General features: G+C 41.3%; 1 protein-coding gene across 1 annotated transcript; it reads right to left on the bottom strand.

Moving 5' to 3' along the window:
• Positions 1 to 32,885: 32,885 nt before the first annotated feature.
• Positions 32,886 to 63,347, bottom strand: TNFSF11 (TNF superfamily member 11). The gene is made up of 5 exons (XM_087813843.1): positions 63,117 to 63,347; positions 57,027 to 57,194; positions 38,244 to 38,289; positions 38,065 to 38,163; positions 32,886 to 34,379 (listed from the first exon to the last, which is right to left on the bottom strand). Exons 1-5 carry the CDS (start codon positions 63,345 to 63,347, stop codon positions 33,958 to 33,960), a joined length of 966 nt encoding a protein of 321 aa, XP_087669969.1. The 3' UTR covers positions 32,886 to 33,957.
• Positions 63,348 to 72,089: the final 8,742 nt, after the last annotated feature.

Here is a 72,089-nt window from a genome sequence, read left to right as displayed (position 1 = left end):
CTGTTTGCTCTGTGCTACTGTAGGTGCTTTCTATTGCTTTTCCCCCCCTTCCATTTCATTCATTGAGTTCTTTAGCTCCTCGGTCTCCTTTTTGTTCTTTGTTATGATTTTTATCTCTTTGGAAAAATATCTCTTTTTAAAGATATCATTGAATCATCTTTCTGAGTTTTCTTGCAGCTCACTGAGTTTCTTCAAAACAGGCATTTTGAATCCCTTTTCAGCTAGATGACAAAGCCTGTGCCTCTGAGCTCAGTTATTGAAGAATTATTTTCTTTTTGTGATGGCATGTTTTCTTGATTTTTCATGTTTTTTGTAGTTTTGCATTGCTGCTTTGGCATTTGAAGTAATAGACACCTCCTTAAATACTTGCTAGCTGCCTTTAAATGGGGTATTCTGTTTGATGATATTATTGTCTGGAGCGTTACCTGCCTTTGAGGGTACACCTGCTCCACTCTTCTTGCTCCCTCTTGTGGCAGGATCCTTAACCACTTATGCCTTCTCTGGGAACAAGTCACCAGGCTGCCTACTGCAATCTTTTTTTTGTTTTCCAGAAGATGGCGCTATAGCTCAAGTTTGTGGTTTCTCCCTTGCCCGCAGACTGTGGCCTGTTTTCTGAGCTCACTACCTGTCTACCAGAGCTCTCACTCACCACCACACCTATTAACATGTACAAGGAGTTAGCTACTGAGTGGGGGGAGATTTAGCATTCAAGGTGTTGGGGGTGCCTGCAGAACCAGTAGGCAGATCCCCAGGTGTGGTACTCCCAGAGGCCTCGTGGGTGGCCTTTCAACTGAGCCATTAACAGGGACCACGTCCCTTATCTGCCTTTTCCCCCAATCTCCTCCCTCCCCCAGTCATGGATTTCTTGCCTCAGGACTCTGGGTGCTTCTGGAGAGAAATGGGTTTTTCCAGCCATGACCAGCACAATCGGGGTAGCTAGACACTCACTTACTGCTATTCTTTCCCTGGAACATAAGGTTGCCACCACCAAATAATCAACCCTGTTCAGTGTTTCTTTGACGGTGCAGTGAGGGCTGAGAAACTCTTTTACCACCACCTCTGCTGTGAAAAAACTCTTATATTTCTTTGCTCTAATGTCTTGCTGTAATCTCTCCAGTCCAAATGCTTGGACTTATACAGTTCTCTCTCTTGCTTGTATATCTGCCCAAGACAGCATTCTCCAGGTTTTTTCCCAACTGCAGCCAGAGGGGTCTGGACAGGTTTGCTGGCTCCCTTAGTTTCACAGTCCCTACCAAGGTCTGTTTGAGTATTACCAGATGCACAGATGGGTGAGACTCCTTCTAAGTTCTTGAGCATACGGTGCTAGATTTCAGAGCATCCACAAAGGCACTTTTGTTCATGGATGGATATCTATTTTGATTTATAAAAGGAGGAATGTTTTAGTCATCAGGATGCTGATGTCACTAATAACGTTATCTCTTTTGAATTTTGTTTTTCAGCCCTTGTGATAAAAAACAAGAACCAGGTAGAATCAACATGCAACAGGAAATGAGGGTCACTTTGTATCCAATCTGGTCCCCAGGTTTAAGAAGTTATGCAGGACCCAAATGGGTATGCACATTCTATTAGTAAGTAATTGTGGTTATTTCAGAGTGAAATAAAAATATGATTTGGCTTTTAATTCATGTATATTATTTTTCCCAACCTCATGAAGTTATTAGGACATAAATATTTATTAAGTTGTTTGGACCTAACCACTTTATAACTGAAACTGTTAAATATTTTTTGGCCAAAGAGTAGCAAGAAAAATTTACTAAGACTCTAAGAGCACCACAAAATAAGAATAGAGGATTGTGCTGAGAAACAGTTAAAGGTCAAGTCCAGAGGTAGTATACATCAATCCTAGCCACATCCCACTGGCCAGTATTTACTAGACAGCTACATATAAGAACCATGGAGGATGGGAAATGTAGTCTAGCTGTGTCCCCAGGAGAAAAAAGGAAAATAATTTGATGGAAAACTAGTTATTGTTTATCTCAGAAATGAGAAAGCACGGGCACAAAACTGTCCCACATCCACCATCTGACTTGCACCAAACACAGATCTAGCTGACCCTCCCAATAGTTCAGCATCCCCAGTATCCCTCCCATTCTATAGCTCTTAACATCCGCAAAGCACATAAAAAATTGCTTGACTTACTGCTCATGGGCTGGGCAGATCAAAGATTGTCCCCCATTAAAAAATAAATTGCAGACAACTGGATTATTTTAGGTTACTTAAATAATGAATAACAGAAGACAGACCCAAATTCACATTTTATACTACCTTAAGAGTTTTTCTACTACAGTCAACCTCCGGGCCAGTGAGAATCCCCTGGACAGGTGTGGGGCATGTGTTTAATGACAGGGACATGATCTGTTTGGCAAGGGGATCAGATAAGCATAAATGGGCAAAAAGATTGTCAACAACCAGGCCCGCTCCACAAATAAAAGATAGTGAAGTATTGAAAGTGACAGTTCTTGGAACATGAGAGATCACCATTCAAGGTATGTTTTCTAGCTTCTCCTGCACTGGGCACACTCACAGACGTTTGGCCTCACTGTCTCCCTAGCTTTATGAAGTACACAGGCTTTGCAGTCAACTCTCAATCAAAGTGACAGTCAGAGACATATCATGAGAGATAACTGCCACCTGAATCTCATCTACTATTTTGAACTACCTTATGATTTTAGCAAATTTGTCTTGAGGACATTTTTTCTAATATAAATGAGTTATAAGTAGGCTTTCTCTTCTTTAAGCTCACTACTATTAATGGAGAGAAAGGAAGCTGGCCAAGAGCAGGGAAAGGTTTTCCAGGGCTTTGGAATCTACTAGTAATAACTCGCAATGGGAATAATCCTTATATAGTCTGTATAAACATTTGTCCAAAAGAGACAACTGCACAGCCTCTTAAATTTTTGTCTGCCCCAGTAAACAAGAGGTAAAAAGCCACTGAAACTGAAGAAGCTGCATGGTATAGTTTTTCTGCTCTGAATGGCGGGCATGCAGCAAGAGATAACTGAATCATTGAAGACAGTTGAGAAGGAATTCTCTTGCATGACCAATCTTTATGTTATTGTATTTCTCTTTCACATTTATTTTCTCTTTCAAGCTTCAAATGAAAGTCATTAGAAGCAGAGATTTCATCACTGAGTGTAGGTCAGAAGTCAATTGACATTCTGATATATGCCTCTTTCTCGGCAGTCAGCTAAAATATGCCAGTTTGGGAGCATGTGCTAAGACATGATTTTAGACCAGGCTCTGGGTTAAGAAAACTAAGTTCCCTCTGGCTTATCAGCAATGTATTGCTGCTTGCACCAGAACTAGCTTGCCTGCAAAGCTATACTTACGAAGACAAGCCAATTGAGTCTGACAGGGCTGAAACTAACACTGTTGATGAAAAGGCAAAGGACTGCATATGAGAAGCTTATTTTTTTGGTGTGATTTCTAGATGTTCATATAAGTGTCTCATATAGAACATTTACACCTGCAGCTTTCTCTAGTCCAAAACATAAGCACTCTGGGCAACCATGTGGAGTGTAGTCATGTGGAGCTGTGTAAAATCTTAGAGACATTTTCATTCCTGTAAGGCTCCTTCACAGGAACTCAATACTACTTATCTGCTGCACTCAGAACGATTCCTGAAGAGCCAGGAAAAGAGCATGGTCCTCATCTCTAGATATGAAAAAAGAAAAACCTGAAGTTTTCAGTGATTTGCTTAAACTCGTATCATTTGGAAGAGATAGTAATAAACTAGACAACAGAGTTTTCAAAGCCTAAAGGGAACTTCTCAGTGCATTTGAGCTTTGATATGATGTCATCCCATTTAATTCACTCACAAAGTTGCTCCATAATCAATACTCTTTTGAGATCTACCATTTACTATATGCCAGGTGCAAAATGCTTTATATGCATTGTATCATTTAATCCTCACAACAACTTGAAAAGATGAGGTGAAGACAAAAGCAATGATCAGTGTAAAAACTGGTTGAAAGAGAGGCAAATATGAGCTGTTTGACTCCAAAAATGTGCTCCATACCAGCATAGAGAATTGCCTATTAAGCCAAAACAGTAAGTTTCAATGTCTTTTGTATCTGTTCCATATTTTCTCTAATAACAAAAATGTTGGAGGTGACTTAAGGAAGTTAAGATTAAAAACTGCACTAATTAAGTCAACAATCATTCAGGAATAATCAATACAAGATTATTTCACTGTGTCACAGAATCTAATAAGAGTAACCACAGTTACCATACATACACCTGACAGTCTTTTGGCCTTGGGTCAATGTCTAAACAGAACTGTTGTTTCCCTGACCAAGAGTATAAGTTTATGCATATTTCAGGAAACAGTGTAACTTCTTTCACGCTGTTTTGTTGTTCTGCTGTATTTTGTATCTCTTACTTGAAGTAAATTGTGCCCTGCTCGACATATAGCTACAGAACTGATACAGCACAATATTCACACTGATAGTGTTGTTACATGATTTCTTTTTAATTATAATAAAGCTGAGCTTTAAGTCTAGTGCAAGATATAGAGAAATAAACATTTTCTGTTTAGAACAATACATGCTATGCTAGGGGCAGAACAGAATGTTGCAGAAACACATAGGGAGGTAGGAGGATGGGAACATGAGAACAGAGTTCTTGGGGGAAGTGATTACTGGGTTGCAACCTGATGAGAGAATCAGAGTTACCCAGGTTTGCAAAAGACAGAAACATGTTCTAGGGTGTTGGGACAGCATGTTGGGAGGACCAAAGGTAGAGGACCTAATTAAAGGATATTTAGGAATCAAAAGGCATTTGGTAGTTTAAAATATATCTACAAAAAAAGTGCATATGAATGTTTATAGCAGTTTTATCCATAGTCACCAAAAACTAAAATGAACCAAGATGTCTTTCAATAGGGAAATGGATAAACACACTGTGGTACATCAATACATTGGCATATTACTCATCAGTGAAAATAAATGAGCTATCAAGCCATGAAAAGACATGGAAGAACATTAAATGCATAACACCAAGTGATAGCAGCCAATCTGAAAAGGCTACATACTGTATGATCTAACTTTATGACCTTCTGAAAAAGGCAAAACTATGGAGACAGCAAAGATAAGTGGTTGCCAGGGTTCAGTGGGAGGGAGGGATGAATGGGAGGAGGACAGGGGGTTTTCAGGGCAGTGAAACTATTCTGTATAATAATTGAATGGCTAATACAGGTCTATATACATTTGTCAAAACCCATAAAATGTACAACAAAGAGTGAACCCTAATGTAAACTGTGGACTTTTATTAATGGTAAGGTATCAATGTTGGCTCATCAATTGTAAAAATGCATCACACTAATGTGAAACGTTAATAATAGGGAAAAGTGTGTGCTGGGGCAGTAATTAGGGGCTGTCTGCTCAATTTTTCTGTAAACCTAAAACTTCTCTAAAAATTAATTCCAGTATAAAAATAACCATTCTTAGGGGAAGAATGAATGATCTTAGTGAGAACTTAAATAAAAAGATAGTAAGCATGAAATAGGACAAAGAAACCATAAAAAGAACCAGTGAGAAATGAAGAACACAGTATCTAAAATCAAGAAACACTAGAAGGAACCAAAAGCAAGTTAAATGAAGCAGATAACAGAATCTGATTTAGAGGACAAGATTACAGAAAGCACTCAAGCAGAGCAGCAAAAAGGAAAAAATTTTTAAAAATGAACAGTCTTAGGGATCACTGAGACAACATCAAGAGTAACAATATCTACACCATAGGTGTAACAGAAGGAGAAGAGAGAGAGCAAGGAATCAAGAGCCTGTTCAAAGAAATAATGGCTGAAAATTTTCCTAACTTGGTGAAGAAGAGACACACAAGTCCAGGAAACACAGAAAGTACAAAACAAGAGGAACCCAAAGAGGTCTACACAAGGACAGATCATAATTAAAATGGCAAAGGTTAAAGATAAAGAGAGAATCTTAAGAGCAGCAAGAGAAAGACAGTTACCTACAAAAGAGCTCCCATAAGGCTGTCAGCTGATTTCTCAACAGAAAAACTTCAGGACAGAATTGATTGGCATGAAATAGTCAGTGATGAAAAGCAAGGACTTACAACCAAGACTACTTTACCCAGAAAGGCTATCATTTAAAAGAGAAGGCAAAATAAAGATCTTCCCAGACGAAACAAATAAAAAATAGAGAAAAAAAAAATGCTAAAAGGAGTTCATTACCACCAAACCAGTATTACAAAAAATGCTAAAGGATGTTCTTTAAAAAAAAAGGGGGGGGGGGCTAAAGAGATGTCAAGAAATCAATTATAAGAAAAATAAACTGAGTGACACAAAAAGACATGGAAGCTAAATGACATTACTAAACAGTGAATGGGTAAACAGTGAGATCATAGAAGAAATCAAAAGTTATTTTGAGGTAAATGAAAGTGAACACACAACCAAAAATCTATGGGACACAGCAAAAGTAGCTGTAAGAAGGAAATTTGTAGTAATACAGGCCTACCTTAAGAAGCGAGAAAAAGCTCAAATAAACAATCTAATCTTATGCCTAAAAGAACTAGAAAAAGAACAACAAACCAAACCCAATGTAAGTAGAAGAAAGGAAACAATAAAAATTAAAGCCTAAATAAATGACATAGAGACTAAAAATCCAGTACTTAAGATCAATGAAATCAAGAGCTTGTTCTTTGAAAAGATAAACAAAATTGACAAACCTTTAACTAGACTCATCAAGAAAAAATAAATTCATTAAATCAGAAATGAAAAAAAAGAATAACAACTGACACCACAAAAATGTAAAGGATTATAAGGAAATATTGCAAACAACTATATGCCAACAAATTGAAGCATCTGGATAAAATGGACACATTCCTAGAAACATACAACCTTCCAAAACTGAAGCAGAATGAATCAGAAAATCTGAATAGACTAATTACAACTAATGAAATTGAAAAGGTAAGAAAACAAAAACCAAAACAAAACAAAAATCTCCCAGGAAACAAAAGTTCTGGACCAGATGGCTTTACAAGTGAATTTTACCAAACATTCAAAGAAGAGCTAACACTTATTATTATCTAACTATTCCAAAAATTTAAGAAGAGGGAAGACTCCCAAGCTCATTTTATGGCGCCATTATTATCCTAATTCCAAAACCAGACACAGACACTACAAAGAAATAAAATTATAGACTAATATCCCTGACGAACATAGATGCAAAAGTCCTTAACAAAAAATTAGTAAACTGAATCCAGGAATACATTTGAAAGGTCATACACCAGGAGCAAGTGAGATTTATTCCAGAGATGCAAGGTTTGTACAATATCCATGAGAAATGTGGTATACCACATAAATAAAATGAAGGATAAGAAACACATGATCAGCCCTGGTCAGTTTGACTCTGTGGTTAGAGCTTAGATCTGCAGACTGAAGGTCCCAGGTTTGATTCCTGCCAGGAACATTTACCTCAGTTGCAGGCTCAATCCCTTGCCCTGTTTGGGGCGCACGTGGGAGGCAGCCAGTTGATGTGTCTTCTCACATTGATGTTTATCTCTCTCTCTCTCCCATCCACTCTCTCTGAAAAGCAATGAAAAAAATATCCTCTAGTGAAGATTAAAAATAAATAATAATAATAATAATACATGATCATATTAATAGATGCAGAAAAAGCATTTGATAAAATCTAGCACCCATTTATGATAAAATCTCTCAGCAAAGTGGGCAAAGAGGGAACACAGCTCAGTATAATAAAGGCTATATTTTACAAACCCACAGCCAACATCACATTCAATGTGCAAAAACTGAAAGTATTTCCCTTAAGATCAGGAACAAGACAAGGATGTCCACTTTCACTCTATTCAATATAGTACTGGAAGTCCTAGCCACAGCTATCAGGCAAAAAAAAAGAAATAAATGGCATCCAAATTGGAAAGCAAGAAGTAAAACTGTAATTATTTACAGATGACATGATACTATATGTAAAAAAAAACCCTAAGATTCCACAAAAAAATTACTAAAACTGATAAATGAATTCAGTGAAGTAGCAGGACATAAAGTTAATGTTCAGAAATTGGAGGCAATTTCATACACCAATAGTGAACTATGAGAAAGAGAAACTAAGAAAATAATCCCATTTACAATTGCATCTAAAAAAATAATAAGGGACCTAGGAATAAATTTAACCAAAGAGGTAAAAGACATGTATTCAGAAAATTATAAGATACTGAAGAAAAAAATTGAAGAAGATACAAATAAGTGGAAGCATATACCATGTTCATGGACAGGAAGAATTAACATTAAAATGTCCGTACTACCCAAAGCAATATTTAGATTCAATGCTATTCCTAGCAAAATACCAATGGCCTATTTCACAGAACTAGAACCTTTATACGAGGTTTATTCTAAAAATTTGTATGGAACCTCAAAAGAACCCAAAGAGCCCCAGCAATCTTGAGAAAGAAGAACAAAGTTGGAGGAATCACACTACCTGATATCAGACTATACTACAAGGCCATAGTAATTAAAACAGCCTGGTACTGGCATAAAAAGAGACATATAGGTAAATGAAACAGAATAGAGAGCCAAGAAATAAGCCCAGGCCTTTATAGTTGATTAATATTTGACAAATTAAGCAAGAACATACAATGAGGCAAAGACAGTTTATTTAATAAATGGTGTTGAGAAAATTGGACAGATACATGCAAAAAAATGAAACTAGACCGCCTCCTTACACCATACACAAAATAAACTAAAAGTGGATTAAAGACTTAAATGTAAGACTCACGACTCATAAAAATTCTAGAAGAAAACATAGGCAGTCAAATCACAGACATCCCCCATAGCAATGTTTTTTTTGGATATATCTCCTTAGGCAAGGGAAACAGAAGAAAAAATAAATAAATGGGACTACATTAAGCTGAGAAGTTTTTGCATAGCAAAGGATGGTATCAACAAAACAAAAAGACGACTTACCAATTGGTAGGAGATATTTATGAATGATACACCCAATAATGGGTTAATATCCAAAATTTATAGAGAACTCAAACATCTCACACCAAAAAGCAAACAATCCAATTAAAAAATGGGCAAAGGACCTGAATAGAAACTTCCCCAAATAGGATATATAGATGGCCAATAGACATATGAAAAGTCCAACATCACTAATCATCAGAGAAATGCAATTAAATCCACAATGAGGATTTAAATCACTTCATACCTGTCAGAATGACTATCATCAATAAATCCAGAAATGACAAGTGCTGGCAAGGAGGAAGAGAAAAGGGAATAGTGGTGCAGCGTTGGTGAGAATGCAGATTGGTGCAGCCACTGTGGAAAACAATATGACCCAGTGATTTCACTTCTGGGGATATATCCAAATAAACTCAAAACACTGATTGGAAAGAATATGTTCGTTGCAGCATTATTTACAATAGCCAATATTTGGAATCAGCCCAAGTGCCTACCAGCAGGATAAGTGGATAAAAAAGCTGTGGTACATTTACACAATACAATACTACTCAGCTCTATAAAAGAAGAAAATCTTACCTTTTGAGACACCATGGATGGGCTCAGAGGGTATTATGCTAAATGAAGTAAGCCAGTCAGAGAAAGACAAGTACCATATGATTTCCCTTATATGTGGAATATAATGAACAAAATAAACAAAATAGAAACAGGCTCCTAGATACAGAGAACAAACTGACAGCTGTTAGAGGGGAGGAGGGCCGGGGGGCTGGGTGAAAAAAGTGAGGGGATTAAGAAAAAAAATTAGAGACACAGACAACAATATGGTGATTACCAGAGGAAATGGTGGGTGAGGGCAGGTAGAAGACGGTAAGTGGGGGATAAATAGTGACAAAAGGAGACTAGACTTTGGATGGTGAACACACAATAGATGCATTGTAGAATTGTATACTTGAAACATATATAATTTTATTAACTAATGTAACCCCTATAAACTCAATAAGAAATAAAATTAAAATTAAAGTCTATTAGTGAAAAAGACATTCAGTGTAGCTGAGTAACTGAGCACCACATAGCATGTGTTTGCTGGGGTGAAGTGGGTGGAGAATTATGACTGGGGAGGAGACTAGAGACGTAGTAGGCACTGGAAGGTCTTTGAGTCATTAGACTTGACCTTAAAAGCAATACTTAATGGTTATTAAATAGAGCAATCGTCAGATCAGATGCCTTTGAAAAGGACAGATCTGACTGCAGTGTAGAGGCTTCATTAAAAAGAGGAAAGATGAGAGGAAGGGAGGCCAGCTGCTGTTGCTGTCGTTGGTGAGAGATCCAAGTGGTCTACACTCTATTTGCGGCAGTAAGGACACAGTCAGGGGGTGGAGGAAAGAGGTTATTTAACCTGGAATAGATTTATCTACTGGATGGCTGGATGTAGGAAGAAAGAGGTTACTGGACATATTGTAAATATGTTATTCAAAACCAATCATAACAACCATGTATAAAGTATGAGAAGCATGTTTGACAAAGAGGCTTCTGGAGAGAAAGAAAATGTAAAGTCTTCAATCAGCCACTCGTCCTCCCTGTAACTACCCACCCTGTTAGTCTCAGGGTGCTTTAGCAGCTGCATTCAGGCCTTTGTTTAAGCTGTGGTCATCAGCTAGTAGTTATTCTCCTAGTTCTTCCATGAAATTTGAAGCATTCTGATAGATGTCAACCAAGCATTGGACAGATCTTATGGCAGTTAAAGGTAAGAAAAAGCACTTAGAGCTTCCTCAGGGCATTTATGTGGTCTAATGCTCCTAGTTCTGAAAAACTGTGGCCATCAGAGAAAATATTAGTATTTACTTGCAAAGGAGAGAAAAGAGGAATTGGGTTATTTATCTTTAAAAAAATAGCCTAAATTTGTATCTGTTTAATTTTAAGCATAATATATATGCAAAGTAAGAAGAAGTGGAAAATATGAAAAAACACAACAAAGAAAATGCAAATATTCATGCATACTAATCACTATCCACAAATAAACATTTGACACTTAGCTTTTCATATATATATGATCATAGTGCACGTCTTAGGTGTGTGCTTTTTTACCTGAACAATTGAGTTTTTATGCTAGATCGAAATTACTACTACAAAGACCAAAAACTTGAGTGGTTCCATCAAGATATAAGCTTTCTTCTCTCTCATGGATAGATGCAGAGATGGACAGGGGTCTTGGGCAGCTCTACTCCTGTGGTTGCCCAAGGCCCCAGGTCTATGCCATCTTGTTCCATATCCCTGCGGCATTGCTCTAGTCCACGTGGTTGAAGCAGGTCAACAACACCACGTCACATTCCAGCCAAAGAGAAGGAGATATAGAGGAGAGAGAAGGCAAGCAGCTTCCATTTTTAAGGATGTGCCCTGTTAGTGGGTTACTGCTTTTCTGACAACTTTTCATTTGCCAGAATTCAACCAGATGGCCTTAGTTATAAGGGAGACTGGGACAAGTTGGTCAGCCATTGCCCAGCCATATATCTTGCACAGCCCCAGCATGGGAGATGGGAGAGCTTATTACTAAGGGAAAGGGGAAAGTGGGTACTGGGAACAGTTGCCATCCTTTGCCTCAAGTCTCCCAATTACTCATCTGTGCCCGCCTATCTACACACAGAACATACTCCTTCAGCAAGGAGACAGCCTAAAGAACAGTTCAGTTACTACCACATGCAACTCAAAATTCAATATTTCTGGCTGACATGAAGTCTTCTCCATCAGAGCTGGAGGTGCCCGGATCTGGGGACTTTTAAACAAATAGGCATGTTTTTTCTGGCACCTTCCCTATACTTACTGTTCAACAGTGGAGTCAAACGGGAGAGCTGTAATAAAAACTCCCATTTGGAAAAAAGATGAGTAGGAAAGAATCATATGGTCCTTAAGAATGGTGAAATCTTACTGGGAAGGAACTGTGACAAGTCTCTGCCACAGCCAATGAAGAAAATTCCTTGGTCTACAGACAGAAGTTCCCACTGGGAGAAAAGTCCTTCGTCACTGACCTCTCAGAGACTCTGCTAGTCCATTAACTTCAGTGGCCACAACAAAAGTGAGGGGGGGAGAGCATGCCTTATTTGGGGATGCACAACTCTCCTGAGGCTTGCTTTAGGGATCAGAAAATTACAGCTTTTGCAGGCCAGGTTTGTGGGTTCTTTGATCCCATAATTCTTTCAAAATTCTTAGCAGTTTTCTAGACAGTTTGCTACCAGTCATTTTCATGAATGTGTAAGACTAGCCAAAGATCTTGTCTGCATAAATCTTCAGTTTATCAGCACTCGTTTGTTTTCTCATCTCTATAGTTTCTCTCTAATTCAATAGCAACTTTGAGGCCATTTGAAATAACAGGCTTGGGTGAGACAACAACCCACTTAATTCTATATTTGCCATTAGGTTGGCTCCTATGGTTCCATTAACAACCAGCCCCGGAGGAAGGCTCATAGACACAGCATCATCTCTTTCTGTTTATGGCACTGCAGCCATTCAATTTCTCAGCTCCATGAGGCTTAAATTACTGGAGTGTTAGTCACTTCAGATTGTAGTCCCAAGCACAGGGGATCCCTCTCCAAGCTGTATTTCCTTCCCTGCTAGCAAATTCTCACCCAACATTCTCTCCTCTCCATGGCTCCCTACTAGAAGTAGCAAGGAGCAGCCAACAGAAACCAACATTCTGATTTTGTCTGTTTCCCCCAGAGCTCAAGGCCTGGTGAGCATGTGCCTGCCTTCAAAGTTATTACAAGGACCAGTTTTACCAAACGTTTTGCTATAGTTTGACAAAAGTGACCAGCTTTTCACCCTGCAATATCTGTTTCCTTGCTGCCTATCACACAATTATTAAAAGATCGATTTTAAATACAATTCACTTTAACACACTTGCTAAAAGATCACACAGTTGTTAAAGCGGCATAGTTTATATTCTTGTTACCCCTGCAGGATACTATTTCTAGTCCCAATTTATGTTTTATCTAATGATCAGACTAAGCTACTGTTACAAAAAGACCCCAAAATACAGAATTGCGAAACAGATCAAGATTTCTACCACAAAGTAAGGAGTTAGGGACATGAAAGTGTCTCTGTTTCTGAGGTCACTTGGGGATCCAGGTCTCCTCTGTCTAGTTGCTCCTTCACTTGCTGGAATCCTGCCCTGGATACACTGGGCTTGGTCATAAGCACGACATCTGCATTTCACATCTGTGAGTGGAGAGAGGTGGAGGTCAAGCTGTTCCTTTCTTTTTGAGGACGTGACTCTCAAGTTGCTCACATCATTTCTGTTCACAGAATTGTGAAGCTGGTGGGAGACTATGGGCCTTGTTAAAACTTAGCGGGACTGGGAGTCTGTTACTACATGCAAGATGCTTAAATATATGGTACTAGGGAGCCATTAGGGCTCTTCCACACCCATGAATGCTGAATATTTCTCAATATCCTCAGATGATTTTGCAAACAATCTTTTATGGCAACAGAATATTTTATCATATCTCTTTATTGGACATTGTTTTCTGATTTAGGCTGTAGTATATAATTCTGTATTGAACATCTTTATTTAGCTGTTTTTATATTTATTGCTGATTATTTAAATAGGAGATGTACTTAGAAATGGAAATGTTATGTATGAACACTTTAAATGGTTGACTAGTTGCCTTTTAGAAAGGTTGCAGCCATTTGTAGTCCCAGCTGCCATGTATAAATCTGCCTCCTACATAATCTCCTATACTTAATATTTTTATATTTTAAAAATATTGAACCAGAGGCATAGATACATGGAACAGACTGACAAATGTCAGAGGGGAGGGAGGTGGGAAGACTGGATAAAAGAAGGTGAAGAGATTAGCCAAAGATCACATATGCATAGCCCATGGACAGACAACAGTGAGGTGATGGCCGGGGGGGGGGGGGGGGGGGGGGGAGTGTTGGGTGGAGGGAGGAAAGTGGGGGACCTCTGTAATTGTGTCCAAAAAATAATATTCCCCAAGGTAATATATTCTTGCCTTTAGAAGTGCTTTTTACTGTAAGAAATAAAATCGTCAACCACAAATATTTACTGACTTCCTATAACAATACTTTCTCTAAAAGACCAAGGTAAACAGAATGATTTTTAAAGTGTTCTCTTTATTTTATGGAAATATTTGGGAAGGTAAGAAGAATCAGGTTGAAACACCTTAAACAAATTTTAAATTCTGTGTGTTTGTATGTAAAACTCATTTTCTAATTTGCAAAATAAATACAATCTCATTTGAAAAAATTGAGAGTAAAAAACAGAAAAATATAAACAAAATGAGAATCACTCCTAATTATACCACAGAAGAAAATGACCTTTTAACACATTACTGTATATCATTTTCTTCTTCCTAAGTATTTATATTTATATTTATATTATTTACAAAGTTGTTTTCTTTTTTTTCTTTTTTTAAAAATATATCTTTATTGATTTCAAAGAGAGGAAAGGAGAGGGAGAGAGAGAGAGACAGAAACACCAATGATGAGAGCCATTGATCGAGCCTGCAACCTGGGCATGTGCCCCAACCGGGAATTGAACCCTGATTGCCTGGATCCTAGGTCGACGCTCAACTGCTGAGCCACGCCCGGCCAGGCCAAACTTGTTTTCTTGATGTACATATCATTTTGTATTCTTTCTTCACTTAAAAGCATATTTACACACTTTTTCATAATATTAGAGATTCTTCAAAAAATCTAATTTTAATGTTAGATGGCTATAACATAATAGAAGCTAACATTTAATAAACATATTAAAATGGCAGCATTTGAATTGAACCCTTTGAAAGACATTATAAGGTCAATAATATTATTGTATTATTATTGTACCTAATTCTTCCCCCCTCCCTACAGAATAATTTTTCCCACAAAGGGGACATTTGGCAACATCTGGTGACATTTTTGGTTTTCACAATTGTCAAGGTGTTACTGCCACCTAGTACACAGGGGCCAGGGATGCTGCTAAACATCCAAGAAGTCATAAGACAGCCCCCCACAGGAAAGAATAACCTGCCCAGTCACTAGTGCAAGACTGAGAATCCTGTGACAAAGTCATAACCTTTACCGTGTGATTTTTTGTCACTCCTTCACTTGAGTCCTTGACTTGAGGCTTGGTCACTGTAACTTGCTTGAGCCAATAGAAGGAGGTGGAAATAACTATGCAACGTTATCTTACGCATTTTCACGCTTCCCTCCTGTGGCTTTTCTATCACCATGTAAAGAACATGCTTATTATCCCGCCAGGACAGAAGAGTGTGATGAGGGACATGTGACGCGGGACCACCCCACAGCCCCACCGACCTGCAGTGAGAAGAGGCGCCCAGCCAAGCGCAGCTGCCAGCAGGCCCACTCCAGCCAATCTGCACGCGTGGAAGCGGTGATAATTAATGATTGTTGTTTTAAACCACTGAGTTCTGGAGCAGTTTTTTATTTAGCAGTAGCTAAATAATGGATTAGATGAGAAAACTAATTTGCTTCAGGTCACAAAATTAGTATGTCAAAGAGCTGGTTTTCAAACTCAGAACTGCCTGACTCCAAAGCCCATTCTTAACTTTGAGATGATTCTGTTTTTCTATTGCCATCTCTCGTGTGATCATTCTGTTGGATTCCTAAGTTGTTTTCTGAATTTTGCAATTGCAAATAATGCTTCTGTGGTAAACTTTTTTTTTTTTACATGTAGAGTTACCTCCCATTCTGATTTCTCTAGGATAGTTTCTCTGTCAAAGGATATGGACCTTTTAAGAAACTTGATGCATTTTGATTGTATAATTTTTAAAAGAATCATCCAAATAATTCTACTAATTAAAAAATTCTAGTAATCATTTCATAATATATGTATAAAATCATCACATTGTAAACCTTAAGCTTACATATGTTATATATAATATAATATCTCAATAAAGTGGGGGGAAATGAAATGAACCCCCCCAATTCTGTTAATTAATGAAGAGCTTCATTAATGTGTTTCATAGCCAACATTATAATTTTAGATAAAATACACAATGCATCATATATGCACTCTTAGACAATGTTTATGAAATTTAAGGATGAGGAATGCTTCTATTACGGATAGCCATGGGATTTGATGCAAGATTCAATATATCTGTACTTTTAGATTATATATTATTGGCTGCATCTGTAGTAAGATATAAATCGATTCTTGGATCTGGAAAAATGCAACCCACTTCTATAGCATTTACCCTCACTTTTGAAGAGCCATTTTTAACAAGACACTCCCTGCAGGTGAAGTTAGCAGCAAGTATGTGGCAGCACAGCAGTTAAGGCTGGAGGGTGATACTTCCTACAGGGCCCATGTCTAATAAAATACGTCTAACAGTGACATGTGAGTAATGTAACTTGGCCACTGTAAGCCTCAGTTAAAAATATAGATAGACTAAGTGAAATAAGCCACGCAGAGAAAGACAAACATCACATGATCTCACTTATATGTGGAATCTAAAGAACTTAATAAACTCATGAACAGAATAGATTCAATGACATGGAAGCATGGATCAGACTGACGAATGTCAGAGGGATGGAGGAGGGCGGGTGGGTGGAGGAGGAGAGAGTAACCAAAGAATTTATGTGCATATATACATAACCCAAGGACAGGGACAATGGTGGGGAGAGGGACTGGGGATGGGGGTGGGACAGGGTGGAATGGGCCATTGGGGAGAAAAAGGGACATCTGTAATATTTTAAACAAAAATAAAATTTTTAAAAAATTAAATAAAGTAAATATATAGATAGATGTAAATGGCTCCCTAAAGCCAGCACGTGATCCAGTGCATAAGACAGGATTTATTAGTGTTTACTTTCACTTATCATAACCGCGTCAGCCCTAGCACATCATGGTCAAACCCTCCTCCCAATGGGTGATGGTCAACAAGAGCCGTCTGGTGGTGACGTCCTGGGAACAGGGTGCAGGGTAGAAGAGATCAATGGGGGGAAAAAGGAGTCATCTGTAAATCTTTCAACAATAAAGATAAATTAAAAAAAAAAAAAGAGTGGATGGAACAGGTGAGTCTGGGGCAGGGAATCTAATAAACATTTGTTCCTCTCGACACTGGGGCTTTGGCTATGGAACATGTGCTCTGAGGCTGCCTTTAGAAGCCACCACAGGCTGAAACAACCCCACCTCCCCCACCAGGCCAGCCACCCCTTGCTGCAGAGGGCCCAAGTCTGTTACTGCCCAGAGCAGGGCGAGAGCTGCAGCCAGAGGGACCCCAGGCTTGGGTTTAAGGCTCTGCCAGGGCCAACTTAAGTTATTAGTAATTTTATCTTTTAATTAATTAGTTTTACATCTGGAGTCTGATAAGACAATGGAGCATGAGCCGGGGGCTTGGGGTGTCAGCTCACCTGTGGTCCCACCGGCCACTAAGACCCCCTTCCTCTTCTTCCTCCCCACCCTCACCCAAGACTAATGCAACCCCCACCCTGATGGTGATGAGTCTGGGAGATTAGGAGGGAGCAGAAGCCCATTTTCTGCTCTAGCCTCAGCCCCTAGCAGGTACAGGGAATGGGGTAAAGGAGATTAACTTCCGCCATGGTCATTTTGTCCTGGGCCCCTGTGTGGGAGGCTCCTGTCACCTCACACGCTCTCCCCTCGCACACTCCACATTACTTACTAACTTACTGTCACCGGTGGTCGGGGGGGTCTCTACCTGAGAGTTGCCACACTCTGTCCCTGCCTGTCCCAGCAGTGAGGAGCGTATCTGTTTCATCAGCCTCTAACCCTCCAGGCCCACAGCCATAAAGACAAGTCATCCATCTAGTATTAATATCTACATTTCAGTAAGGAGAGAGGTTAGAAGACTTGTTCAGAGTGACAGAGCTGGCAAATGGCAGAGCCTAGACTGGAGCCAGAGCTTGTGACTAAATCCAGGCCCCGAATCCAGGCCCCTTCCCTCTGCAGCATCACTGAGGTCCTTCACTAGGGCACCTCATAACTGATGCTGGAGCCCAGTTCCTGTCTCAGGGCAATGGCTGCATTTGGTTCTCATTAACTTCCTTTGCCAGATATTTAGACAGGAACTGAACAGAAAATGAAAGACAGAATATACCTGGTCCATTATATTATACATAATATAGTGCTGGGCAGTGGCCTCTGGAGCGTCGCTGCCTGGGTTTGAACTCAGGCTCTGCCGTGTGTTGTGTGTCCTTGGTCAAGTTGCTGAACCTCTCTTGCCTCAGTTTCCCATTTATAAGGGGAGGATAATAATAAAGAGGGAGCAAAGACAGATTTGGGGAAGAAAAAACAAAAGAAAAAAATAAGAGACTGATCATCTGACTTCTGCACTCAGGTTCACTGTGGCATGAAAGCAGGAACATTCTCTAAAATACAGGAGCCAAAGATAAGGCGGAGAAGGGGGACCTTGAGCATCCAGGGGTCAGAAACAACGAAGAACTAAAGAGAACAGGACAGTTTTGTGAGATGAGAAAAGGGCATTAAATCTGAAATATCCAGAAAAGAAGATTAAGATGACTAAATTGTAGAACACTGAAGGCCATGTTTAATTCATTTTTTAAAAATATCCATGACACTTGGGACTGCGTGGCACAGAAGAGACTCTCAGTAGAACATTTGCAGAGTCAGGGGCATCTGTTCCACAGAGAGAAGGTTGTTGCTTGTGCTCTTTAGGCTGGTCTGAAAGAGCTACCTGGCCAGCTAGACACCCTCTAGATGCTACCTTCAGGTCCTCTCTTACCTTCAACTCAATTTGCACTCTTGGCCAGACTTGAGAGGGAGATAGAGAGAACTGGGATTTAGGATAGCATGTTGACCAGCTTCCTTCATTCCCACTTCTTCCCTCTCTCCCTCCTTCCCTCTCTACCTGTCTTCCTGCTTTTCTGCCTCTTGCCTGACTGCCTTCCTTCTTCCTTTCCTTCCTTCCTTCCTCCCTCCCTCCCTTCCTTCCTTCCTTCCTTTCTTCCTTCCTTCCTTCCTTCCTTCCTTCCTTCCTTCCTTCCTTCCTTCCTTCCTTCCTTCCTTCCTTCCTTCCTTCCTTCTTCCTTCTCTCATTCAATATTCCTTGAACGGCCTCTAGTTGCCAGTCAAGTGTTAGGTAGCTTGCCCAAAGATGAGTAAGACAAGCCCTGCATTACTGAGGGGAACAAACAGGTGATAAGTAATTACCACTCAACCTTTAAGCGCCAAACCAAAGTGCCACAAGGGCCCAGAGAAGGGACTGACTGACTGATGGCCATGAGAGTAAAGAAAGCTTTATGCAGAAGGCAATGTTTGAGTCCCTTAAGAATGAGAAGCAGATATGACGCAGAGAAGGAGGAAAGGCTGCTTTGAGCAATCACAAAGGTGTGAAAGTGTGTTTGTGTGTAGTCAATGAGGCAACAGGTGGTGTTTTTATGTGACTCGGGCATAGTGTGTAGAGCCCAGGGTACAGAGATCATAGGACCAAAACTTGCAGAAAGTGGTTGGCGCCAGTAGATGTTTTACGCTTAATCTGTTGGCACTGAGAAATGATGTAAGGCTTTGGGACAAGTGAGTGACATGAGTGTAACCAAGGTTTGGGAAATTATCCGACAGAGGATTGGGAGCAATGCAGGAGGGTTGGATAGGAAGCACTGACTAGAGTTTGGTCACATCAATTTGCTGACACGAAATCCAGTGTTGTTCAATCAGGTACATCTTTCTCAGTCGTCTTAACGACCAATTTCTACAATCATTGGGCCAGTTGTACAGTTGATTCAAAGCAATTGTTAAGTCATCTAGAAACATAAAATGGTTATTGATCTCATGTTTTGAGCATCCACACAAGTTTGGAAGAACATGCCTAGAATAGGTTCCATCGGGCCAGAAAGAACTAGTATTGAAAGAATAGAAAGTTTTTATTGGCGATCTTCATTGTGTTGGCCAAAGTAGAAAATTTAAGGAGGATTTCAGATTTCCAAAAAATGTGTGCCTGCTGGAAATCCAGCCCCAAAGCATTACTTGTAAGCCAAGAAAGCATGGCAGGAAAGGTTCACGTGAAGGTTACACAGCTACGAGTGGATTAGTGCTCAATGGGCTTTTGCTGCAGAAAAAAATCTTCCAGTTTATGTTCTGTACTCAAAAGTGGTATAAAAATCCTTACCAATACAGTTTTTCTTAAGCTAAGCACATAGCTCCCTCTGCTCTCTCTTGATTTCTGGTGAGAAACCGGAGTGTGGGAATTGCCAGCCTTACTCTCTTCACCACTGGGATCCCCTCAGGAGGCCTGGGCCAGTTGTGCATATTATTGTTCAACAGCTTTACAGGGTGGAAACTCATCAAGTCCAAGGGAAGAGAGATCCCTTCTGCCTCTCTCAGGGTAGACCTGGTTATGCTACACCAACAAACAATTTGAAAAACAGAGGTTAGTATCTTTCTCACGCTATGTGTACATTGTGGGAGGCTGTGCTCCACATGGTACTCACTCAAGACCCAAGATGTTGGAAGCTATGCCATATGGAATGCTACCAATTTCCAGAGCAAAGGAAAGAGGCCTCCAGATGGCTTTGCACGGGGAGTTAAATGCTCCTGCCTAGAGGTGTCACAAGTCACTTAGCCTACAACTTATGGTCTAGAACTAACGATATGATTCCATCCAATTAGAAGGAAATAAAGATATGTAATCTGTTCAGAGGATGGAAAGGAGAAGAGAACCGAATATAAATGAAGACCAGCAGTTGCTACCACAACTTCCAAAAGCAGAATTAGGCTTCTATTGAGCTGAGTTCCTGGGGAAAACTTCTCATTGTGTATCCAAGAAAAGAAACAGATCATGTTGGTTCCCAGAGGCCTCAGGTGTGACGGCTCCATTTTGTGACTTGTCTTTTTCAGACCTCATTCTCAGGTTCCAGAGGAGCACACATCTCCCACCAAGAATTGAGGCGAGTTGTGCTACTGAAGTCCAGAGAACACCATTCTGCAAGAAAATATGTCTACCGACTACATTACACTGTTAAGTAGGGTGGAAAAATGCTCCCTGGCATGACAAAGAAGACCTAGGGAAAAAAGGTGAAATCCACTCTTGGGCTTCATTCTTATATCTCTATTCTCCACCCCTCCTTCACTACTCTACCTTTACGGGGGTCCCTTCCCCCGCTCAGCTGCCCAATGTGTCTATTATTTCAACTTTCTTCTCATCTTTCCCAGTTAAGTTCTACTCTCCATTCCTTCTTTCTCCAGTCCTTTACCTACTTAACTCCTACCCAAGTTTTAAGACTGTCTTAGTTGTCAGCTCTTCGATGCCTTCTTTGAACTTTCTGGGATGGACACTGTGCCCTTCCTCTCTATTCCTATTATAGCACTTTTTTACCTTATAGTCTCTTTTCAAAGTTCCTAGAAGTAAGGAACTCTGTCATTCATTCTTTTGTTCCTACTGCCTGTCTGGTGCTAATAGATGCTGAATAAATGGAAGTGTGAATTGCTACTAAGCCTCTTGGTTCAGGGTGGTGCCTGCAAATGTTCTGCAGAGTCCAGTCCTGCTCCTTTACTCCAGGTAGAAAATCCAGACACTCCAACAGCTGTGAGTGGCAGACCTGAGGAGGCTGTGGCGTCCCTGAGAGCTGACTGTTCACCTCATACCTAGAACAAGCACTGGGTGGCAAGAGGGCGTCTGAACCAAGAAGGTAGTTTCTTTCAAGGGGTTGGGAGCTTTCCGAGCTTTTTTATTCTTCTGTTATGGTCCCTTGTTCTGGTATCAGTCCATCATGTGGAAAGGAGAGCTAGGGCGAGAGGAGTGAGAAGGGGAGTGGAGAGCCTGTAACCACCGTCAAAATGATCTTACACCACAATAGAATCACATGAGTTTAGCCTAAACAGATAAAAGTTAGAAAGTTTCCAGCTCTCAGGAGAATTTTTGACCTGTCCCTATTTGAGGCGTGCGACTGGAAGATCAAAACCAACCAGAGCCCCCACCCACCTCAATCCCATGTCACCCAACCAATGGAGCAGCAGCTGTTCCCCACTTGTCAAAGTTTTCGTGTTTGTTTGTTTGCTGGTTTTTATTAGTTAAGGCAGCCACCATTAAGTTATGTATAAATCAGCAATAGGCTAGTTTGTTGTTCCCAGCAGACCCAAATGACACTGTTTGAAAGAAGAGGAACATGAAATAAAGAAGTTGGCTGTGCTCTGCAAAATGGGACATTGCAACTGTTGCGAGAAAGGCAGTCTTGCAAATTGTCTGCACAGCTGGTAATATGTTTCTCTTCTTCAAAATAGATTTATACTATGTAAGCCTAATGATTTATGTTTGGAGGAGGTGTGTGTGTGTGTGTGTGTGTGTGTGTGTGTCTTACTTAGCAGTTATTCACTGAACAAGTAGTTGACTAAAGAGGATTGTTTGCAACTCTCACTGTGAAGAGATCTGGAAGGAGACTGGACCTGGTCCGAAACTATTCTGAAGGGCTTGGATGGCCAGAGCCCAACTGAGAACTGTCTTGCTGGCATCTTGCAAAGTTGGATGGATGCATTGCTTGTGAGTGTGATGCTGGGATGAAAGGTTGGAGCTTCCAGATAAGTGGGTATTTCATATGAGGAGACTAATAAGGAGACACCGACACTGAAACATTCAGGGCATAGAACTGCCCTTAGAATTTCAGGTCTTCGTGACAGGAACTTTAAAAAGAGCTTAACTCCTGCCTTTTTTGCTTTGACATATGGCACATTAGTTAGGGTAATGCTGCTAGCTACAGTAACAAATAAACCCCAAAATATCACAATAGAAGTTTACTTCTCACTCACATAGCAGGTGTGCCTAACGAACAGCTGGCTTCCCTTCACTTGAAAACTCAGAGATCCAGCCCCTTCTATCCTGTGACTCTGCTATTCCTTAGACCCTTAGAGTCTTCTTGCCTTCAGTCAGAGGAGTGCTCCTTAACCACTTGGCTTGAGGGGATATTTCCCTCTGCTAACATACCACTAGCTGGGCAGACAATTCCCAGCAGCAACCCAGAAAGAGGAGGCACATATTTCTGAAGAACAGTTAGCAGTTAGGTGTCTCCGCAGCCTGAGTCAGTTGGAGAAACTTTTTAGAACTCAGTTCTCACTCAAAGCTCTCAGGCTTTCAAATGACTTGGTAGAAGTATTCGAGAATGTCCAAACATGAGATATGTTGCCTTCAGAATTCAAATTGGTCCCAAAGCATTGAGGCACTGTGTTAGAAATAGAGGATGAAAGATGTAGCAACTTGTCCTACACTTTACACATTCATATCTTTGGTAGCCAGCACTACACAGGATTCAGAATGGACCTTTGACCCAATCCCTGGGCAGTCATTTTTCTGAAAATTGGTTAAAATTTTATTTATTATTGTATTGCATCCTTACTACATGCTAGACCATGTAGACTGTGAGGTTTTCAGGTTAAGGGGAAGGGCCAATAGACCGGGTGGTCTTTAATGAACTGGGTTTTTTAATGATGAAGAATTGTCTAAGCCACCATCTTCTTGGACTTCCCTCATTTTTACCACAAGGCTCAGCCAGGCTGATGGCTCACCTGCCTGAGAGAGGAAGGTTATAGACGTGCTCAGTGGAGATGGAGAAGAAGATGGGTTTGGCTCAGAGACTCCAAATCATTGCTACTTCAAGGACAGTTTAACCTTGCCCACAGGAAAGAGAAACTGACCCATTGCTGCCGAGATTGAAGTAAACTCCCTTCCCTCTTTCCCCTTTCTCTTCTCTTTTGGAAAAGAAAAACATTTGGAAGAGATAAGCTCAGTCTATAGAATGTGAAAACAGTTCAACAGGAGAAAAACCACTTGAAATGTCCAATCAAAGTAGAATTAATTTGAAGAACTGGATCAACCTAGAGACCAGGGCATGAATTGACCCCAATGACCCCTAGAATCTTCCCTGGAGATGATAGCTGATTTGGGAGATGGAGCCGGAGCGGGTATGAATGGGCCTGATGTGGGAAAGCAGCATCAGGAAAGCTGCTGGATGTCGGGCGGGTCCAACTCTGACCTCACTGACGTCAGAATAATGACACTGTTCAGTCCATATTACATCTTTGTGACATGTTTGCACACTTATTATTTTACTTGTTCAACAACACAGGATAAAAGATATGGCTATTATTATTTCAATTTTATGAATAGAAAGTGGATTTCAAAAAGTTAAGTGTCACATCCAAGTTATGAAACAATTATCGACGAGACAAGGCTAGATCTCTGATCTCTCAACATCAAATTTGCTCACCTTTCTGGTCTGTTCCTTGCCATGGGATTCTGTGTAAAGGCACTAACCTGAACAAAGCCCAAAATGCCAACATGGCCCCTTTGGCTTCATTGCCCCTCCTACTACTCACCCAACTCTATGTAGTCCCAGCAAAAAATTAGGGCAAAAATTCAAGGGACCCTTAAAAGCCACACAAAAAAGCTGGGCTGTGGATGCTCACAACCGGCAGAGGACACAGGTGAATTCATCAGTTGTGTATTCAATAAGCCCCTGTCAAGTTCCCTGGTGCCATCACCTCTCAGCACCTTTGGGAACACAAGAGAAGCATGGAGAACGGACCCCCCTTGTACCGAGGCAGCCAGCACTCCTCTTGGAAGGCAAGGCCACGACTTAGGAGACAGCCGAAAGGTGGGAGAGACAAAAGATAACTGAGTCTCACGTTGTGTGGTGAAAACACAAAAGACAATAGGCGTTCACAAGAAAAAGCTGACTAATGGACTCATGGGGTGGTGGGGCTCACACAGAATTTGAAGGATGGTGAGAATCTGGCCAGGTGAGAAGTGGGGAAACATTTCCAATGGAAGGAACCCCATCCGTCAGTGCCTGTGAGAGCAGGAGCGCAGAAGAGGGGAGCCTGCTATTCTTACATTCAAATCTCCAACACACACACACACACACACACACCACTCCAGATGTCACTGAATACTTAGGAGTCTATCAAATGGGTTAGTGAGGGTTAAACGGGATTATGAATAAGAACAGCCCTAGCAGAATGTTCACTGCATGGGAGACTCTCCACACTTTCGGGCTGAACCTGAAAAGAAAAGAAGCATGTCTTGCTCCTACTATTCCACAAGTTTTAACCCTGGGAAGAATACTGGGCTTAAGCCCATAAGCCCTTTTCAGTGATGAAAAGGAAAATTCTCTTTTGCAGAAAGACTGATGACTGCAGTGCTATGTTTTACAGATTGGATGGGCTAAAGGGCAGTGCCTGGGGCACTTGAAATGTAAGCTAGGGATGGAGAGAACATTTACTTCTCCGTGTACTAGAAAGAAATTCATTCTTGGCCCCAGGGCCATCCATAGGGGCGAGACTCCTAAGCATGTTCCTCCAACAAAAGGAACTATGCAGGGAGATTCTGATGAACTTCAGGAATCCTTTTGCCTGAGTGGGATATGCAAGTTTAAATCAGATTGGACCAGATCTGAACTGTTCAAGGCAGCCAAAAGGAGACTTATTTCTGCCACCAGCGACCCCCTTCTCTGCCCTTTCACAAGCACCACTCTCCTTCTCTCCTAAAAAAAAAACCTTGAACAGATACTTTAAAATATTCATTTTAAAGTGGACTAAATTGCTCCACCCCTTTTGGTTCAGCATCATTCTGGTAGACCCAGGGAAAGAATGACTCCTTTCAGGGACACCAGTGACCACAGGAATCTCCCTAAGTCCCCAATAAAAACAAGTTAAAGACTGTAAACATCAGTATTAAGAGTGCACAACAAATTCTAAAGGACTTTAACACACAGATAGGAAAGGCTTTCTAACCCTGTTTGCCTGTTTCCCTCCCTTTTGCCAGCTTTTACTGATAGAAAATCAGAATTCTTTCCAAGGTGTTGGGCAGGGAAGCTTTACCCTCTTTTCAGGCCACTAGATGTTTCTACAGACATTGTAGTTTGCTGGGCTCGACTTCTATGGGCTAATATCTCAGGCTTAAAAAAGAATTCTTAGTTTTTTAAACACCAAATTTAAAACAAAGACTTTATTACCAACCTTTATTATATTACAAACAAATATGTTCAACTGACTTTAAACTCCTTTCAACAATCCAGTAAACGCACACCCCCCCTTTATTTAATAGCTCTGCCACAGGATACTATCTTTACCCAAGCAGCTTGCATGCTAAGGGGACATTTCAATTAACTTGTCTCCGTCTGTCAAGCTTACTCCCTTGTTGAGGGCAGAAAACAAAGTTAACAAGTTGTCAAGTCATCTTTAAAAAATTAGCTCTGAGCCTTTGAGTTTGTTTAAGGTGTTCAAGAAAACATTCTCTTTCTTTGAAACTGTCTTTCTTTATCTCGCGTCTGCTGGACAAATGGTGAAAAATCAGTGTTAGGAGGGAATGAGGGAATGTTGGATGTGAAGCCTGGTTCCTGCAGGGTTTTTCATTCCCAAATTTCAGACACAATCTAAGTCAAACACTGTAAACAGTGAAGGGCAGCACCCTGAGGGGCAGTCACTTCATCCCAGAACAAAAGCAGGCCCCTCACTCCTCCAGCTGGTGTGCTCGCTGCAGCCTCCAGCTTAAGCCTATTTGGAGCTCACAGGCCTCACATCGTGGGGATTGTGGAGCCCTAGATTCATTTAGTGCCAAAAGCTGCAAAGGCATCTCTCTATTGAAAAGATCAGTTTTAATGCTCTTTATTATTGAATTCAATGGCAGCAACAACAGTCAGGAAAATTTTGAAATTCCTAACACAGCAACATTCTCATATTTGTCTACCCCTTGGGACCCTTCTCCAGGCGTTTGCAGTTTTAGAAAGTCACAGGTCCAGGGTGGCTGCATCCTTCAGTACTCTATTTATTAATTGCTTCCCCAATCTCAGCCTCTTCTTAGTGGCTTCCCTGTTTCTCCCTGGAAGCCGTTGTGCCACTAAGAAGTATATTAGGGTGACTGGCCCCATTAATGGTTGGGATTTAGAAACAGTCATTTGGAGGGTGTAGTAAGTAGGTTGAATTGTGGCTCCAAAAAGATATGCACACATCCTAACCCCAAGAGTCTGTGGATCTGACCCTGTTTAAAAAATGGGTCATTGCAGATATAACTAAAGATCTCAGGATGGGATCCTCCTGGGTTATCCAGGTGGGCCCCCTAAATCTAATGACAAGTGTCCTTAGAAGAAACAGAAACTGAGGAGACACAAGAAGAAGAGAAGTTGGCCACAGACAGAGGCAGAGAGTGGCATGAAGCAGCTGCAGGGAGCTCAGAAAGCAGCCAGAAGCAGGAAGAGGCAAGGAGGTTTCTCTCCAAGAGCGGGGCTCTGCGATGACTTGATTTCAGATTTCTGGCTCCAGAACCCTGAGAGAATCAAGTTTGGTGTTGTATTTTGTTTGTTTTAAGCCACCAAGTTTGTGGTAATTTGTTATAGCTCCTGGACAGGAGGGTGACAGCCTTTCGTAGTTTCAGGGACAGAATTGCATGGTATCTTCCCAATCCTACCCCATAGGACAGCTGTCAGCTGGTCCAGCCCACTCTTCCCATCTCGCCCATTCTGCCCCGGGGATCATAGGCACTTGGGCTTCCTTCCCTGGAGCTCCCCATGTCTTGGCAGGAGGCACCACCAATACCCCCAAGCAGCTGGTCTTTGAGCCATTTCTTTGGATCCTGCCAGTCTCCTTCAAGAGTCGAATCCTTCTTGAACCCTAGACACACTGCATTCACATCCCCGAGTGACATGGGGGTCTCACCGCCAAGGTGCACTCCTATTACATTCCCACAGGCCTGCCTCTGCTCACCTCTCCTATACCATTGACCTGAACTTGGATGGACTTGTCTTTTGGATGATGGGCCACCTGTGTTGGAAATTTTATGGAAGAGAAGGGAATGGGAGGTGCTGCTCCTGTCTCTGGTGTGTGTCTGGCGCTCTGTGGGTGTCTCTTCTCACCGCCATTATTTGTAGTGTCTCTGAACCTTGAGATTTAGGAAAAGTCCTCTAGATACCCCTGTCTTATTTCATGACTTATTTCCTGATTTAGGTATTTTCAATAAGTCTTGTTTATTATTTGTGTTTCCCTAAAGTTGAGTGTGAACTTTTCTCCTTTTATTTACTAGGGTCTAGGATGTTTTCCTTCAAAATGTGAATAAACTCCTTTAAACCTGACCAGTATCCTCAGAACAGACTTTCCCACCCAGAGAAGGTTCAAGGACACCACCTCAAAGCACAAGCACCTCTACCTGAGGTCATGCCTGGGGCCTTGCACTTCCCTCTTCTCCTGGTTCTGCGGGCTGCTCTATTCTGCATCTCACAGTGGCTGAGTAAAAGCTTCCCTTCCACTGGCTGCCCCCCAAAATGCAATAATAACAAACCCACATGACCACCTTGCAGCCCCCAGCACACAGACAGAGCTCCTTGCTAATGCTCACCCTACAGGTAGGTACCCCTGGGAAAAGCTCCATGAAGCGGGTCTGCCTTCCTCTGCACTCTGGAACTCCAGGAGAGGAACATTTTCTCCATTTTGTTACAGATTTATTAGAGAGATGAACTCTTTCAAAATGATTGCTTTTAACTCCTAATCCTTGAGCAAAACCGCATTTATCATTAGAACTAAGGAGCAAGTACAAATCCTGGTAGTGGCCAGGATGCCCTACTGTGGACGGGGGGGGGGGGGGCAAGGAAATTGCACAGAAAGGGAGGTTATAAGAAGTGTATAACAGCCTGTCCTAACCCCAGCATAATCTCATGAAAATACACAGCCAGCACAAACACATCATAGTTATTCAAATCCAAATATGATTTCACTCATATTGCAATGAAAATAAGCCCTCACTTGGTTAGGGGGGTACAAGCAAAGTACAGCACATTGTTGTACTTCTATTGTGGCATTAATTTTATTCTAGTTTAGTTATAGTGTGATTTGTAGATATTTATTTCATTCTTGGACTCTAAGTCCCTTGATATCTATACCCGGTTGAATGGTGTCGTCCTATACTCTGTGTCCACCCAGAGCCTGCGGCCTTATTTGGAAATAGGGTCTTTGCAAATGTAATCAAGGTAAGATGAGGTCATACTTGATTAGGGTAACCCTACATCCAATGACTGTTGTTTTTATGAAGAGAGAAGATTTGAGACACACCAAGGCACAAGGAAAAAGGTCCAGGTGAAGACACAGGGAAAATGACCACATGACAATGGGATTAGCACTTGATGTGATACAGCTACAAGCTGAGGAACACCCAGGATTGCCAGCAGCCACCAGCAGCCTTACAGGATTCTCCCTAGAGCCCTTAGAAGAAGCGTGATGCTGCTGACACCTTGATTTCAGATTTCTAGCCTCCAGCACTGTGAGAAAATACATTTCTGTTATTTTATGCCACCCAGTTTGTGGTCATTGTTACCTAGGTAGCCCTGGGAGATTAGTACAATATCCATCCTGGTGTGTTTCACAAGGCAGAGCACAGTGCTTTGCTCAATACCGGCCCTGCGCAGCGGCTGGAGAAAACAAGGTCAAATGCTTGAGCCTTAGGACTGAGGATGCAGCGAATGGGAAGGAAGGATAATAACGGTGGCTCCTTTTTGTTGAGCCTCTCCCATGTGCCAGTCAATCCTCACAACCCTTCAACACAGACAGAGTGACTCCTGCTTCACAAGGCAGGAAAGTAAATCCCAGTGACGGCCACCTGCCCAAGGTTAACACAGAGAGGAGCTTCGATTCCAATTTGGGTTGATGCCCAAATCAGGGATCATTCTTCCAAAAGATGTTCATATCTCGTAAGAAACTTCCGTTCCACCAACCTGAGATTGAGATTGTTGAGATGAGGCTTTTGAAAAAATGAAGCTTCTGCCGAATCTAGAGGAAAAGGGAGAATTTGGTTTTTGCCCACAAGAGTGACATCCCCTGGTTTTAGGACCCTCATATATAAACTTGAAATGTTTATTAATCTTTAAAGAGAGCTTATTGTCTCTAAAGCCAGCTCTGATCCCCAGCGAGCTCTGGGTACTACTAATGGAGTAAGTAACTTCTCACTCATTTCTTTGCCAACAGGAAGGGGCACCTCTTCGAATTTTTAAAACAAAAGATTCTATTTTGTTTTGTTTGTTTTGTTTTTCACATGTAAGTGAAATCATATGGTTTTTACCCTTCACTTAGCACAATACCCTCTAGGTCCATCCGTGTATGGTGATAGATGGTTACAAGACTTAGTGTGGAGACCGCTTCGTAAAGAATGTAAATGTTGAATAACTATGGTGTATGCCTGAAACTGATGTAATATTGTATATCGATTGTACTTTAAGTTTTAAAAATGATTCCGCAAGTTTTCTCTGCAGATGTTGAAAACCAGTAGCAAGATAAACAATGTTATAACTAGTCCACATCTGATAAAATCAGAGACTGTCACCACAAATAGCTAGAGTACTGGTCAAGATGCAATAAAACAAGCTCCTGTAAAAAACAAACAAACAGTCAACAAAGGAGATGGGAGATGATTAGAAAATAGAATTTTTAAATGACAAGAGTAGAAGTATCATAAAAGTGTTATTAACCAAAAGGATAGATTTCTCTTTATAGTTAAAGTCTAACATTCGAGGTGTATGAATATTTTTATTGTAAAAAGTGACACAAGCCTAAATCATAATAATGTGAATCAATAACTAATTAGCATTTATAAATGCAGCTACTGGGGAACATATTTCAATTTCACAGCCTAGGAGTTAAAGAATCGATTAACAGAGCCAAAAGTGAAGTGAGGACATGCCTCGTGTGCCCAGAATGACTTCACAGGCTAAACGTGGAGCTGAAAGTTGAATCAGAGTTGTGTCCCCAAAATGTACAAGTATAACACGAGGCCACTATCTCAAACCAAATCAATAATTGGACACAGAGAAAAGATGAGGCTTGAAGTGCTCGGACTCCCACCTGTGTCACTGAGAAAATAGGTCATCTTCTCTGGAGATTTTTCTAGGGTGGCCTGATGGAGAGGAATGACATGGAAGCAGAAGAAAAGGGGCGGGGTGAGGGGGAGCAACCTCACTGAACAAGAATTGCCAAATAGGCGGTGTTTTGGAAAGATGCAAGTGCACCTGACTCTGGTATAGTTGTGTAAGTTGACTCCAGAAGACAGATGACCGTAAATGTTCATGCTTTCCTTCCTTCAGGTTTGACGTGTTGGGAAGAACATTGAAGCCGAGTAGTTAAAATGAGCAAACAGTTCAATTTGCCGTAGCATCCAGTACCTGGTTTCCTGACATGACCTTGTCGCTCCTCAGCATGTTTAGTTCGCTGATGCTGAGGGTGGACATGATCTGGTTCCCTCTCAGTCAGAGGCAGGGGCCACCGGAGAAACTAAATGGTCCTCTGAGGCAACAGCCAGGGATTTGGGGTGGGGGGAGGGAAAAAACAAAAGGAAAGGATTACAACGCATACAGGAGAGTGGAAGTGGAAAAGGGGGTGAGAGAGAAGAAAGGAGTAAAAAGTGGCATGTGCATGGGAAAAGTAAGGGTTTGGATCCTGCCCCTCAGATCCAGGAAAGCCTTGAGCATCACTAGGAAAGAAAAGAAGCCTCTTCCACACTTCCTCCCACATGCACCTGATACAGTTGCCTCCTTTGAGACACAGGCCAGTGTACACCATTTCATATAGATTCATTGCAGCAAAGCTCTAAAAGTCCCTTTAACGTACATAAAAATCACATTACAGCCAAGGTCCTCTGTAGAGGACTCCCTCAGCATTGCAGCCCATCCACCACGTGAGTTCCCCAGTCTGGCTCGTGCCACCATGTGTTTCTTACTAGATCCCAGGTTCTTTCCATCCCTAGACTTCGAGTTTTAGCTCATCTTTGAGAGATTATAAGTCAGCTGCAGTAAGTTAAAAATAGTAATGGATATTCTACATTCACTCTCGGAGCCTTTCAGCCCACCTCCTGTCCAGCCTGATTTCATCTCTAGACCTCCTGTGATCCCCTGCATTGGGTTGGGTGGCCTCCCCTCTGCTCCCACAGCGTGCTCCATGTGCCCATACCCTGGAGTCACCAAACTGGAACAGAAACCACTCAAGGGCAGAAAGAGTGCTATACCCAGTGCCCAGCACAGTGCCTAGCACATAGTTGGTGCTCAGTAAATAACATGGAATGAACAAACGAATGTTACCTTTGGAAATTATAGAATCTCTTTACAGGAGCCAGGACAGCTAGTAAGGTTCTCTGTGCAAGACTTTGTGTCAGTGGGGAGTAGAGGAATTCTCTGATTGCTTGTCAAAATTAATTTTCCTTGAACCAAGTCTCAGCCATTGGGTTATGCAATACTGAAACCATATTTTGTATCAATCTATCTTAGATTTACTGATAGTTTTAAAACAATAGGTGCATTTTGGTCAATGACTGAGTCCCTGCCACAAAGCTCTGATGTTTAGTACTTACAAGTTCTTTGTAACATCCGCTATTTCTTTTCTCCTTCCATCCTGTCACAACCACCAAGAAACATTTATCCACAAATATCCAGGTGCCTTAAATTATGACTGCCTGTGCTTCCCCAAGATGCTCATTTTCTCGCATCTCTCAGCTTGGGTTGAAGAGGTCACGCACATACACGTCCATGAGCATGAGCACCAGTCTCCTGCTAATCCTTCCTCACTGTGGTAAGGTCTGAAATGTTCAGGGGCTCCTCCAGGTCAAACCGCTGCTCTGCAAGGCATTACGAACTTGTGTAAAATACCATTTTTTCCTCATAAGCATAACATAAAATTTTCCTTTTTGAGTGAAGAAGCCTCTGTTTTCTATCTGGCTATATTCTTGCATACAAATCCCTTGCAAATTATTTTTCAAATTCTAAGGCTCATTAATTTAATTGAATCTGTTCCTAATTTTTAATTAAATCTGCATTTCTAGGTAACCTTTGGAAATATAGAAGCCACATTAGCATATTGGAAAGGGCGAGGTCACAGAACAAGACAGATATAAAAGAGAAGCACAAAACCACAAGACAGATTTTCTTATAAATTTATTTTTGTACCAAAAAATTAACATTCAAAGGCAATGTTTTTATTGTACAGTATAAAATAACTTCCATTCAATTAAAAATGGTATTCTCTTGCAGATAAGCCACTGATAACTTTTCCATTTAAAATAAAAACAAAATTTACAATTTGTAGTACTTGTAGAAAAAACACCTGTTCAATAATTCTATAAATACTCTTGACAGATTCCAGTCGCCCATTACGTATCCTTTTGACGATGTCAGCTTTCTAAAGTCAGTTAGCTTCTAAATTTGAAAGGCACCTGGTGGCCAACATTCTGCTTATTATTCAAGGCATCCATTTTAATTTTTTTTTTTTTTTTTTTGCACAGACTTGACAAGTCTGAAAAATCTATTAAGTTAAAAAGAATGAAGAAATATAGTACAGTTGATATTAACAAACAACATTTTTTCCCTTAGCTACAAGTTTTTCCCAGGGAATTTACAAAGTGCACCAGTTAAATATGTCTGTACATTTAAAACATTAAATATATCAACAGTAAGACATTTTTAAATATTATGAATCAAATACTATAGCACAAATATAATTTACAATACTTTGCACAGAAAACATTACATCTGAAATATAACTTTAGATATTATATAAAAATACATATATTTTCTCTCCTCATTAGAAAAAAAGTATTTATTTGCAGGTTCCAGCATGATGTAATAATTCAAAAGAACGTAACCCTTCAGATGGTCATCCATTTGCAATTAGATAACACCCTCTCTACTTCGGCCGCATAGTGCTACATAACCAAGGGCTAGATCCAGAGAATTAACCCCACCCGGGGCACAAATGCAGTTTTCCAAAGAGGCGACCATAATTGCTCCAATCTGGTTTGATTCTAGGAATTCATTACAAAATTTAAAAACCATTGTGTAAGAAAGCCTTCAGGCTGTAACACACCTTGAGTCCAACATCTCCCTTTGGCTGTAAATACACATGCTCTCTCCAGAGTCAAAAGTTTGGATAGAGGCCTCTTATGCCTCGTGGGTCATACCTCCTAGTAGTCTCACACCTATATACATCTCTCTCGGCTTGTTTAAAAGACAAGTTTCCATACATCCTAGGAAATACACACTGATGCTCCACAAAATGGGGCTCAATCTATATCTCGAACTTTAAAAGCCCCAAAGTACGTTGCATCTTGATCTGGATCCAGTAGTGAAGGGTTGGACACCTCGATGCTTATTTCCTCACCAGACCGTAACTTAAAAAATCCTCCAACGTTTATGGAGTAAAAGTGGAATTCAGAACTCCCTGACCAGTATTTGGTGCTCCCTCCTTTCATCAGGGTGTGAGAACTTGGGATTTTGATGCTGGTTTTAGTGACATACACCATCAGCTGAAGATACTCTGTATCGAGGTCTCCCAAAGTTTCATGATGGCGAAAGCAAATGTTGGCGTACAGGTAATAAAAGCCGTCTTGGTTGACTATTAGTTTTCCATTGCTGAAAGTCATGTTGGAGATCTTGGCCCAACCTCGGTCATGGTACCAGGAGGACAGACTCACTTTGTGGGAACCTGAGGAGAGGAGAGGCACATGACTTAAAATCCACCCCTTCAATGACAAGGACACCCTCACAATTCTGTGAGGTTAAAAAAATCCATAGCATAACAGTCACTGCTCCAATAGAATAGCTTTTCAGAATTCATCTTCTAAAAGGGGAGAGATACATTAAGAAGTGCTTAGTGCTCTCTGCTAGGCACCTGAGAGGGTACAAAGACACAAACTCATTTTTCCTGCCCTCGGGGATAAGTATGGCCTGTGTCCAGGTAAGAAGCAAGTCAGAAGGCAAATGGGAGGAAATGCACAGAGGCCAAGCTACAGGGGGGCAGCCCATCGTTAAGCCTGTGAAGGGAAGGCCAGCGGTTCCAATCCTTCCGTCTAGGGACAGTAGATTTACATCTCAGCCATGGGAGGGCGCTAGCGCGAGTATTAGAAGACCTTACAGGCACCACCCTCCAGGACCCACCACAGCACATGTCCTTCTTTACCCGAGGTCCTGCCTCAGGTCATCTCAGATTAAAACATCCCAACTGAGTCAAGATGAGACTACAAGACTATTCATCACATCCTCATAAATACTAGTCAAGTAATTCCACCAGACTGATAGTTATGCAATCCATCGACAAAGCTAACAGAATTCAAGATGTTTTGCATCTCAAATGATCACATTTTCTTCCTTTTTACCCTACTCCTGAATTCAGCACTTACACAATCAATTATTTGTCTTATAATCTGCTCCTACAATGGCTGTTAGAGAGGAGCAGAATGACAAGGGTGAAGTCTACCCTCTCAACGGGATAGGCCAGCTGGTGTTAAACCAAGGGCTCAGAGATATGGGCAGGGAGGCAAGGAAGGAACATGAACTAGAGAGGGGAGAAGACAGGACCCTTGACTGCACACCACGCCCACTGAGAGCGAAAGTCAGGTGGAAGGGGTGGCATTTCCGATGAAGCATGTCTCTGTTTTTACCCACTCGCTCATCCATTTGCTGATCCGTTTAGTTGATCAATCATTTAATAAGTGACCGTTGTGCTTTCTGTGGGTGTTCCCTCTGCCCATAATTGAGAATTATATCCAGCAGCGTGCCCTCAAGGCACTAACCACTAGTAGTGGAGAAAATGAGAAACGGGCATACACAATGAAAAATAGGACATTTTCATTTCTGCACGTCACATAGCACATGGTTGAAGTTCCGTTAAAGCAACTGAAAGTGAAAGCTGCAGAAATGAATGACAATCAGGAGAGCTCAGCCCAGTGAGGAAACAAAGGAGCCAGAGGATGGGAAGACTTGGATCAAATATAGGTGAACTGAGAAAAGGGAGAGTCCTGTTAGTGAGGGAAACTTCGAGCAGAGTACGGAATACACACAGTACGCAGAGGGGAAAGGACTCCTGAACAGACAATACTGGGAAACAAGTGAGGTGATTCGGCCACAATCAGGGTGAAGGGCCTCTCGTGGCAGATCTGGGTCCCCAGCGTTGGTGAGGCATGCTGATGGCCTCTTACCCCAGCCCCTCCCCAGTCTCTAGTCACTGCTGTTGGATGTTGGAAAAGAGGCCTCTGCAAATATTTAGCCTGAGAATCTCCCTAAAGAAAGCCACATATTCTAACCTCACAAAACATTTCCCAATGCATAAGCTAGCAGTCAGTATAAAGCAGATTCTGATTTTTCTTATGTGCAAATAAGTATGAATCAGAGGCCCAAAATGAACACGCAAAATTAACGCCATCTTCCTGTGAAGGGCCTAGTACTGGGAGATAGATGGACTCAAGGGATTGTTGGCCCAGCCAGAGGAACAAATCCTATTTTCTAAAACAGAAGCATACACTAACTCATTTCACTCAGTCTCAAACTCAATAACCATCAGAAAATGGCCAGAAATTGTGCCTTGTTTTTTGGCAATGATTTGATGTTAGGTGCCTGGAGAGAGAGCTTTGAAACTAAAACATGCTTGCTATTGCCAAACAGACGTTGGCACACAGTCTAATGCAATATTTATCACATGCCCTTTAAAATGAACTGAGGAGATAAATGCAGAGAACATCCACAGCACACACAGCTGAGACATCAGTATTAATTTGATTGCCTTTGCTGACATGAAAAATAGTTTTACACTCAGAAAACTGGTGTTGTTCCACTGTAAGGCATACATCCACACACACAGAGAAAATGTGTTTATGAAGCAAGTATCTAGGACAGAATACACAGTTTCAGAAAATCTTCTAAAAACTTGAGTTGGCTTCTCACTTTCCATGTGTGCAGTCAGGAAAAATCCCTCCATGGCTCATGCTATGATGATGGTGGCTTCAAAATTATTTACTAAAACATGGATTTTTTTTCCAACTCTGAGAAATATCTGCCTTAACTCATTTTTAGAACAAAGTGGAGTATGTATAATTATTTAATTAAACTCAAATAATAATAGCAAACTGTGTGCTTACTAAATGTTCAATGGGTGCTTACTAAATGTCAGCTGCCATATAGCAATGTTGGTACGCCACCTCGTTAAGTCTTCATTAAGTCTGCACAGCTCCCCATGAGGAAGATTCTACCACCATCCCAGTGGAGAAGCTGAGGCACAGATGTTCCAATAATTTGCACAAGGTCACACAGCCAGTAAACAGTGCAGGGGGCCCACAAATGCAGACAAGTCAGACGTTAGAGCTCCTGCCTATTAAAACTACGATAATCTTCTTACAGAAAAAGAGGAACATAAGAGCTCTGAATTGATTTCCCTCTGACTAAACCAACTGACCACAAGGTACTTAGATCTGAGACCTATAGTGTAAAAAGCACACACTTGGGCATCAAAGAGAGTGGAATTCACCTTCTAATCCTGCCATCACTGTGACCTCGAGCAGGTAGACTATGTGGACCTCAGCTTCCCTGCCTGCAAATCTGAATGATAATCTCTACCTTGCAGGGTTGTAGTAAGGATTAGAGATAAGGAATGCAGAGTGAAATGCCTGATACATAGTGTGTGTTGAATAAATGACATCATAATAACCATAATGTTCAACTGTCACTCGATCATAATGTTCTTGTAATCTTTTTGATGCTCAAACACCCCAAGATGCACTAAGCAGCGGGGATTATATGATGAAAGAGCTGGGGCATCCAGGTAGATGGAGGCACAGAGCTCTAGCTTTCCTCATTTCCAAAAGACAATCAGATCTCTAGTCCATTGAGGTAAAGTCTCACTCAGAGAAGCTGATAACCTTCTGAAGGAGGAGGAGTATGGTTCCTATTCTAGAGGGCTACTGCTTCTTAAATATCACTCTGTCAAGCCCCTACCTGGAACTCGGCAGGAGGCGGCTGAGTATCTGACCTGGATGAATTCACGCACCTCACAGGGCGGCAGTGGGGATGTGTCAGCTCTAGCTTGGGTAAATGTGGCTGAGCATGATACGGGATTGTCCTTCCCAGTTGTGAGATCTTAACTGGCAATCATTTAAAATAAACACACCCTGACGATCTGAAAGTGAAGACAGTAATGATGTCCATGCTGACATGACTGCCGTTCACTGTTTCCAAGGGTGGATCACCAACCGAAGGCTAACTAAGTGATCTTTCTTCTGATCTAGAAGTTAAGGGCTCTCAGAAATTTAGTAAAAGGCTAATACTAGGTTTGAGTACCCAAATGGAGCTGATAAATGACTCTTGAAATGTCTTTCAAGCTGAATGCAAATGAAACTTACCGGATGGGATGTCAGTGGCGTTGATCGTGAGATGAGCATAGGGCTGAGCTTCAGGCTTGCTCCTCCCGGCCAGCTCTAACCACGGACCTTCCGCCACAGCTGAGTATGAGAGAGACCACGTCAGCCCAAAGAGTAGTGACTTCATGGGATTTCAAATATTCATACAGATCCGTACTTACGTTTTTCGGCTCTGATGTGTTGAGATCTAACAATATGCTGTAACTCCTGAAATAAAAAGACAGAGTCTTATTTATATATTCTTTCAATAAAGCAGTAAGAATTCAGGACTGTTGGGCATACCATAAATGAATCCTCTTTCCTTTAAAATATGCCAGAAGTACGTAGGGAGTACAATCCCTTGATGTTCTGGCTAGCTATGAGGGGAAATACACCCCAAAGAATTCTGTGGATGTGCTTAAAAACTAGACTGCATGCATACTATCTAACAAAATAGGTTGGACAATAAGAGGAAATAAAAGACAATGTAAATTCTAAAACACAGACTAATTGAACATAATTAAAAGTGTATGGCAGGTTCACAAATGAAGATGAAGGTAACTAGGAAAACAACAATTACCACAGAATACAGGACCCTCTTAAATTTTTAGGGAGACTCTGTTTATGTCTATTCCATTAGCGAATTTCTGTTATAACATGGCAGGGAAGAGAATGATGCCTAGCTCCCAGTGGTTAGTTTTTTATTTTAAAACGTCACAGTGTGTTTTAAGTACTACATGGAAGTCTAAGAGCTGTTAGAGTACCAATAATTAATTTAAAATACTGCTGCAAACAGAGGTTTAGAAGCATGAATCACAGAAGGAAAGAATACAAGTCCATGAAGAGCGTAGGTAATTGCATATCTCAATTTGAGCCCACGAATGAAGGATCTAACGGGTGACTCCACGCTCACCTGAATCAAGACCTTAGCTGCCACTAAATAGGTGGAGTGAATACCTTGGGCTTTGACCTGGATTCAAATCCCTGCTCAGCCACCTACTTACTCTGAGGATATTAATAGCAACTCTATCATAAGGTGGTTGTGAAGACTCATTGAGATAGTGCATGTAGACACTTAACAGAGAGTAAATTCATATATGTAAATACTAGAATCACTCTGGAGAGATTCCTAATTTCTGTTATTGGGATGACAATGCATGCTAACCATGATGTTTAAAAGATAGGCCATAGAACTTAAGTTCTTTGAGTGTCTGGAGAGAATTGATTTGAGAAAGATGATAGATAGATGATAGATGACTAGATAGATAGATGATGATAGATAGATAGATAGATAGATGATAGATAGATAGATAGATAGATAGATAGATAGATAGATAGATAGATGATAGATGATAGATAGATAGATGATAGATAGATAGATAGATAGATAGATAGATAGATAGATAGATAGATAGATAGATAGATAGATAGATGATAGATAGATAAATAGATAGATAGATAGATAGATGATAGATAGATAGATAGATAGATAGATAGATAGATAGATAGATGATAGACAGATAGATGATAGATAGATGATAGAAAGATAGATGATAGAGACAATAACACAATTTCAACTGTTAACAATTGGAAGCGCTCTAGAGATAAGACAACACTGATTCTTTTCCCTACCTTTAGGACCCCCAAGAGAGATGAGAATCTATTCCATATTTGAATACCCTTGGAGGAGACAGCACAGCTGTCTTCAGTTACCTATTCTAAAGTCCTAAGGAAATCACAGTGTGACTGACTTTCTAGAAACCTTGCTCTGACCCAGGGCCCTGCACTGCACAGCTCTGGGAGCACCATCTGTAGGAAATTCTTGAGTTGTGCAAGGCAGAAGCCCTTACCAAGCATTGCTCTTCTCCCCACTCCATCCATCCAAGTTTTCTTTCTTTCCCCTGCTGACCTCCTGTCTCTCAAATCTCTTCTCATGACCTTTGGATTTCCAATGGTGCCCTGATTTCTGGAATTTCCTGATTTGGTCTCTCCTGCATTTACAACAAAGATTTTATATATGCACAATGTATCTTTAAAAATTTATATATCTATGTAATATATATACCCATAATTATCCTTATACTTTTATAATGGGTATCTATTTATAATACAATATATCTTTATGCATTATATAAACAATATGTGTTTACCTGAGCACCATCTCTGAAAAGATTGGAATAGGAACCTTGACGACAGAGTAATTAAAAAATGTTCTACCCCCCCTTTTCCTTCTACCCGGCCGTGCCTCGTCATCAGATGGAAGGAGGAGGCGTGAAGAAGGGAGCAAAGCCAAGCACGGCCTGCAAATTCCTGTCTCATGCTTTTCTACTGAGAAATACACACTTATTCTTGAGAAAAACAAGGAAAGAGCCTCTGTGCTGCTCAGTGGTTTTCAGACCTGAGCATCCATCACAGTCTCTGAGGTCACGTTGAAACAGATATTCTGATCCAGTAGGCCTGGGGTGGGGCCTGAGAATTCACATTTTTAATAGGTGAGCTGGTGCTGCTGGCCTGGGGCCTCAATTTGAGAACAATCCCTCTCATGTCCCAAAAGACATCAGAGGTGGGCCAATCTGAGGTTTTCCTGAAGCTTGAGATCTAAGCCGAAGAAGCATCAGGCTCAGGTCACTGATTAGTAGGCAGGGGAAGTTTGTTCTCTCCCACCTGGGAATGAACTTCTGCCCATTTAATCAGTGGTTTCTAGGTCAGAGCTGTCACAGATTTGTTCTAAGAAAATTCAATAACCAGCACCATTCAGAAACACTTGCAATGTGTGCTATAAAAAAATAAAAAACTGTGTCATAACCGAGGATGAATTAAAACTCTAGCTGGAGACTCATGAGGCAATGTTTCTTTCATGTTATATCTGTTATTGGGTATCTGGGGATTGCAATTCCTCTCAGAAACTCTATAGGGAAGTTTCCACGTGAAAAGGGGTAAATGATGTAAATATAACCTCAGTCTACAAAAAAAGTGTGTTCTCAGTGTCTGTTCTTGTATGTCCACCCCACCCCCAATTTTTTGTGCTCTAAGATTGTTGTTATTTATCTGCATAGATAACCACAAACAGCATTCTTCTGAGACTACACTTTTAGGGTGCCCTGGCCCCAAACCCAGCCAATCTAACTCAATTAGATGTTGACTTGGTAGTTTGTAAAAGCAGCTCTCCCAGGTGATTCTAATATGGAGCAGGTACTGAGAATCATTATTGCTAATGGAGTGTTCCCATGAACAGTTGTTTGATGACATCTCTATTTAGTCATAGATTTATGATACCCTCACAATTTATATATATATTCCACATATTGAAAATTAAATAATCTCTTACATTCATAGCCAACAAAGTGTTCTCCCTTATATTATCATACTTGATTCTTTCTTTCTTTTTTTAAATCCTCACCTGAGGATACTTTTTCCATTGCTTTTCAGAGAGAATGGGGGAAAGAGAGAGATTGATCATGGATCTGAGAGAGACACATTGATTGGTTGCCCCCAACATGCGTCCTGATGGGGGCCGGGGATGGAGCCTGCAACCAAGGTGCGTGCTCTCGGCCAGGATCAAACCCCAGGACTCTTCAGTCCGCAGGCCAACGCTCTAGCCACTGAGCCAAACTGGCTAGGGCAATCAATCATACCTGAGTCTTATTAAAATCAGAGGCTGGGTAACTATTACTAACCTCATTTTTTAGACTGGGAAACGGAGGCAGAGAGAGAATAAGAACCCACCTTATAATACTGGGACTTGAATCCATGCTTATGATTATTTTTCTAGAGCTAAAAGCCCATACCCCTTTTTAAGACCCGGTCATCAAATATACTCCTGAAAGCTGGGGGAAAAGTGTTGATGGCCAGTGATGAGGTTCAGAACATGCTACCCTCAAAAATGCTACCCTGGCCGACTGAATACTGTAAGCTGAAGGAATATGAGAAATATCAGGTGCAGGAATGACTACCTGATGTCCTTCTCTGACATAGGTCATAAGACCCTCATGTGAGAGATGCCCTCTCCAAAACTGGAGGAAAGGAACATCCTTAAGACCAAAGGATGCTGAAAAAAAATCAGAATGAACAGGCCTTGCTAAGTTTCCCCCAGTTTACTGCCCTTAGCTCGTGCCCTTTTGTCATATCACATTTTTTCCACGCCTTTCCACTCCTCATCAAACCTAGTACAAGCATTCAGGTTAACAGTTTCTTCAGGTCTTCGCTTCTTTATGAAGGTTCTCATGTCACATAAAACATATAAATTTATGTGCCTTTCTCTTGTTCATCTGTCTTTTCTCAAAGCTACAGGGCTCCAGCTGGAGAACCTAGAAGGGTAGAGGGAAAAAGATCTCTTTTTCCCTTCCCCACACCTGTCAAAAGGGTGGTTCCCCCCATGAAGTAATAACTCCGAAAGGAGGCACAGCTTGACTGGGGACCTGACAAAAAGGAGCCTCCACATCAGGAAATATGGTCTCAGAAGTCCCAGGGGCTGCAGAAAACAATGGGCTCAGAGGTGGGTGAGCCATGTTCAGGGCTTGGCTGGTGAATCCCCCAAGCTAGGCCGTTCAGGTCCTGGGGGGCATCATGTCTCCAAGCACACCACACAGAGCAGAGGCCACTCTGTCGTTTTTCTCAAAGTCAAATACTTTGCTATGTACACCCAACCATGGATCTTCCTTGAATTAATACTTCTCATTTTCAAGATCATGGGAACTCCTTCTGAAACAGTATCCAAATTCACTCTGACAATTCCATTTACTTTTTTAAGCTTTGAATTTACATTCATTTTCATCCACATTAGTCCTGTACTTCTGTCACATTAATTAGTGTGTTTTAAAATTTGCAGAGCTCTTTATTCCCCAAATCTTATCATTCAGACATTGTTTCTGGTTTCTTTAAATTCAGAAAGTTCTGATTATCTAATTTGGGAAAAACACTACAAAGAACATCCTAATTTCTCTCCTTTGAAAAAATTATTCAAATGCAAGAGATCTTTTAAAAAAGTGTTTTATCTTATTATAAATCCTGCTGTACATTAATTTTTAAAAACCAGTTAGTTAACTCTCTGGATAAACATCCAATGCAATTATATGTTGTCTACACTATCAGAATGCCCAAAGATTGGCATAGAAGTGCGGATAGCTTTGACACACTTCCCAGCAAACAGCTTCCAGGAGAAGCTAGAACCGTCCCCAGGGTGAGGAAACTGGGCAGAAGGCCCACCCTGCAATCTTCTCTGGGCTAAGAGCCACTAAAGAGAACCCAAAAAATGTCCTGCTCCTCAGGAACACCAGAGATCTGTCTTCTCAGAATACAGCATGTTTAGCATCTGTTGTTACATGCAAGGGACAAAAAGAATTGCCTGTGGGCTCTATAAACTACCCATGACACTTAGGATCATTACCTGTAAGTTACTAAGAAAATTCACATGAATGAATGAACTTATTTATGGTCACACTGTAACAAGTAGGCTTTTCAGCGAATTTATGCAATTTTAGATAAGCGTAATTTGGGCCTAAATTGTGATAGCTTCATTTCACCCTTCAAAACAGGACAAAAAGGAAAACTGAACCACTGGTAGGTAGCCAACGAAATCGCTGCCAATTCAAGCCTAAAAGAAACCCTCTAACATACTGCCACCTAGTGGACGTTTTCCAACATTGACAAGCAGGAGGAGCCACAGCCAGGCTTTGCAGATTTGAAACTGCCCTCTGCCCTGACTCCAAAGTCTAAAAATAATAGAAATGAGGAAATTTCACAACATTTTTAAATCTTCTCATTGTGGTATTTTCCTATTTAGACTGCATTAACTTTTCATCTTTGCTGTCAGAGTACATTCGAACAGACAGGAAAACAAATGATAATGATTTTTTTTTCTTTACTCTCAACTTTTATTTCACTCACAGAAAAATGTTGGGATTTCACAATTTCACATCCAGGAAAGAAAGTACACGAAGGATCAATGTGATTGTGTAACTGTGGTCTCCAACACTGCTTTTCTTCAACTTCTCCTGAACTCAACATCTAAGAAGTGCAATTCCCGGGGGAGTGATAGTCTTCATTCTGCTGGGACCAGCCAGGCTGATGTTCATCTTAAATGTTTTAGGATCTTTTGCCAAACATAAGGAGGAGAGAGACATCCCAGAACTGGCTCAGTCTTGATAAGTCTGGGCCGCTTAAGAGAGAGTGTACTGTATAAGAATAAATATAAACACCTAGGAGTATTTTCAACTCCTTTGAGCAGTGATGGGAATTTTGCCCCAGGGAATTTCAACATTTACAGCAAATGGTAGCTAAGCCTGCCTCTGCAAACTCCACTGGGTGACTGCCCCAAACAAGATTGGTATCATTCCAATTCAAGAATGATGCTATTCAGTTGGGCTTAAGTCTGACTGCGTGGGGTTTGGGGGTTGTTTCTTTATTTTTTTTATTTTTTTTGTCTTACAAAATAATATAAATAGATTTAAGCTCCCACTGAGGACATCTCCAGCTGTAAAGATTCCCTGAAAAGGTGAAATTGCTGGAGTCCAGGTTTATCAGACTGGAAATCCCACCTGTGCATCATGATGTGAATTGTGTGATCCATGTGGTACCTGTCAATCCGAGCACAGAAGAAGGAATTTGTACAGCCAGATGCTTCAGAAACCACTGGCACCAGCTCACAGCCAGGGTCTCAGGTGGCTGCCTCCCTCCACAATTCCAGCAGCAGCTGCTGGGGCATCTGGCGGGTTGAACAAGGATTTAACACCCCGTTTGCCAGATATAACACAGGGTTCATACACTTGTTAACATATGTAACGCATTTATTTTAACATCTTAATGACACCCTTCATGCAATTCTTCTCCCACCTAGATACAAGAGTGTATTTGTCAGCCAAGTTAGCACATGAATTCCACACATCAGTTCTTTCTAAAAATGAGTAGCCAATTTCCTGTTCCTGCAAAGAGGTCCTGCAGATGTCCACCTTGCAAATAGCTCAGAAATCCAACCCCCCTCTCCTGCCCAGGACCACTGCCTTCCTTCAAGCTTCCAGCACTTCTCCTTAGGATTGCGGTAAGAGCCTCCTACCACCTTTCCCAGACTCCTGCTCTCCTCACACCGAGAGCACACGTGGGAGCATTGCTCCTTCCCTTCTGAAAACCCTCCAGGGGCTGCCCGCAGGCTTCAAAACAAGTCCACATTCCCTACAGGGCTTATAAGGCCTGACAAAGAGAAAATTCTGAGATGTTGTAAATTAAAATTACAGCAGCAGGGAGTCAAAGAGACAGAACAGTTAGCCTTGTTAATGGCTGTGGACCAGCTGGGAAAAAAGACTGCTCACATCCCTGAATGTCTGTTGGAACCTCAGGTTAATGTCCGGGTGGCTATTTCTGTAGATTTCTGAGCCGGGCACAGTCGGACTCCAGGAGCCTCCGCCTCTTGCTACACCTGGGCCCTCCGCTCGCTGCCACGGCCCCTGCAGACGCTCCCCGTGGACTCTGCCTGTCCCAGAGCCGCCCGCTTCACCGTCTCCCACCCCTCTGCCTAATGTCAATTCTTTCAGCGGGCTTACCTCTTTCTCCCCCTCCCGCTATTTGATGCAGAGACATGTCTGCAAACTTGGAGAAGATGGACACGTTGTCGCTCCTACCCAGCCGTGCTGCTGCTGGTTTAGACTCCGTGACTCCACGCACCAAGGCCAGTCTTTTTTTTTTTTTTTTTTGTCTTTTTTTGCTAGCAATGGCCTAATAAGCCCTTTCTTTTTTTCTTTTTCCCAATATATCTTCATTGATTTCAGAGAGAGGAAAGGAGAGGGAGAGAGAGACAGAAACATCAATGATGAGAGAGTCATTGATCGAGCCCGAAACCCGGGCATGTGCCCTGACCGGGAATCGAACCCCGATCGCCTGGATCCTAGGTCGACGCTCAACTGCTGAGCCACGCCCGGCCGGGCAAGCCCTTTCTTTTAAAAAGACTTTCAGCCGTGGAAGTTAATTTTTTTGTTTGTTTCTGTTTTTTTTTTGTTTAGCAGGCCTTGCACAGCTAGGCTGGTTACTGCTCCAGGCTCTCCTGCTATTCCTCCCCTGCGTCCCCAAACCCCACTGCTCCTAAGGATACCTCTGGACACCAAAGGTCAGTTTTTCCTGCAAGTACCCTGCCCTCCGGTTCATGCAGACTTAGCACAACTGCTCCCTCAGATAGCTCATATTTCACTGTCAGGATTTTATTTCCATGGCGTTCTTGGTTTACAGGGCCCAGAAAGAATACCCGCCACGTGCTGTGCAGCAACTAAAGAGACAGGGTTAGAATCAATGTCTCAGTTGCTGGCTTCCCTCCTCCCCTAAAGCTCACACTGACCTTCAAATCCACAGAAGGTGGGGGACATTCCATAGCACCTGGATGGAGCTGGAGACACCACCACCACCACCACCCCCGGTTCCATATGAAGAGCCAACAGTGACGGCTCAAAAATACCTCTCAGCAAAGTAAGATCAGAATGTGATCTGTCACTTAGGTATATATTATGATAGGTGTCATGAAGCCCATGCTGGTCAGCTCGGGTCCCCTGGAGCAGAGCCCTGCAGGATCCCCGGGGCTGGAGGGGACAGGAGCACTGGGGCAGGGGGGTTGCAGCTCTTCACCAGTGCCCCAGCAGGAGGCCGAGGAGGGAAGAGGGGAGGCCAAGCACTGGTCCTCTAATCCTGAAGATAAGAGCCATCTTCCACTTAAATCTGTAACTTTACATTTCGATCCCTAAATACTTCATGTCTTAATATAAACTACTGATTTTAAAAATTCTCCCAAAGACAGTCTTCTCAATGTGCATTTACCTTCCTCCCACTCGAGGACCCGTTCTTCGCCTCCTAATCTCTTCACCTCCTGACTGAATCAGCTCCACCATCCCACGCTCATCTCTGAAAATTCTCAGTGAAGAACTTTACCAGCTGTGGCCTGGCCTCCTCCCCCACCCCAAGTAGGCACCAGGGGCTCATTTCCTCGGATGAAGGCTGCTGATTGGAAAATGCATCTTTGCAAACAGATAATGCACCCTCCCCACCAGAGGGCTGAGGAAGAGAGTGCCCTTGTGTTCCTAAGGCAGAGGGATGCTTTCCTGGCAGTGTGATGGCTGTGCTGGGAATAGAGAATTAGTTTTTATTGTTTAACCTTCATGGTTTAAATGAGGAAGCTTTTGCTACAGTTAAGGGTCCCCTCGGGTTTTCATAAGGCAGCCTTAGGACAGCAATATTAGTCTTCATAACCAGTCCAATTCTAAAACGTCTTGTACTATGGTACTTGATAGAAAAGTGTGATGTAAGGATTTGGCAGAGTAACTGCAATGGGGCACCGGGGCTAACTGTGCTATTTAGCATGTCTCTTTCTTCTGCCACTTAAACATAATCATGGCACTTGACATTGGCGGAGCTGCTGACATTCATAAACCTCCATCTCCTCTGAAGAAGGCTTACCCTCACACATCCTCCAAAAGCGTTTCTGACTGCTAGGATAGACTCCCGGAGGGAGAGGTGCCAGGCCAGCCACTGTGGGTAAATGAGGCCAGGAAGGAAAAGGGCAGAGTGGCAGCTGAAGGGCCTCCAGTCTCAAGGTTCCTAACATGTTCATGCTCCAAAGAGGGAGGAAGCTTCCCTCTTGAAGAGGGAAGACCTCTGTCTAGCCCTTACAGATCTTTCTGGGCAATCGTAATGTGGCTAGCTTCTGGCCATATTAAACTACCAGCCATGTGATGACAGAAAATAGGGATGGGCAGAGATCACTCACTCACTCATTACACTGGTTCTTTAAACCTTGGTTGAGCCTGCCAATGGGGAGAGAACCTAAACACCACACAGTCCATGTCCCTGAAAAGCTCACCGGTGAGGGAGCCAGACCAATGCCAGACTCGTACAACTGATGCAATGAGGAGGTGAATGCAAGAAGCCCTGGGCGTGCACAGCAGGGGTTTCCTAAGCCCAAAGATGGGCAGCTGGGTCTGAGTGTGGGCCTCCTTCGGAAGTAATGCCTGAACTGAATTTTGAAAGACAATTAGGAAACTGACTACACAAAGAATGGCCTGGAATGGAACCAGAAGGATGACACACAAAGACCCATAATTCATTCATCCATCCATTCCACAAAGTCTACTGATGGCTGCGGGGGCCAGGAGTCCTGTGGGGTGCTCAGGATGCTCCAGGGTCACAGCAGGAAGGCAGGGGGCCTGGGCACAACCAGGTTAGGGAGCTCCAAGCGCTTCACTCAGTGGGGCCACTGAGCACTAGCTGAGGTGGGTGATGAGATGCCGCCCAGGCAATGAGCCTGGAGACGCAGAGGTTGCAAAGAGGGTTTCCAGAACACAGAGGACTCTGTGTTCCATGTTCAGCAGCTCAGACCTTATCCTGAGGGGCGTACCAAAGGATTTTTTAAGCAGGAAAGGAAGCGATATGTTCCGATTTGCATTTAAAAGTCACTCAGCTGTGGAGAAATGAACTAGAAGCTGTGAAACCATGGACAGGGTGGTCACTGCGCTAATCCAGGCGAGAAATGATGGTGACACCTATAGCAACATGACAACAGTAGTAACACAGAGTAGAGAGAAGTATTTGAAGATTTTATGAAAAGGGAAAATTCACAGGATGGGGGTGAGGTGAAGAGTTAGTGAGTAAGAGTGTAAGACCATCTTCTGGCTTCTGGATCGGGGCGATGGAGGTGACGGTGTCATTCACCGTGAAAGGGTAGGTCAGATGAGGGGCATTGAGGAGAAGGGATTCTGAGTCCATCAAAACTTCCTGATGAATATAAGCTTATGGTTTATACTTATCATTATTACTATTTATTACTACTATTTATACTTATCATTTTTACTACTGCTGCTGCTACTGCTACTACTACTATAGCCACTGCTATAGCCACTATCACCACTACCATCACGGCTACCTAGTGTTCTTCTCTAAAAAATATGTTTTTATTGATCTTTAGAGAGAAAGGGAGAGGAAGAGGCAAAGAGAGACATTGATTAGCTGCCTCCTGCACGCCCCCTACTGGGGATCGAGCTTATAATCCGGGCATGTGCCTTGATCGGGAATTGAACCAGTGACCTCTCAGGGCATGGGGCCATGCTCAACCAACTGAGCCACACTGGCCAGGGCCCGCCTAGTGTTCTTGAAGGAGGAGATTGAGGACTGGGGTAGCACCCTAGTGATGAGGAAACTATGTGGGAACAGAACTCTCCCAGACTCTGAACCTCAAAAAGTTCAAGCAAACATTTGTTGTCTGGTCATCTCAGATACACACTGCTTGCTCTCTGCAGTTTCCAAGACCCGCCTTTTTACAACACACAGGCTTCATCCCACTTCTTAAATACAGTCACTTCATTCACCAATGGTTTCCCTGTGTGGCTCTCGCTTCTTCTTAGGATGCTTGCAACACCTTCTTAGTCCCAGGTGCTTTATGAAACTCTTCTTTAAAGACAGACGAGCCTTACTAAGAGACGATTTCCAAAATCATAGACTCTAGTCCTGAACTACCAAATCAGAGTCTCTGGGATAGATCTGGGAGACCCTTATTTATTATTTTCTTAAACAAGGGCCCCAAGCGATTAAGAGCAGCAGGTTTGGGAAACACTGCTCTAGGGCATCCTTCCCTCCAATTCCACAGGCTGTCCTGGGATCAGCCACTCCGGATGGAGCAATCCAGTCCATCCTTTACCACCTTCCTCCCTAACCCAGGACCCTCAGGGTTGTTCGCTTCTGAAATCTTAGCCCAAGATTCCACGCCAGGTAGTTAGACGCTCCTCTTTCAGGCATGTCCTTCCTCTTGTCTGTTTCTTTAAAAATGTCAATTCGCAATACCTTCTTTTCCATCCTAGAGCATTTCTAGCATGAAGATAAGCCCACTGTCTGATTATTTCCCTCCTTCAAACCATCCTACCTCTTGCCCCAGGTCTCCCCTGAGATTGAGCACATCACAGTCAATAGCCCCTGGTTAGGCAAAAGCAGTAGATGGCCTTAAAATTGTAGGAAAATTCTGTGGGTCTTACTTCAGCTTTCCCATAAAGGCAGCTTTTATAAATGCTAGATATGACTGGGGTTGATTGAATTGCAGTTCCCAAAACTGTTATGGCAAACAGAGATGAAATCCCATTGGAAAACCACTACATGACTAACATCTTGATTTGGGAACATCAGTGTCCCAAACCCCAAGTTTCCTTGTGGGTTTACAAGAAACTTTCTTGAGACACATACTCTTATATACAAAGGCAAAGAGATAATGAATGGAGTTTAATTTTCCCCCCCTTTTTTTTTTTTTTTGGAGGGGGGAGGTGTTTAACCAGAAAGCAAACAAGAAATAATGTCTGTATAACAACCCCAATGATTATAATTTCATAAGCAGCTAAGATCTACTCACATTCTAATTGATTTCTTATGTACTTTAGTTTTAAAAGTGGAAATAGGCTTCTTGTAATAACTGACATTGGAATTCTAAGGGATCAGCTTTACATATAGAAAAAACAAACACTTTATCTGATGAACTTTCTGGTTTTAAATTAATGTTCTTGAATCCACAAAACCTACTACAAACTGCAAATGACAATCCAGGTTTACTCAGAGATCACAGAGGCATATGTCTAAACAGATTTTTGAAAGTTCCTCAAAAAGATGCATGCTGTTAAATCTACTTTTAAATTTCTCTCTTTCCTGCATCTAAATAATTCTAAAGTATTTTAGAAACTAAAATATTGACCATTCAAATTTTTCAGGGATTTGTGTATTCACAGAGTTAATTAACTCTAGCTCATATAGTGAGCCCACTTTCTTGCTTAAACAGGGTTTAGTGAATATCAGAGACTGTCATTGTCCTCTAGAATCCATTCTCTCCTTGTTCCAATGAGTTAGAGGCAATCCCCTTCCTCAAGCCTTGGTGGGCAATGGCCACTCAGCTAGAGAGAGTTTTGTGCAGCCTCCCTGGTAGCAAGGTGTGGTCTTACGCATAAGCTCCACCAACAGGATACTACTAGGGTGAGTATGTGTCAGTTCCCAGGTGCTGCCCTCAGTTTTTCTTTCTCCCTCTCCTCTGTCTGGAAATGACAACAAATAAAGAAGCCACCTTGGTCCCAGAGATGGAAGGTACCTGTTGAAGATGCAGGAACCTTCCCACTAGCCCTGCACTGCTCACCTCTAGATTATTGCATGCAAGAAAAAAAAAACTTGTATCTTAGTTGCTCATTGAATGACGGGGCTCTTTGTTACAGCAGCATAGACTATACCAAATAACAGTGAATATTTCATTGAGGATCAGAACTTGTTAATTTGGGGGTGCACAGTTCTTAATATCAGGGGATGTTTGGCATTTACATTGTGAATCCTGCAGGAGATGAGGTTAAGTATGTACTGATCTCGAAGAAATAAAAAAAGAATTTCAAGTAAGAATACATTGTTCAATCATGATGACTCTCTGATCTCAGTCCCCATTTTCCAGTAAGTATTTGGAGGCTCAGAGGCTCACTGGCTCCAGAAAATAGAGTTGATCTTTAAAAATATGGGGGTTTGCAGCTCCAGCCCCTGCACAGTTGAGAATCCACATATAACTTTTGACTCCCCAAAAAGATAACTACTAATAGCCTACTGTTGATAGGAAGTCTTACTGATAATAAAAGCAATCGATTGACACATTTTGCACACTGTATGTATTATATATTATATTCTTACAGTAGAGTGAGCTAATAAAGAAAATGTTAGTAAGAAAATCGTAAGGGACAATACATTTACAGTGTTTACTGAAAAAAATTCACGTGTAAGTGGACCTGCTCAGTTCAAACCCATGTTGTTCAAGGGTCAACTGTAGTTAGTCAGGAATATGCCAGCAAGACAACTTATTGGTAGTTGGTATTGGCTTTCCACATTCTGGAGTGAAATCGGAGAGTTTTATAAAATTGCACTCATAAAAGGAGCCAGAGCCACGTTCTTAGTTCACATTACAGGCTGATTCGCTATAGCCTGCAGTCTATGGAGAGGTAAAGAGACCTGAGAAAAATGTGACTAAAGGGAGAAATCAGGATGAAGATAACTTGCAACGAAAATTAACCTACATTATTGCCTCAGGCTGGAATGTTAATAATTGTCGATTGTAATGTTGGAAAGACATCAGATAAATGAGGGCCAGGTTTATAACATTCCAAACGGCGTTATGAGTTGGTAATGTCTGTTTTTATTTCAAAATATTAGTTTACAGAGTTCAATAAGTCATCAAACATTTGTTTTTTCCCTTCGTTCTTGAGACTAAATTAGGGGTAATATACAGTCTGAGCTAAATGGCTGCTGCTCTCATCCTGATGGAGCCTGCAGCTTCTTTCCACGATCTCTAAATATTTCTGATTGTGCAGCTCTTTCAGGAAAAAAATTTTAATACTCCCAAATGTGTATATTTACTTATTTAAATGTTAAGTAAAAACACTCCTGTACAGGGGTTCACAAAAGCAGGTTTACAGTTGTGACGACACGAAACACAACTTATTCTTATATTATTATTATTATTACTTTTCCCCCCACACAAACAACTGTAAACCTACTTTTGCCCACCCCTATATATAAGGTGCATTATAAAGCAGTTACAAAAACATAGCTTTTTAAAAAAGCTAATACTGAAAAATGCATGTACATGTAAGTCCCCATGCTTCCTTCCCACGTTCTGGGGGATCACCTTGAATACACTGAACATCTCGCGTTGGCGAGCAAAGTGGTTGTGTAGTTAGTATGTTGATCTCTCTTGTATCAATCATTCTTTCAAGGACCTTCAAAAGTAAGTTTCCGGAGTTTCTTCCCAAATAGGCATCCAATGTGAAATCAACAATCTGGCATACTAATATCAAGGAGAGTCACAGCCCCGAGTGCTGAGAACGTGTATTTAGTGCACAACCAGCTGGCTTTCCACTAAGACTGGCCAGGAGGTGTGAGGGCCAAGGCCCCCGCTCTGCTCCTCAGCCTGGCAGTGGCCACGGAGCCTGCCAAAGCTGGGAACAGGAATTGCTTTATAAATCAGACACCATATTTGTACTAGTGTTTTCTTTATTGTCATAGACTGTTATGATAGACTTTGAAAATTGTGGTTGGTAGGGCTGGATCACTAAGAGGCTTCAGAGTTCTGTGCTAAAGGGGAAAAAAAGCCAAGAAAACCCAGCCACAAACAAAAAAGGGGGAAAAAACAGCATTACTTGTCTGACCAAAGACGGGCTGGGTAAACACACTTTCTGCACACATACAATGTGATATTGTGCTTATGTCTAGCATTTGTTACCACTGGATGGGCTGATCTCTCAATAATGACTGCAGCCACGTAAGTAATTTTGCTTCACGGGTTCACTCAGTATCTATATTAGAGCTAAAACTAAGGTACTAACCTACTTATAAATGCCTGATACATCCATCCTATTTTCAGCGTTGGCAAGAGAAATGAGAAATCTGATTATCTTGGCAAGATGTGTAGAATGTCACATTAACCAATAATCCTTATCAAAGGATAACACATTTGGAAAAATCATTACTTGGCAAGGATAAGAGAAGTGTAAATCATTAGGCAGAGGAGAAGTTTTGGCAAAGTGCCTGGCACAGTGTGTGCACTTAAGAAACATTGGTTGATTCTAATGATAAGTATGGATAATGCTCGTCTCCTTCCTAAAGGTCCTCTTGTCTTCTACCTCCAAATATGCATTAATATTTCATGACAGTACTTATTCTTTAAAAAGTATTACTTTTGTAATATTATTACCCATCCTTAATAGGTAAAGTCCTATAACGCTACAAAAACAAATGTGAAATTAATAAAATAAAGATCTGCTCATTCTGTGAGTCACACTAACCTATCAGTACAATTAAGGCTGTGTGCCTTTAATAAGAGCAGTTAGCTATTCCTCTACGCCCACAAATTTTTCTCCTTCTGGCTTGACAGGTACTGAATCTCTTATAATTAACGCTACTCATTTGGAACGAGGCACCCTGTCTCCAAAAGACTTCTAAAACAGTAAAAATTCTGCCATTATTGCTCCAAACTGGTTTATCATACTATCCTGGCAGTCGCTTAGAAAGCTCAAAGGACATGCGACATCGAACAGGTGCGTTGTCACAGGCCAGGTAAGGGCAGAGGGGTTCCCTGAAGCAGCAGCAGGTGTTGCTGGACTGCCAGGGAGCAGCGCTTGGCCACCGCGTGCTCTCTCTGTCTGGGATTTGTTTTCCCGTAGGATATGAGAGAAGGTTATTACTTTTTAATAAATTATAAATTTAGTAAATATTTGTTAAAAGATTGCAAATATTGCAAAAACAGTGCAAATTTCTTGAAAATTGTAAATAAATTGCCCCAACACCATTTTTCAATAATTCAAACTATGCCCACTGATTTAAAATGATTTTATATTGTATTATGTACACACATACAATAAATTGTACTCCAAGGTCAGTGTTGTCTTTCATGGATACAACTTTGCATAATTACATCTTTACATTATCCAATCCAATTTTAAGAGCTTCTGTAGAGTTTCCTAGTTTTACTTCCAGAAGTTTTGTACATTCCTTATTAAGTTTATTTTTAGGGATTTTTTTTAAATGTTATGAATAGACTCTTTCATTTATATTTTCTGATTATTGTTTGACATGAGGGCAACTAGTAATTATTATTTATTAATTTTTACAAACCATTTTATTTTGCTTATACCTTTTCAGTTTCCTATGAATTTTCCCAAGAATACAATCACATGACATACAAATTCTGCCTTCTCCACATATACATATTTTCTTATTTCATTCTTTTGTGTAATTACATAGCTAGTACATTCTGAGTGGTAATTAACATGGGGACACTGGGCATCTTCCTTGTGTTAAGAGAAATGTCTCTGTTTTCACCATGAACTAAATGTTAGTTTGAACTGTCTCAGGTAACATCAAGAATCTAGTTTTATTTTCAAATAGATTTTAAACATCAGAAATAAAAGAAAAAAATTTGTCTATCACTTCTTAGTGTTTATGAGTTAATAATGTTTTTATCCTTTGACCTATTAAGATGAGCCATTCTTGCATTCTCAGATAAATACTAATAGTATCTGTTCTTCTTAACATTATTTATTTTCAAAATCATCTGGGCTGATCTTGCATATTTATTTTTCCAGAAGAAACACAAAGAATAATTTTTAAGACTAAGCCAATGGAATTGAAAGTTTCCTTTCATTGTAAGGATATACAATCTGGGTCAACCTAAACAGAAAATTAGAAAACAATCATTTACCTAACCAGAATTACCTTAATTAGGGATTCAGTTATGAACTAATAGATTACTTCTAGTACATGTAAATAATTGTTTGTAGATAGATTATTAAGTATTTGGGAAATAGAATAAAGAGCAGACTAATGAAAATGAAACATAAAACAAAACAAAAATGAATAGACTAGCATATTTGTTGTTACTATACCTCAAACATTATAAGGAAACAAGATTGAGTTTAAACCCACATTTTAAAATATGCATCTACTGCATAAAGCTAAGCACCTACACATTAATTATAATGAAAATGTGACACTTATAAGCAATCTGTTCTTATAGATATGAGCAATCTGCATTTTATGGATTCTATGAAGCAATTTTTTCTTTACATTTTAGATGCAATCTGAAATTAAGATGCAACTAGAATCTATGACGATTATGTTTAATTTCTTAGTCAACATTTTTTTCTTTCTTTGTGATGCATGAAATAAGAAAGTCAGTTGAAAATTGGTGGTGCCTTAGATTTGGTAAAATAAGTAAATATCACCTTTAAGGGTTATACAAACAGCTTCATCTCCCTACCTCTGCCTCTAACACAAATCCTCTTTTTCAAAAATACTATTACTATAGCTCTGGCCAGGTGGCTCAGTTGGTTGGAGCATCCTCCCATACACCAGAAGGTTGCAGGTTCCATCCCCGGTGGGGCGCATGCTGGAGGCAACCGACCGATGTTTTTCTCTCTCCCTTCCTCTCTTTCTAAAAAATTTTTTAAAAATCAATAACAATGTATCCTATTACTATATATGAATTTTCAAAAAAATAAATTGAATTCAAATTCAATTTAGATTTAAGAAATTTGAGAACTTGAGGATTTACTCTCAGATGACTGGAGATAGCCCAGGGAGCTGCAAACTAGAGGCTGGGGTATAAAGGTGGATGCCAGAATCCATGCAGGTATGCATGCACTGGAGTCACGGGGCTCTACCCAGTTTTGGGTAGAGTCAGTAAGTAAAATGATTGCAAGGCTGATGAATTTTCAAGTGACCTTATCAAGGAAGGTAAAATAGGCTGTTAATACAGTATTTCTCAATCAGAACTTGGGCATAAGAGACGTCGCTGGTGTTCTCTGTCCCATGTCCTCTCTTCTCACCCAGCTCTCCCAGAAAATGAGAAAATGGACACAGAACACCTCGCCCATCACATCATTTCCTGTTCTCCTTGCTGACCTCTTCCACACAGATGACAACAATGGACCAGTTACACTTATTCTCAACAGAGCCCTGGATCAACACATGTAGAATCGGAGATCCTACCATTACAAAGCCAAATATAATGGAAATAGCTAGCAGAGTTCTTTGACTCGAGGGAATGGTTCTAGGGCAGGGAATTCAAACTAGCAAACTAACCCACTGACTACCACAAACCATCTTTGTCTTCCTTCCAAGTGTGAATTTCAATCTCTTCTCTAAAAAGGAAAAAGAGAGAGAGAGGGAGGGAGAGAGGGAGAGAGGAAGAGAGAGAGAGAGAGAGAGAGAGAAAATAAAGAAAGAAAATAGAAAGAATATTTCCACGAACATGAATATCTCTGGTCACCATATTCAACCAACAACTTCAAAACAATTCTGCTAATTCCTTAAAACAATTCTCTTAGGCTCTTTTACAAATTCTTAAAAAAGAACAAAGTCAATAGCACTTAGCCAGTTTTAATTTCATTATGAGTAGAATCAACGAGGGCCCTTGACTTACAGCCTCAATGTGGACTCACCTTTCCCACCGCTGCTTGAAAGGCCTGTTTAATTCTCTTACACGAATCAGGTATTAATTTTGTGTCTTGACTCTCCAGACTTGTGTCTTGCAAATCTGTGTTTTCGTGGAGTTTGAAAATTCTATTAATGCAGTGAGTGTCATCTTCTGATATTCTATTGGGATCCATCTGAGAAACAAAAAAGTAAGAACATTAGAGTGTTTAATATTAACCATCCTGCTATTTAATAAAATGTGACATAAGAACAAAAAATTCATTTTTCATTTCGGCAAGTCTTTATGTTCCCAATAATTAATAGTTAATACAATTACCCCAAAATTGTTTTAAAAACACTGACTTCATTTTTATAAATTTATTTTTAATTGAATTTAGTGTGACACTGGTTAACAAAATTATATAGGTTTCAGGTAAAACATTGACTTCGAATTCATTTTTATGAGTAGCTATCATCCTCAACACAAGTGTACACATGTGATTCATGGGGAAATTGTCAAAATCGTCTGACAAGGTGAAAGTCCTCATAGAGAACAAGGGTGTCAGGAAAATCCTGTGGTCAGTGCAGGTAGAGAAAGCAGCATGCTGGAGGGGATTGTGACGCCCACTTAGATAGTCAAAGCATGAAGCCTACATGAATCAAATGAAATTAACATCATCTTTAGCCACCATGTTTGCCTGGTCTCTTTCCCAAAATAATGTGTATTTTAACAAGCCAAAGAAGAGCAAGAGAAATCCATTTCCTAGTCCCAAAGAAAACCTAAAGACAGAGCATAATTTTCCTTTCTGTTGAACCTCTTACCAGTGTTTCTCAGCCTGGAGTGGTGCGGCTGTCAGGGGTGCCTGGGAATGTGCGTGGGTGAGATTTGGTGCCACTTGTGATGAGGAGGGGTGCATGGGGTCAAGCAGACCATGGGGCCATATCTACTGAGGGGATGATAAAATTCTTGTAATGCAAGGGATTGTGCCACCCAAAATATCCCCACCAGGTTACTAGCTGGTCATCTGATTAAACCAGGTGTGAGAACAAGCATTTAAGTACTACTCTTTTCTTAAAATTCTCTGCCTACTCCTTCCAGGGCTCTGACAAGCTTCTGTAGTGTTTCAACTGCCAAGTAAAGGGTGGAGATAATTAGCTACCACTTGTTTTAATAATAATAGTTTAATTTGTTGTCCTTTTATTTAAAAAATTCAAGGTACTTCATGTGCATGTACTCATTAGTAGGTACAGACCAGATGAAAAAAATGAAAAATTACAAAAGTTTACAGTAACCAAAGCTCGGCCAATAATACCAAGTCTCCATTTGGAGGTTTAACTATCTTTTTAAAAGTAATCAGATAGTTGTTCAAATTTATTAAAGAATCATCAGATGTAAACTGGAAAGTACCCTGTCCACATCTGAAATTCTCAAGATGAAACGATAGCCTTTCAACAAGTGTGTGTCCACTAATATAAATTTTGTTATTCCAGTCTTGCAAAATATAAGGATTATCTAAAATCATGGGAAAGGGATCACTCATAAAGCGAAATTATCTGCAATCTATATTTACTTCCATATTTTCTTTAAAATAATTATTATAAATAAGAATATGTGAGGTTTTATATAAGGAAAGCTTTCAATCACGTGTGTGTTTGTCTTTTTTTAAAAAAGCTCACTTATGCCAATGTTTCCCACAAAACCAGGGAAGCCTGGGCAACTGATATGAAAGTCATTGAGTTCAGACCTCAGGAAAGAAGAATCATGCAAGGGCCTCAGTAGGCTCACCACCAGAAAACTGCTGAGCTATAGGAACAATATGGTGTCAGTGAGGAATGGCTGGTAACCTTAAAATTGGGTCAGCTCAAGTCCTGCCAACAAGCTCTTTACTGAAAGTGTAGCCCAAACACCTGCAGCGTCATGGCTCAGGGGGAACTTGTCAGGAATGCAGAATCACAGCTCTCCCCACCCCCCTCCGCTCACTGCCTGGAAATCTGCATTCTAGCTAGATCCCGGGTGATTCTGATGCCCCTTAAAGTTTAACAAGTAATGCTTTAATATGTCAAATATGTAAGTATAGATTATCTGCTATTAAAGTGACTTCAAATTTCCTTGGACACCAATTTTAAAATGTGTTCACAAGTAACAATAATTAGTTTCAAAATACTGCAGCACCTAATAATGATTAATGTTTTGAGGCAAAGAAACATAATGCAAAGATTTGGTCCCCTCTCATTAAATTGGAGGGGAGAATCTCATGCCCAGGTCCTCCCGCCAGTTTAATCTATACTCCCAAGGGTAGGGGCCAGCCGAATCTCTCCGCAAGTGTTCTAATGTGCAGTTGAGAACCATTCTTCAGAATGTATCTTGTACCCCACCTATCTCTTAACGAAGGAGTCTGGATAGAGAATTTGCATGACTAAAACATGATACTTTTTAGTCTATTTTAGTCACTAATTAGATAAGTCACATATTACAAATTAGAAATGGATATATATCTACTGTTGCAGAAATCTGAAAAGCTTTTTCAGAAAATTAAACATGCCAGATACTGGGCTAGATGCTGCAAATAAGACAGTGAGAAAACGGGCAGTCCTTACCTTCACGGCACTTACACTCCACGCAGAAACCCAGAAATTAATTTAAAAATCACAGTAAACTTAGTTACAAATGAGTTCATTGTACCTAGAAATGTCAGAAAAGATGAAATAAATCTTGAATTTCTGATTTAAAGTGGACTTTTAAAACGTATTTATTAGATGATGTAGTTCATAGGAAATGAACTCAGTCATTTCAAAAGAACTTTCCTGAAATTTAATCATGTATAGGGTTAAATGAGGCAGGATGCTTGACATTTGTGCTATTTCGTTATCTGTTTTTACAAACAGGCAGCCTGCACACCTCTACATCAGATTTTCAGTAGTGACTGCTCTCCTATTTGAGGAGCAAACAGCCAGAGAGGTTGATGTGCCTATTGGGGGGATGGGGGAGGGAGTTAAAAGGGCAACAGAGACTGAGTTTTCTGAAAAGCTTATCTCTAAACTTTGAATATAGTTGTAGGGATGTTTTTAAAAGTGCACATACATCTTACAAGCAACTTTTTGGAAGTTTTTCTGTGTGTGTGTGTGGTTTTTTTTTGTAAACCAAAGTATGAATACTATGTGGTAAGTATATGGCACAAGCCACATACTATTTTTTTCTTTTGCAAGGTTGGTGAGTGAAATCTGCACTGGATCTAGTGCTCTTTTTTCTACATCTAAGCGCTGGCGATATGCAAACATTAAGGAGGCTGATTCATTTTTAACTATGCAAACATAAGTTGAGAAGAAAATTTTTTAAGTCACTGTAATTTTTACATTATTTTGGGCATTCTTTTTAAATGCATTTAAAAACTAAATTAAACTGGGTTTTTGTTGTTGTTAAGGATTTGTATGGCTCCCCCTCCCCCCTTTAAACAAAAAAAATAAAACTAGCCCCTTTTTCTGTTTTCTTTTTACTGTAAACTGCAATGTTACCTGATACTAGATGATTTCATTCTAATTCAAATGAATTCACAAACCCCAAGCAGTTGACCCACAACTTTGGTAGAAGTCAAAAAACTATCTATTTAGTACCAAGTTCCAATACAAAAGAGCTAATATATAAGTGTAAATGTTAAATTAGTGACAGGTCAAACTGAGTCTATCCTCTTAGTGAGAGCTTTGAAAGAAGGCCTCCACCATATATAAAAGTGGAAAAAATTGTAGAGTGAACTCCCACATACCCATCATGATCTTCAGCAATTGCCAAGGCATAGCCGGTCTTGTTTCATCTCTAAATAATCATTTCCCTTCCCCTACCCCCTCCACCGTTATTCTGAAAAATTCCAGACATCATAGCATTTCATTTGTAACTACTTCAAAATGTATCCCTAAATTATTAGTTGTCCTCTAAGCATCAGACTTAGATATCATTCTCAATAAAATGCAACCAGATCCAGCAGTGTATTCTTATGAACACATTGCTCCTAATATAACTTCTTTACTGAAGGAGATGACCTTTTAAAAATGCAATACAAAATTGGGTTCAGAGTAATGGTTAATATATTTTGCATAAGTCTTAGAGAAAACCAATTTTCATGCCATTCAGGAAAATTGTACCCAGAAATATCATGACATTACATTCTCCAAATGAAAATTTCCTAGCTAGGCTAACTTACCTGTTTACTTTGGAAAAGGGCTTTACTGTAATCCATGTGACATCAAGACTACTAAGTTATGATAGGTGATCATGAGAAGGCGATACCCCTCATCCTGCCAGACCATCAATATTAAGAATTCCTACCAAGAACTAAACAACTGTAATAAGAGCCCAGCAGGTCACTCTTTCCTATGTGGCCACACCAATTTCCATGGTTCCTGCCCATCTAAACTGCTCATGGTCCTTAGAATTCATTTATTTCCTACTATTTCAGTGCTGAACGCTCCACTATTACTGCTGTGAAGACGTCCTATACCAAAGGAGTTAGAAAAGATACGTAGAGATCTAGGGCATCTTCTGGCCCTTTTCTGAACGCTGCTCTCTTGCTGGACTAAGAATTTTAAGTCTTATGTTATAGGCTTCTCCCTTACCTGGCACCATGCCATGCACATAGTCAGTGGACATTGTATGTTGAATAAATGATTCTTAACTCATATTCCACAGCACTTAATAGTGCCATGTGCAATGCAGGCATTCAATACACAAGTATTAAAGGGGAGGGGGACAACGGGCTGGATGGGAAAATGGATAAACCACTCATTCTTGACTGCAGCGTACTCCAATGAAAGAAAAACATTTCATCACTTTCATAGAGATTTGTGTTGCAAGTAAACCACTCAATGTTGTTCTTTTAGAAAAAATTATTTCAATAGATTTTTTACTACACAAACACAAATTTTCTAAAGTTTTGTTAATATTATTTCTACCTTTGTTTTAGTAGATAATCAAACTAGTTCTATAAAACGCAAACTAGTAGGTAATGACAACCTAACAGAAAGCCTATGATGTCAAGTAATGGAGTTCAGGACTCTGGCACATGTCAAAAAACCCATACAACCCAAGCACTGCCGTGTTTCGACGCATCCAGTTGGGTTTAGTAATCACCTTTGAATCTGAACACCAATGAAGTCCAAACCCAACTCTCTTTTCCCATAAAAAAAAAAAAAAGAAAGAAAAAAGAAAGAAAAATGCACAGTCAGCCCTCCACTTCCTCTGAGAAAGAGTTCACAGCACCAGACAAGAATATCTGAATGAATCCAACCAAATGCCCTGCAATTTCCAAGAAAACACAAGAGCATAAACCACCAGAACGCGTAATGTTACAAACTTACCCCTTCCTTTCTATCTCTCTGCAGTTCCAAGCTGTCTTCCTCATCTTGTAAAAGGCTATTTGCTAAAATGTACCGAGGCTAGGTCAGGGGAGAGAACTTCACCATCACCCGCGCCTGGTCCCTCCCTCGGCTCACCTTGGTGGGGAGGCGCGTGGGTCCTGCCCTCCTCTCTCCCCGCCCGAGAGCCCGGTCGCGGTCGCCAGGCCGGCTTCCTCGGGTCGCCCTGTCATTCGGCCCTTCTGGCAACTCGGGCATCGCCGCGCGCGGCTCCAGCGGCCGCCCCAGCGCTGGCAGCGCGGACCCGAGCGGACCTGCAAAGCGGCCGGCCCGGCACCCAAACCCTGGGGTGGGCGGGGAAGGAGAGAAGGGCTCGAGGCCGAAGTGAAGGCGCTTTTCTCCCCCGCTAAATAGGCATAAGTTAATTCTTAGCTCCCAGTGAGAACCAGAAGGGCGGTAAAACGCAATCGCTTCCAGAGGAGGTGCGCGGCCAATGCTGTCTCGCCGGGGGAAATTCAAACGCACCGGGCCAGGCGCGCTCAGCCTCCGCGCGCCCCGGACCGCGTGCGTGCGCGGGGAGCGGAGACCCGCGCGGCCCCCCCGCGCCAGGCTGTCCCCGAGCCGGCCCTTCCCTCCGTAGAATCGCTTCCCCCTCCGGAGCAGGCAGGAGCTGGCGAGCCGCGCCGGGCGGCCGGGCTCAGTTTCCCACAGGCGGGAGGGAGGCACGAGGTGGGCGCGCCCGGCCCGCGCCCCGGGAGGCGAGCACTCACCTGCGCTCGGAAGTACAGGAACAGGGCGACGCTGCAGACGACCTGGCCCAGCCCCAGCCCCAGGAGGGCCACGAACATGAAGCGGGAGGCGGCGGCGGGCTGGTGCGGGAGGGACGGCGCGGGCGGCGGCGCGGCGTGCAGGGGGCCCTCGTGCGGGGCGCCGGGGCCGCCGCTGCCCATCTCCTCGGCGCCGCGCAGGTACTTGGTGTAGTCTCGGCTGGCGCGGCGCATGGCGCTCCGCCCGCTGTCCCGGGCGCTCGCCGCCTTCCTGCTGCTTCCCTCAAGGGCGCGCCCGCGGCCGGCTCCGGAGGCGGCGGGCGCGGGGCCAGGCGGCCGGGACGCGGGGCGCTCAGAGCCGGGCGCTGCTCCTGGGCGCGCGGGCGAGCGGGCAGGGCGCCCGGCCGCCCCAACTCTTATAAACCGCCCCGAGCGGCCCGGCCTCGCGAGCCAATCAGCCCCGGGCGCGGCTGCCGCTTCCCCTCCCCCGCGGCTCGCCTTCCTCCCTTTCGCCCCCCTTCTCTCCCTCTCTCTCACCGAGAGGCCTCCTCCCCCGTCGGCCCTCCGAGGGGGCGGCTGTGGGCTGCTGCAGCGGTTACCCAGACCGCTTGCCCAGCCTCAGCTGCCTTTTCCGAGGGCCAAGCGACGGACCCGCGGAGATGCAGATGCCACGTCTGGGTTAAGGGGAAAGACGACCTCGGACGTTGCTCGGGCAGTTTGCAGTTCTGAGCCTCAGTCTCCCCTACAGGACTTAGCCAGCTGGAGACCCCTGAGGGCCTTCCTATCTGTTTCTCCTCCCTGTCCCTCCCACCCCACACCCCCAAAAAATAAATCAGCAAGGACCATCCTCAGGGATCCTGAGAGTGCAGTTTCTATCATGGTTCCAAAGATAAGTTCTGAATTCGTATTTTGGCAGACAGAGAGGGCCAGAACCCCTTTCCCAAATCCCTGTTTCCGCTCCCTCCAAGTGGCTTTGAGACAGTCAGGCTTTGAATGTGGCAGCGGGAAGCCTATAGACACCAGCTCTAACTTTAAAAAATAGAAGGGTACAGAGAGAGGGGTAAGACCCAGTAGCTTCATATCTACAATCATACAGGGTGTCCCCAAAAATGTATACACACTTTGAATAATTATAATTATAAAGGCAGTGTTTATTAACATACATTTCATTTTCAGAATGTAATAGAATCTATAGATATGGTGTGTATGCATTTTGGGGGGACACCCTCTATATTACGTTCTTACACAGTTTGTCATATGCCACCCAACTGCTTGGCAGTTATTTCCTTCGGTACCCAAATGATAGGAGTGGTCTGCACCCCATGTAGGCGACCCCAGGAGGGCTCGTCCAACTGTCCATCAGGAAAGACGGATGTTATACAAAGCTGGTGGTGTCGTTAAACGTTCGTTTCATTGCTAAAGAAAACTTTCCAGGACTTTTTAAAAGCCTCTATTCAGAATTGTGCCCATGGGTGAGAAAATGAAAACATGAACATTGCCCACAAATTCTGATACATCTTCAGCAGGAAGTAAAGGAGGTTCTGGCCAATTTAAACACCTAGAAAAACTTCGGATGTTTCTGCTTTTCATTAATGCTTTTTTCATCATGCTTCTTTCTGCAGGGTTCTCTAATGGGCTCTTCTACGGGCAAGGTTTATCACAAATGACACGTCTCTAAGCTGTTAAAGCTGGTGATCTCAGCTGAGCACTTAGAACTCAGCACACACTGAGGGAGAGCAACCAGGTTGGATAAAAAAGCACCTGTACAGCCCGGCCAGTGTGGCTCAGTGGTTGAGCATCAACTAGGAGATTGCCGTTCGATTCCCAGTCAGGGAACATGCCTGGGCTGCAGGCTTGGTTCCCCGTGGGGAACCTGCAGGAGGCAGCCGATCAATGACTCTCATCATTGATGTTTCTATCTCTCCCTCTCCCTCTCCCTTCCTCTCTCTGAAATCAATAAAAACATATATTTTTTAAAAAAAGCACCGGTGCAAATTAAATGATTTGTTCAAGTTCGAAAGTGCTTTTAGCATTTATATGTGTATGTATATTAGTTTGATAGGGAAAGAGGGGAAAACATTTCAAACTCTAATATACAAATAATTCATATTAATCTTCTACTCCTTGCAGTCCTGGGCTTCTTCCTACTTTCTGTTTGTGAACTTTGGGAAGTAAGGGTTGCTTTCCTCCCTTTCCTTGTCCTTCTTTTGGGAAACAATTCTATATTCCACGCTTTTTCTAAATCTTTATAAGGACCAAATACTTTTAAAATGTGTTATAACAACTAACCCACAATGATTTTACTGCACCTTTCACTTTTTCCCAATGTTTATCCATGGTTTTTATACCTTAACATCTCCATACTCAGAGTGCAAGAAGGTCCCTCAGCTCTCTGAAGCATCTTCAGGTATGTTTGGCCCTATCTATAGGACCATATATTACATCTTTATTGAGTTCTTCATGTGACACTCCTTACCGCTGAGCAGTTATTTCCCTCTGTTACCCTAAAGATGCCATCCCACTGTATTCCCATACCCATAGTCTAGATTGGAAACTCCACTTTCAGTCTACTTGTTCCTTCAAAGGTAATGAACCTTTCTTCCAGCCTATTTATTTACATACTCATTTGTCAACATTCCACTCCCCAATTAATATATAAACTCTATATTTTCAAGGACTTTATCTGTATTACTCATCACTGTATCTTCATTTTCTGGACTGTTGCCTGGTGCACAGTAAATACGTGTTGAATAAAAAATGATTGAAGGGATCCATAGAGCCTCTGCCACTACCCCAGTCAAAGCCACACTGTTTCTTACCTGAATTAGTCGCATCACCTAACTGGTCCCACTACCTCCAGTCTTGTTTGCCCCTGAACTGTTTTGTATAAAAGGTCTTTCACTTCCTTATTTCCAATCTTTCAATGACTTCTAAGTATAAAGTCTAAACTTGAGATAAAATCTTCAAATGGTCCTTCACAATCTGGCTTAAGATTCCTTTTCTACATCAGTTTCAAATACAACCCCGAGCTGTAGTGTACTTCTCTCCTATCTCCTCACCCTGGATGACTCTCCTGTCCTCCCTCTCTCAGCTCAAATGTCCCTTCTCTGGAAGTTCTTCTCTGTCCCCCCAGCCCAGGCTGGCTCCCTCTGTTCTGTGCTTTCACAGCACCCTTAACTTCCATCATGACACTCAGGCATTCATTCATTCACTCTACAGATGCGTTAGTGGGAACCCACTATATCCCAAGCACTACGCTGGACCTAGGGACAAAGTGGTGGTCAAAATAGAACATGGGGCCTACTCTCTAGTGGGAATGAAAGCATATGGAACAAATCACCTAACAAATAACTAAAATCTAAAATCGTGATAACTGTTCTTGCTTCAAAGTGCAAGAACAATGAAAACATTTTAATAATAATTGGGCCAGCACGGCCGGGCGTGGCTCAGCGGTTGAGGGTCAACCTAGGATCCAGGCGATCTGGGTTCGATTCCCGGTCAGGGCACATGCCCGGGTTGCAGGCTTGATCCCCAATGACTCTCTCATCATTGATGTTTCTGTATGTCTGTCTCTCTCTCTCCTTCCCTCTCTCTGAAATCAATAAAGATATATTTTAAAAAAATAAAAATAAAAATAATTGGGCCAAGCCTATTCTGGAGAGTCAGAGAAGGCTTCTTGGGCAATGGTAACGATTAAAACTAATCCCTAAGTAATAGCTACCCAAGGAGAAAGTGACCACGGGGCTATCTTAAACAGGATAATTGTATTATTGTAATTATTTGTTTACTATATCTTCCCTGTTGGATTTGCATGTCTTAGTGTGAATTCATTAATATATTTATCATTATATTAATATGTCACTTAATCAGTTAATTCGCTACCAAAATCAAAATAATTAAGGCCCTAGTAAACTAACATATATTAAGAGATGCTAAGACCAAGAACACAACTGAAGATTCACCTTTATATCGCCACTCAGCTACAGACAAAACATAATTAGATGAACATTTCTCAAACTGTACTTCTTGGTGCCCTGGTCTTAATTCTTTTGGAGTCAGCTAACATTTATTGGTTCATGTATTTGAAAGTGTAGGGTTAGGTTTAGACTCAGGCATGGCTGGATACAGACCTGAATGAAATGCCTTTCCCTTGAGCCAGAGGATTAAGTTAACCTAATCTGAACCGCATGGGCTGAGAGGCTGAGAGAGATCAGTTCAAAGGAAAATTAAAGTCCAGATATGAAAAAGATAAGGAGTCGATGCTGTGCTGCTGGCAGGCAAAGATAATAGTTACCCTCTATTCGTAACTCTGCTAGGCCAGCAATGTTCAAACGCCTGGCTTCCAGGGCTCCTTTACAGCCTAAAAGTTCATAAAGACCCCAAAGAACTTTTGTTTATGCGAGTTGTATTTGTAAATATTTGGCATATTAAAAATCCAAACTGGGAGATTTTGTTAACCTCTTAGCATGTTAACATAGTACAGTTTTATTTTTTTTAAACATATTTTTTTTAAAGTAGGGAGAAAAATGACACTACACATTTTTTCAAATCTCTTTAATATCTGGCTTAATAGATTCTCATATCTACTTCTGCATTTCATGTATTATAATATTGCATATCATGTAGCCTCTGGAACACCCCACTGTACACTCTAGGGAGAATGAGAATGAAAAGGGGAAATAATTCCTTCATGTTATGAAAGTCTTTGACTTCACAGCACCGCTGCGAGGATCTCAGAGACTCTTAGACATTCCCACCACACTGTGAGAATGGCTGTTTGAGACGTTAGTTGACATTCACTTAATAAAAAGAGTGATCGCACGGTCAGATTAGCTTGGAAAATACTGTGTCAAGCAACATTAGTTGTTTTATGTTTCATGCAGATCTTATCAGTGGAATTAATATACAAATATATATTATAAATCTCCTGAAAAGAGATTTGGTATTTACTATTTTCCAAAAATGTTTAATCTTTGTAGGGGTTTAGGGGTGGGGTACTTCACATATCAAGGTTTTAAGCAACAAGATTTGGTAAAAACTAGATGAGACATCTGTAGGACACAAACGGACAGTACAACACAGATGGCCTGTGTCAGTAAAATAGTAACCAGGGGACATACGGGGACTGAAAGAACAGGAAGAGGAGAGACAAGGCCATGGAGAATGTTGAAGATTGTAGCAAATTGAAAAACTGTGTTTGAACCCATTTTAAGCATCATGCTTGGCCATACAAAGCATTTCCGCAGACCTGCAGTTTTCGGTCCTTGCTGGGGCTTCATGGAGCCCCTTCAACACTGCTAGTTGATCAGATTACTCTCAACCGCCTTATCGTGGCTTATGTCACCTTCTGGTTCCTACTTCCTTTGTTGCCTCATTTTCCCCCTCCAGCCTCTCACTTTATGCCCAGCAAGGCAAAATTACTTGCACGCTCCCATTTCTTACCTCTATGCCAGGATTGCCCTTCCTCGACTTTTCCCCCCGATCACTGGCTTGTCTTCATTCAGTTAAGGCCCCAAGTCCTGATGCTCCTAGGTTGGGCTCTGTGATTCTCCATTAAATATGTGCATATGTGGATCATAGCTCTGAAACTTCTTTTTATAATCTTTCATTTACTTCTCTGTCTCACCTGCTGGACTGTAAACTCCATGAAGGAACTCATTACTTTTGTACCACTGCCTTAACACAGTGCTTAATGAATGCTTTTAAATACACGAATAAGTAAAAGAAAAGAGCATACAAATGTTTCTAGCATTTCACTATCAGAGGGCTGAGCTGAGCAGAAAGCTAAGTGTTAGAGAGGAAAGTACCCCAAATGATATCATTCTCAAAATACATTGATGGCCTAATTAAACTAGGAAAGCGTACAGCAAACTTAAGGGCATAATATGCCCAGATAATATAGAGCAATAAATATAAGTATTTTTAATGCTAATATTATACAATTTTAGTATCAAGCTTATAGAACCTAAGAAAACTTGAACTTGAGTGATTTTCAGATTTTATATTATCCTCATAGTAGCAGTTCTCAAGCTTTTTAGTCTTGGGACCTTTACACTCTCTTAAAAATCAAAGACCCCTAAAAGCTTTTAAAATGTGGGTTATATCTATCAAATATTTACCATTTTAAAAATTCAAAAAGAACATTTTTTTACTAATTTGAGGTAATATGTGAAAAACAACTATAAAAATAAAACTAACAGTGAAAAGAGTTGCATTGTTTATTTTTGCAAATTTGTTTAATAGAAGACAATTGTATTCTCCTCTGCTCTGTGCGCACGCTGATGTGATACATTGTCTTTTCTTGAGTTGTATGAAGAAAATATAGCCTCACACAAATACATGGTTAGAGAAGGGAAGAAAAGTTTAGTTGCCTTTCCAGATAATTGTGGAGTTCTCCTTTTCTATTACACCAAAACACAGCACGCGGTCATCTCTTAACCATCAGCTGCACTGTGGAATCTAAAACTGTCAGTGAGCCTTTCCTCCTCTGTTATAATAATATCCATTGGTCTGTCTTTTCCTTGAATGGATCTCTTACTCAGAGGTAATTTTGCATCAGGCATTGGTCATTTAGAAAATGTTTGTTCACTGAGCTCCACAGATCTTCCAAATATTGACATTTTTCAGTATACAATATGAAAAACCTAATTAATATCACCACTGATTTTATCACGAAAGTCTTTAGTATTGGGAAGCTAAGTTCACAGTGTCCGATAGTTCTGAAAAATTCTATTTTTTTCCTTGAAAGCTTGAATTATATCGGCAACAAATGCTGCCAATTGTTTTCCTTAAATTGACAGGCTCACTTTGTTCATTTTCCAGATAATATCTGCCAAATACCAAGTCTGAAAAGCATAGTCTGTATGGTGTTTATTTACCTTGCGCCTCAAACAATCACGTGAGTGCTTTTCCTCACAACAATCACACTTAGTTATGTAGCAGAAGCATTCACGTAACATTAAAAAGATGTTTAAGATTTAATAAACATAAGAATTTGTACTGCTTCATAGAGGATATTCTTAAGTGAAACTTGCTTTGTAAAAAAGCCATGACTTGGGTAGCAGTGAAGAATACAATGACTACCAACACAGCTTTCATATCAACTGTATTTGATTTGGCACCAGCTGTGCTAGGGCTCCAGCATTTTACCCATGCAAATGTCTACACAGTAAAAACAACAACAACAATAAAAGCAAATTATGACCTTAGTATTACTATATAGATAGCTTTAATCTTGAGGATCCCCTGAACTGGTCTCTGAGATCCCTGGGTCTCAGGACCACTTTTTAGAACCACTATCTATCAGATGGAGGTATCTTGGCAAGGCTCTAGTGCAGCCTACTTCCACTAGATACACAAACAAAGGCCTGGGGACATTAAGATCTGGGAATCATGACCCAGGGAAGAAAGTCCCATGCCCCAGAGAAAGGGAGAAGCCGAGAGGAAAGGAGGGGCCCTAGAGAGAAAAACACTGAGCATTGGGACACTGCTTGGGAGTGGGCTGTGCCCAGCCCCGCATTCTCTAGCAACCTGTTTGTCTGTTATCACCCTTAGGCCTCCAGGATTGTCTCTCCCTGGCTGGCTGATGCAGGAACTAGTGGCCTGGCTTTCTCAGGTATCTCTCATGCTGCTTTCAAATCTCCACTTAGGGATTCCTTAGAGCCCCTTCTTGAACCATCAGACCATCGCAAGGCTAGAGTTTCAATGAGAGCTCGTCAAGTTAAATATTTTATTGTTTTCTGTTAAACTTTCCCTTGAAGAAAGAGTTCTATGGTCAAAATCAACAAGCACACTTAAGCAAGCATACTATTTCCAGCAACAGTTAAAGTAAAAACAAGTTTAAAATAGGAAGCCATTGTTGGATTTTAAATATGGAAGTGGTATTGGATGGGCAATTTAAATATCTGACTCAGGGCTTAGTTGAGGTTGGATTTGAGATGTGACTGACTGGAGAAAGATAGACCTGTGAGAAGAGAGTCTAGGCATCTAAGTGAGGGGTGGTGAGCGTTAGTGGGGGCAGGGAGGGAAGATCTAATCCTGACCGATTGGGGCAGGAGGCCTGAGGAGAGGCAGTCAAGTGCTGAGTTAAGCATACTGACTAGAGCTAGTCTGTCTGGGTTCAAATAGTAACTGCACTACTTCCTGTCTATGCAACTGTGGGCAATTTACTTAACCTTTCTGAACCCTCCTTTGTAAAATAAGGATGGTAATGGGAGTGCCCACACCATAGGGTTATGGGTAAGTCTAAATAAATTAATCTAGATAAAGTGTTTAGAATAGTGCCTAACAGAGTTGGCACTATATTAGTGGTTATATTTTTTGAGTATTTAAAAGATAAAATAGATAGAACTTGATGACTGGACATGAGAGGTGGCTGGTGGGAGGATTAATACGGGAACCTCTGGCTTGGGTGCCTGGGTGGATGAAGGTACCGTGAATTCAGATGAAGAACGTAAAAGGTGTTGGTGATGCTTGGGGATGAAGTCATCGGGAAATAAGATCACACTTACACTTGCTATTTCAAATGTCATCTTGTACTGTTTAATCTATTTATCTCACTGCCTCTATGCATTTACTCATTTTTAAGTCTTTGATCTTCTTTCTTTTTATTGCATCACTTAAATATATATGTATGTATACACCTATAATACATATCTGCTATCTTTGCTGTAAACAAATATTTTAATCACATATAATATATATCCACATACATACACACACACTGCCTTTTTAATAGAGAGTAAAATAATATTTTATAATCATAACTTAGTGGTATAAAAAGTCTCTCACCCCAATATCCTCTTACTAAACAATTTAAACAAAACACTTCATAACTATTTGGTCACTGACTTTATAAATTTTCTATTTCTATAAAATTGCATTGAAACCCCCTGCCAAAGACATTGAATCTCTTTCATTTGTTCACTAAATAAGCTTTCTTTTTTTTTTTTTAATATATCTTTATTGATTTCAGAG

Source organism: Miniopterus natalensis, chromosome 2, assembly GCF_054644295.1.
Source record: "Miniopterus natalensis isolate mMinNat1 chromosome 2, mMinNat1.hap1, whole genome shotgun sequence".
Lineage (NCBI taxonomy): Eukaryota > Metazoa > Chordata > Mammalia > Chiroptera > Miniopteridae > Miniopterus > Miniopterus natalensis.
The sequence above is the reverse complement of the archived record's forward strand: the minus strand, read 5'-3'. Positions and strand labels throughout refer to the sequence as shown.

Excerpts from the sequence above, each read along its gene's own strand:
- TNFSF11 (XM_087813843.1), bottom strand. The coding sequence starts at position 63,347 with ATGCGCCGCGCCAGCCGAGACTACACCAAGTACCTGCGCGGCGCCGAG. Across the intron at positions 38,290-57,026 it reads TTCAAGCAGCGGTGGGAAAG|GAGTTACAGCATATTGTTAG; the intron begins GTGAGTCCACAT and ends TTTTTATTTCAG. Across the intron at positions 34,380-38,064 it reads CGCCACTGACATCCCATCCG|GTTCCCACAAAGTGAGTCTG; the intron begins GTAAGTTTCATT and ends TCCTCTCCTCAG.